The 72,089-nt window shown below is 34.0% G+C and overlaps 2 protein-coding genes across 4 annotated transcripts; both read right to left on the bottom strand.

Moving 5' to 3' along the window:
* Positions 1-13,023: 13,023 nt before the first annotated feature.
* On the bottom strand, positions 13,024-33,698 carry LOC133293331 (DUF21 domain-containing protein At4g14240-like). Its single transcript, XM_061491878.1, has 15 exons — positions 33,533-33,698; positions 33,289-33,365; positions 32,784-32,867; positions 32,578-32,691; positions 29,224-29,307; positions 28,996-29,067; positions 28,400-28,467; positions 19,177-19,264; positions 19,004-19,077; positions 18,463-18,659; positions 18,281-18,348; positions 18,143-18,189; positions 17,957-18,041; positions 16,415-16,482; positions 13,024-13,276 (listed from the first exon to the last, which is right to left on the bottom strand). The coding sequence occupies exons 1-15, from the start codon at positions 33,696-33,698 to the stop codon at positions 13,258-13,260; spliced, it is 1,311 nt and encodes a 436-aa protein (XP_061347862.1). The 3' UTR covers positions 13,024-13,257.
* Positions 33,699-50,120: 16,422 nt separating this feature from the next.
* Positions 50,121-52,500, bottom strand: LOC133293344 (adenylate isopentenyltransferase 5, chloroplastic-like). Of its 3 annotated transcripts, XM_061491896.1 has the most exons (3): positions 52,222-52,500; positions 50,751-51,792; positions 50,121-50,142 (listed from the first exon to the last, which is right to left on the bottom strand). In XM_061491896.1, exon 2 carries the CDS (start codon positions 51,776-51,778, stop codon positions 50,753-50,755), a length of 1,026 nt encoding a protein of 341 aa, XP_061347880.1. In that variant the 5' UTR covers positions 51,779-51,792; positions 52,222-52,500; the 3' UTR covers positions 50,121-50,142; positions 50,751-50,752. The 3 variants fall into 3 exon arrangements, with proteins under 3 accessions (XP_061347880.1, XP_061347879.1, XP_061347878.1); XM_061491895.1 differs by lacking the exon at positions 50,121-50,142 and having other exon boundaries at positions 50,150-51,800; XM_061491894.1 differs by lacking the exon at positions 50,121-50,142 and having other exon boundaries at positions 50,150-51,792; positions 52,222-52,499.
* Positions 52,501-72,089: the final 19,589 nt, after the last annotated feature.

The following is a 72,089-nucleotide window of genomic DNA, read 5'->3' on the forward strand; positions in this document are numbered from 1 at the left end:
AAATTTGGCTGCTGAATCGTCCAAAATACAGATTGCGTTTTCAAAAATTCAAGTCTAATGTTTCCAAAAAAAAAAAAAAAATTCAAGTCTAATCTCATGTTTAGTCCAAATCGGTCAGCCTTGACAATTAGGAAGGCTGAATTTTGTTGCGAAAAATCGACAAGTGTATCGATCGCACAAGTAATATAATAGTAAGTAAAGTATCGTCTTCACAGGATTGGGTCGAATATCAATTAATTGTTCCTTTTAAGAATGGATGAACAAGAGTTGGTTTGAAAGTAATGGTGTTTGTAGGCAAAAAAATTAAAATATTGTATTTAAATAAAATAATTACGCATTTAATGTTGTTTCGTAAAAAATTACACATCTACTGCACAATGTGACGCCAGTTTTGGGCGTCACATGTGTGCTCTATATATTTCCTCACCCCCTCCATTCAATTCACACATCTTCTCTCACTCTTCATATCTCTCTTCTCCACCAACATTCCTTTATCTTTAATTTAGTATTTGAATTTTAGTTGTAATTCTATTTAAAAATGAGTTCAAATCCTGATTCTGTTCGTGTTGTGTTATATTACAATGGTAGGAAGGTAGAAGGTCGACGATGTGTCATATTCGAAGGTGAAAAAAGGCCGACACGTATCCAACGCAACACAACCATTGGCGAATTGCATCAGAGAATTCGGCAGAAGTTAAGTCTTCAAGACAACCAATGTATCACTGAGATCACGACAAGGGTGTGGCAAGGTGATAAATACATTAGTTTGAAAGTGCTTGACGATGAAGACTTGGAGATGACAATGGAAGAATTTTGCAACCAGTCAAGGACAGATTTTCTAGAGTTGTATGTCGACATCGTTGCAACGGAGAATGCTCGCATACCGGTAAGGTCAGTTTATTTAAATTCTCCCCGTCTTCCAGCTTCTCCTGCCGCTCATGCGTCTCCAGTTGGTATCTTTTCTGAGGGAGATGAAAATGATCCGACTTGGGAAATGCACGACGAAGATGACGATGAAAATATGGCAATGGAAGAACATCTTCTGGCGGAGGATGCTAGTGCTTCAGAAGGAGATGAATCTCGTGAGATGGGTGCGTCTGAAATTCCAATATTCCATCAACCAGTCGTCGCGCAAATGCCGCAGTTGAATGACGTTGCGTCTGCTCCGTTTGGTATTCCACAAGAAGGTAATTGTTCTCATTTGTATACTGCGTGAATAAATAACTGATTTAATGTTGCCTGAATTAGTAGTAAGTTCGTATTAAAAAATTATAACCCGCAATTGCAGGTGACACAGATGTTATTCCTTTTTGGGAAGGAATTCCGCATTATTCTTACATTGATTGGAGTTATCAGAGCGAACAAGAATCATGTACTGATGGTTCGGTGTCTGGATCGGCTTCAATACAAGGTCCGTGGCAACTGGGTGACATGTTATTTGTCAATCAAGAATTTGCGACAAAAAAAGATGTCCAAATGGCACTTAAGCACAACCTTATTAGGGAGCATCAAGAAGCCATTGTAATTGAGAGCACTCCTGCAAAGTTGTCCATGAAATGTTGTGCGTACGATCAAGGTTGTCCGTGGCGCGTAAGGGCGATCAAACCGATGTTTCGTGAAAATTGGAAAATAACGAGATGGGGTGGAAAACACGAATGTGTGAATGAGCACATTTCCCAGGGTCATAGACAGCTTGATGCGGACGTTATTGCAGATCTCGTGATAGGTACATTTTTGTATTTTAAATGTGTGATTGACCACAAATGTGTAATTAAATTCGTTCGATGTTATCGAGGCACTGATATCCTCTTCAATGCAGGGATGATAAAGTCTGAACCATCTGTGTCAATCTCTTTGGTGCAAGAAAGGATAACTGCTAAATATGGCTTTCAAGTTTCGTACAGAAAGGCGTGGTATGCGAAGCAGAAAGCGATGGCAATTCTGTACGGTGATTAGGAGGAATCGTATGCTTTTTTTACCAAGGTGGTGCGAATACATGCTTCGCTTTTCTCCAGGTTCATTTTATCATATACAAACTAATGATCTTTATGCCGAGCAGAGCTTAGTTTCTGGAAAAAAGGTTTTTCATCGCATTTTTTGGACGTTTAGACAGTGTTGTGAGGCGTTCAAATTTGCCAGACCCGTCATCCAAATTGATGGAACACATTTATATGGAAAGTACAAAGGGAAATTGTTGGTGGCCACAACCCAAAGTTAGAAAAAAATCCTACAAATACTTGCTCTATGTTTCGAACTATAGGGTGTTTAGGGGTATATATATATATTGGTTACATTTTATTCTAATAAAATGTGTTGCATTTTAATATACCAATGGATGAGCTAAGAAGTGAAATGCTTTGACAAATGGTTGAAAAATACCTTGAGTCCCTAAGGGTATGCCCGCGACTTTTAAAGAAAAATAGCATGATTTATGTGAAAAATTCTTAAGTAAATGCTTGATTAAATTAAAGAACGCCAACGGGTGTATAGAGGTCTAGACTTGTGTATTGGCATAGAATTGGCAAAAATATAAAGAAAGGAAAATAAGCGATAAAATGTATGCTTATGAAATAATCATGGTATTGCATCATTTTATTGATGCATTGTAAATTATTCTCTAGGTGTGCCTAGGGATTGAGAAGGATCGGAAATCTCTTGAAGCGATAAAAGTAACTTGTTCCACAAGTAAGCGTATTGGTAAAGCTTCAAGAGGTAAGCTCTATGTTTAAGGAGTCTTTTCCTGCTTGAGTGCTCCACTATGGTTAGTGAACTATGGTTGGACTGTATTACTGTGATTTAGATGCTTTGTATAGATGCATTCACATAGAGTTATTTGATAACATGATATTTTGCTCTGATATGACTTCTGTAATATGATTTCTGTAACAATCTCTGGCCATTGATTGTATAGTACCCGGATGTCCGCTTTGGGGTCCTCCCTCGGGACTGATGGTGTACGCCTCTGATATGTCTGGTTCCGCTTTGGGGTACTCCCTCGGGAACACGTGCGTTGATTTCCGCTTGGGGTCCTCCCTTGGGAATGACGACGCACATCTCTGATATGATATGGATATATGCTCTGTTCTGTTATGATATCTGTTATATGTTGTATTTGTATACTCTGTATCTGACTTTCATGCAGGAGTGAGCCAGGGGTATGGAGAATTCTCTATAAACCTGGAGCTTATTGAGATTTGTAATCTCACCCCTCTTTGGGGACATATTTTTAGGTGCCCAGATTCCCGGTGAGTCCTTACTAGGCAGGGACACGACACGTGGCTGAGGCAGTTGACAGATCGGATTTTGAGTGGCTGTAGGCTAATACCTTTTAGAGTGTTTGATGTCTTTTAGTATTTCCGCATTTGATGGATCACGATATTGATCCTTTATTTTGTATATGACCTGTATATGTTTTGTACATGTCTGTCACTTGGATGCATGTACATTTGGGTATTCAGGCACGTCATATGATGATGTATTATTCAGTTTATGATTTCGTATTGGATTGCATGTTGATTAGGATAGTGGCACGGAGCCATATTTTGCATGAGCCCATGGATGGGTATCTGATTGTATCTGCATGACTGGTACTTCTGGATTACTATGCTGTATAAACTGTTTATCAGGAAATGCTTCTGAGAGGGATTGGAAAATCCCCGGTTGTCCGATTTATAGAGGAAACTCTGCCCGATTTTCGTTTACCCCGAGTAAGAATTAAAGTAGAAAAAGAAAAAGTTAACTCGTATTTTCGTAAGTTAAGTCTTCCGCTGTTTTCTGTTTTATCATATGTATGTTAATTGAACCGGCTCGAGACGGGGATGTTACAACGCCCCACTGGGGCGTCTTCTCTAGGAGAGAGACGCCTCACTGGGGCGTCACATGTGACGCCCAAAGAGGGCGTCTCATTGTGCAACAGATGTGTAATTTTTAACAAAACAGCATTAAATGCGTAATTATTTTAATTAATTACATTATTTTAATTTTTTTGCCGGTGTTTGTAACAATTGTGAACTATTCAATAATTTATGAACAATTCAGAGAGAAATTTGAAGAATTTAAAATAAAAGGTTTTTGAGAAAAATATTGTAAAAAGCTATTGCAGTAAAGGACTCTAACACATTTCCGATCCCCACTTGTAATATTGATTAATGTTTATATTTAATTACCCAATTGATCAAACAATTCACCATCTAATAATTAATTAGTTAAGCCCTAATCCCTTAGTGATCTTAACTTTATTAACCTATTAGAATCCTAATCCCTTAGAAATCCTTTTTCAAGTGAATCCTTTAACCCAATGAATTTTCCACGTTTGCATACATGAACTGTTATTTTAACCTTTGTCATGAATTAGAATCCCAATATTCCTATTGAAAACCCTAACCCTCGCAATCCTAATAGAGTGATTAGTTCTAGAAGAATTAGAAGATGAAGAACAAGGCAAAATAAATGCAATTGAAATAATTAAATATAAAAATTAATCAAACTACAAGGGGTTCACATCAAGGGTTGTGACCCTCACCACAATAATAAAAGACTAGCCAGACATATTCATGTCTGACAATTTAAATAATGAGAAAGAGTTCATGAAAATGTAAAACCGGAAGAAGAAGAAGTCTTGAATCTTCAGTCACCGAGAACTTCCTCTCCAATTTCTCCTTGCCAAAAGTTAATCCTCTTTTAGAGTTTTTGCTTCCTTTATATAGCCAGCTACTCAATCAGATCATAATCCTTGAATTAATTCTGATTAAATTTTCATTTTCCTCATAATTCCACCAATCAATCAGGTCATGATCCTCTAATTAATTCTGATTAAATTTCTATTTTTCTCATAATTCCACCAATCAATCAGGTCATAATCCTCTCATTAATTTGATTGAATTTCCATTTTCATCAAACTCCACAAATCAAGGACTGCATTCATGACGCCTGCGCGATCAGCGCCAAATCCGCGCAGACAAACAAAAAGTAATTTGCCAAAATCACGCGGATCGCGCCATTTTCGTGCGTTTTGCGCGAGACTATGCAATTTCAACTTCTCTCTTTCACATCTTTTTGGTGTTTCCTGCTATCAAAATGCATAAATTGAGTGAGAGAATGAATGAGAAGGAATAATCAATATTTCTTGCATTTATGAGCTTATTTTCACACATTTATGATTAATTCCTTGCTTCTTTTACTTAGAAATCACCATATATTAGACGCATATCAAATTTTCAATTCTTTTACTTTTAGATCCAATTTTTTCTTACTTTTATAATAGATCCAATTTTTTCTTTTTTTACTTTTTAATTAGTTAATTGACAAATCCAACACTGCTTGGGCTGAATTATTTAAGGGAAAAAAATAAAATATTATTATTTAAATAAAAAATAGAGTAAAGACCCTTTTTGATCCCTAACAAAAAACACGGTTCCCACTTTAGTCCCTTAAAAAAATAAATTAGTCACTTAGTCCCTAACAAATTTAAGGTGGACCCATTTTAGTCCTTTTGAGGGACTAATATGAGTCTTTTTTGAATTTGTGAGGGACCACGATTTCAACTAAATGGGTCCACTTTGAATTTGTTAGGGACTAACTGACTAATTTATTTTTGTAAGGGACTAAAGTGGGGACCGTGTTTTTTGTTAGGGACTAAAAATGGTATTTACTCTAAAAAAATATGAAAACATAGTATTTTGAAATCAATTTACGAATTTATAACAACTAGTTCCACCCAGATAAGGCGCAATAGGGTGAATGGTCACGCCCAATTTAGACGCGACTCACCCGGTCTTGTCACGTGACACTAAAAAATTAATAGTTTGATCGTAAAACTTATGAAGATCACAACTTTGGACTCGGGTGTCCGAATCAAATAATTTTTTTTTCCACATATTTTTTCTACGCTATTACATCTCATTGAAGGGGATTTGATAAAATATTATTTCCAATTTTTTTTGAATTTGCAACAAGGGTACCACTACAAAAGCATTTTATCTACAAAAAAATTTCAAAAAAAAAGACAACATATATTTATTTGCTAGGAATGTTTTTAATCATGACAGTGAATTTCTCTCCATACACACACAAGCAACAAAGGACATAACGTTTCTTCTTACGGAAAGACCTTAAATACTGATCTTGTTACTGAAAAAATCATTAGTTTAGAGACTAATAGTGGCGAAAAAGGAGTGCCAAATTGCTGGCTAGGGTTAAAGGAAGTTGGGGGAACCATTATAATAGGATAATAGACACAAATGATGAAGAGACGAGGAAGTAATACTATTAAGGATACAGAGAAGTGGAAAAATTAGGCCAAAAAATCGATGGCACATGTTGATATTGGTTAACACTCTTGTAGATGTGGCATAATTGTTGCAAATTCAATCTGTATTTGTGGGAGACAGAACTCCAACTTATATAACATCATTCACATTCGCAAAAAATTATCAGCGCGCGTAGATCTCAAAAAACTATATGGAATAAAAAAATACATAATTCGGACACCCGAGTCAAAAGTTATGACTTTTTAAAATTTTATGGCAAAATTGTTAAAATTTTTGTCACGTGTCATAACCGGGCGAGTCACGCCTAAATTGGGCGTGACCATGCACCCTATTGCTCTTTACTTGGACACAACCGGTTCCTATAGATTCGTAAATTGATTCAAAACTACTATGTTTTCGTAATTTTTTATTTAAATAATAATATTTAAATTTTTTTGCCATTATTTAGGCTGTTAATGTCCATTTTTTTTCTTCTGAATCTTCATGTTCCATGGGCTTGTCTAGTGACACTGGACTAGTATGTTTTGAAATAAAGAAAAAGACAAATTCATATTTGGGAAATACAAGTCTCATGTTGCATGAGACTTGCTATCTCATGCCATAGACTCAAAATATGTGGGACCTACTCTTTAAAAAAAAGTAAAAAAATAAATAAAAGCTAGCACGACTTTTGATGTATGAGTAGGAGGGGTATGTTATCTCATGTAACATGAGAAAAACATACCCCTTCATATTTAGGCTGTTAGTGTCTAGGGTAATTTTTGGGTTTTATTATTCTCCTTCAACATAAGATAAGTATCTTATGTTGTAGAGATAAAATAGGTGGGTCCCACCATTACAAGAAAAAAGAAAAAAAAGAAAAAAGTGAGGTGCGGAAATCAAAGTGAGAGAGTAGGAGAGAAGTAATCTTATGTAAAAGGAGAGTAATATTTCCCGCAATTTTTATGTGTTTGTTCTTTCACTAGAACTTTCTTATTTTAGGTTTCCAAACTTCACTTAAAATATATAGAAGTAAATTCATATTCAGAAAAAAGATAAACAAATCCCAATATCATATGCTAATTCAAATTTATCTTGATACTCTATTGTATTATGGGATACACATTAACTGGAAGCCAACAACTGAAATTTTACAGTTGCAAGACAAGCTTTGGATAGAAGTGGAACAAGGATATACGAAGGAAACAAAGCTATCAAATGGCAATGGATGCTTTACAATCCGGAATCAAGTTATTCAAAAATGAGACGAACTAGATCCAAAGTGGAAGTTCTAGCCACATTTTTTTGTCTTATTTTGTTTGTTTTTGGCAAGCTTGCACGCGTGAACTTGTTATAAAAGTATAAAGTTATTTTTTATAGGTAATAGATTTATTATGTTACAGGAAATAGAAATGTTCTTCCTACACTAACAAAAAAGCATGGGCCCATGAGAGTTTCAGAAAACAAAAAAAATAAAAAGTTGACAGCGATGGTTTTTGTATGTGCAGGATGGAAGAGATTTATCCTGTAACAGCATCAATACAATCCCTTATTTTTATTCCTAATGGTTTAAATTTTGAGGATAATTAATTCCAATCATTATATGAGAGTCTGTATGACCAATGGTCTAGAGTTTAATCCCAATCCTTGTTGTTTCAGTTCTTCTAAATTGACAAAAGAAGAAGTTGAAATTAAGCATAATGTAGATAGGCCTATCCTAGGTGAGGAAGAATGTAGTACATAACCAAACTAAATCAGCTAGATTCGAAAATTGATAAATTGGCCACTTGAACTATTCGCTTGAATAATTTGGTATTGTTAATCAAATTCGAGTAAAAATCAGAAAATGTAACCAATTTGACTTGGTAAAAACCAAAGAAACCCCGTCCGTATTTATCAAATTGAAAATAAAAATATCAGTTGTTTTTATAACTTTTCTTTTTCAATTTTTTGTTTGTCTAATCCAATACTAAAAATTAAATTACCTATCTATTTAACCAAGTTGACTTCTGTCTCAGTTCTCACAATTACTAGTATGAGTTTTTTTATTTTTAATTCGATTAAAATTTAATAAATAATATATTTAAAAGTCAGATTGAAAAAATCAATTGAATTTGAAATTAAAAAAAGAGAGATAAGAATGACACGTTATTCCGTGAAAAAGAATAAAATAAAAAATAAAGTCACTCAAATAATTTATTTCAATTTAATAACTAATGATAAATGTTCAACAATATTAGAGTATAGGGAATGATCCGTTTTACAAATTACATTATCTTCTAGTATAACCTAGTGTTTTCCTGGGAGAAGATAATGTAGTTTGTAAGAGTTTATAAATAAAAAAATTTGTAAATATAACATGCTCCTTAAAATATATATATAAGTTAAAGTTTACATAGCATAATTGCTTAAATTTTAAATATCTTATCTTCCGTTTTTTAAAAGGGTTTTGCATTTGTCATGTTGCATAACAAATACAAAATTTTCTACACATATATTGATACTTGTGCTGTACTTTTTTTTTTATTTTAAATATGGTGGACCCCACACTTATTGTCTCTATATAACATGACAAGAGAATTTTTCTACAACATGATGCTTGTTTTTTCCTTTTTAAAAATATGGTATACAGCTAGGCTTGTTAGAAGTTATAACTTACCTTTCAAACATTATCATATTTATGTCATTGTGGACAAAAGGTGTCATAAAATTTGTAAGAAGAAACAATTAACGATTCGTGAATGAGTAGAAAAATATATTGTCCTCTTGTGCATACTCACTATGATGATAATCACGGAGATAGCGATTGATAGCTAGTAGGGGTGTTAGATGAGTAGGGGTCTTTGGCTCGGCTCGTGAAGGCCTGAGCTTACATATCTAAAATTGATTGTTGGACCAAGGCTTGGACTTGTATAAAAGCTCGTTTAATAAAAAGGCTCAGGCTCCAATTCAAAAGCTCGGCCTTAGAGCCTCTCAGGCTTGCCTAATATATTATTTATTTATTTATTTATTTTTTATACTACTTGTGATAGCTCTCTCTCTTCTCAATTCATTTCATCTCATTTTATTAATTAAACAGACTTTTTAAATGATTTTGTTTTATATTATGCTATTTGAATATACATTAAATTTATGAATATTTATGGAATTACTAGTGCTGTTGATTGTATATTTTGTTTGGATAAATTTTTGTTGTCTTATTTTTTTAAACAGGCTAACAGGCTAAACAAGGCTTTTATTTTTTGTAAATAAGTTAGGCCACATGCTGATATTATATTCGTAACAGGTAACAGACTAAGGCCAGTCTGACACATTTGAACACAGGCTCGGCCCGTTAAGACCAAAGCTCGGCTCGTTAACACCCCTAATAGCTAGGGATACTGTTTCATCTCTAATTACCGTTAAAATTAGAATCTTTGATCTTTATGCAGCTAGAGAGATAAATTTTATATTCCCAAAAAAATGTATATTATGAATCTAAGTTATTTATATTTGGTATAAAGATTTTTAAAATTTTCTTGAAAAATGAGATTCTTTTAAAAATTAAAATTGTGAATAAAATTTTCATGAAATAATACCACCAAATAAGTGTTATTGGGTTTTGCTCCAGTGATCTCCTATGCTGCATTTTTTGACCCTTTTATAGTATATTAGAAAAAAAAATTCACAAATTTATCAAAAATTAATTTTGTAAAATCAATCTACATTCTCAAGAATTATTAACAATCAATCAAACATAGAATCAGAAAACTTAAACTATCATTCTTGAGAATATTTTGACCTACCAAATAGCTTTCTTGTAATATTTAGTAAAAACAACAAAATCTCTCCTCTAACAAATGTCTTAAAAAAATATATCACATGGCGATGATGTTGATACAAACCCATGATACCATGAATATGTAACTACATCTCCATGTTTTTTGTATTGTTTAGTTGGGTAGTTATTCTCCATATTGTTTAGTTGGGTAGTTATTTTCCATTATGTTTTTACTGTTTATGCTTCAGTTGTAATCTTTATTTAAAGACCCATTATGAATGAAAAAAATATCAGAAAAATGCTTCATTTAATTTATTTCTCTCTTTTCCTTAAGCTTATCCTTTTTGCTAAAAATGAACCTATCATTTGGTGCTTTCATTGAGTTCACTCTTCTCATCCATGGCTGAAGGAACACGCTTCAGAAAACTTGAAGAAACCCAAGAAATTCATGCCACACAAATCAACAAACTTTTTGAAAACTCTACCCAAGCTCTTTCCCAAATCAACCAACTTCGTGAAACATCCGCAAAAACTTCCACATGAATTTCCGACCTTACTAAACAATCCAATCAGACCGTTCACCGCCTTAATGAGGTTCAGACTACCCTTACCACTTTAATAGGCTGTATTGATCAACTCATGCATATCACCCCAACCACCAATAACCTACCTCCGCCGCCGCCACCACCACCTCCACATTTCCTACCTGTCCTTCAACCTAAATCCTTCAAACTTGACTTCCCACGTTTTGATGGAACCAATCCTTCCGGCTGGCTCTCCAAAGCTACACAGTTCTTCGACTTTCACCATACTCCACAACAACAAAAACTTCAGATTGCCTCTTTTCACATAGACGGACCAGCCCTTGTTTGGTTCCAGTGGATGCACTCCAACCACCCCTTCCATGACTGGCACGACTTCATTATGGCACTTGAAGCCCGTTTTGGTGATTCTCCCTACGTTGATCACATGGGATCACTTGCAAAACTCCAACAGACGACTACTGTTCAAGCCTACATCACTGCATACGAGTCCCTAGCAAATCGCATTTCCAACCTCCTATAAGAGTTCATACTTCACAACTTTATCTCTGGTTTTAAACCTACAATCCGAAAAGAGGTACAAGCTCTCCAACCAACAACCATCTTTCAAGCCCAGGGTCTCGCCAAACTCCAAGAAGACAAACTCTCTGACCTCTCATTTGTATCCACTTCACCATCAAATCCCCTACCATTTGTTCGACGATTAACCGCAGAAGAAATGAAAGTCAGACGAGAACAAGGGCTCTGTTTTAATTGCAATGAACACTTCTCTCGTGGCCATAAGTGCAAAAACTCTTCCACTCTTTTACTCCTTGATGATAATCAACCTGACCCAACATCAAATGACCTTCTCCAATCTTAGGTACGTCAAGAACCTTGGGGACAAGGTTGATCTTGATGGAGAGGGGAATGATACAAACCCATGATCCCATGAATATCTAACTGCATCTCCATGTTTTTTGTATTGTTTAGTTGGGTAGTTATTCTCCATTATGTTTTTACTGTTTATGCTTCAATTGTAATCTTTATTTAAAGATCCATTATGAATGAAAAGATATCAGAAAATTGCTTCATTTAATTTATTTTTCTCTTTTCCTTAAGCTTATTTTTTTTTGCTAAAAAGGAACCTATCAGATGTACACAAGTTCAACAGTGTACTCTTTTATATATGCACTATAAGTTGGGAGCGTGATCATTCCGAGAGAAAGGGGAATTTTGCATCCTATCTCAATCGAGCCGTATTTAATTTCAATTTTTTTTTGAGTTAATACAACTCTAGTTATTTTTTTTAGAAGAATTAACTTTCCTGTATTTTTATAAGTTTCAATTTTTTGAACTGATTATAAAATTAATTGGAAATGTGAGATAGATAAGGAGATATTTAAATTCCTTTTCTTTTATTTAACTTCTTATGATTATTACTCAGGATACGAGGACAAGAACTGAAGGAGAAGAGGCACAAATTCGTAGTACTTTTTTACCTTCGTGGCTAGGATTTTGTACCATGTCGAACTCATGGCCTACAAAAATATTATATATATAGAGAGAGAAATAATAACCTCATATTACATAAGAGAATTATCTTATATCATACACACATAAAATTTTATATCAATTTTTTCTTTTCTTTTTCTTTATACATTGTGGACTTCATATATTTGTGTCACTCACATGAGAGTACTATCTCATGTAACATGAGATTATTAAACCTCATATATATATATATGAGGAGTGTTATATTTACAAATTTTTTGTTTACAAACTACACTATGTATCTCCGGAAAAACACTAGGTTCCACTATGTAAGTATTATGAAAAATACATTTAAAAAGGGAAATTTTTGTTATCTCTAAACATAACATATTTTTATATTACAAACAATAAAATAACAAATTTTTAATTTAAATTTCATTTATAATTACATTTAACATATATACTAGGCTGCAAGAATTTTATGTTTGTCATTTTTTTAATACTATTATACCAATTTATCATCGGTTGTTTATTTTAAACTTTAAAAATCAAAATAAACAAGAGAAATGTTAAAAAATACGTAAAAATATAATAAATAATAATTAAAAAATTTATTTATGTTATCACGAGCAAAATATGATTCAAAAAAAATTATCAGTTGTACAAAATGAAATCAATGATGTCAATTTTAATTGAACTCTTATTTTTGAAAAATATTATTCATAATCATAAGGAACATACATGAATATTATTCAAATTAAAATTTAGAATAATTAATAAATTATTATTCAAAGAGATAATATATATTATAACAGTGATGGATAAAATTTAATTTAAATTTGAAAATTTTAAAATTAAAATACATACAAAAATGACTGAGAATGAGACTTGGCATTTATCAGTTATCACTTTTACATAAACTCTCTTTGGTATAACAGTAAATAGATATAGTTGATGTAACAACCCAACTTAACACTGATACGCTACAATTGGATGAAACACAAGATAACTAAAATACACACACATCAAGTTTAACGCCGAAAATCCGCAATTACAAGAAGCTCAAGCTGTTTTAGCATATCCATAGATTTATACGTGATATCTCAAAACCATCAAAATAATACATGTGGAATCCTTACAACATTCATCAAGTACAAGAGTCATGACTTTCTAAATCAAGCTACTTGCACTATCAATAATCCAATGCACACACAATCATGTATTACGTGGGCCGCTAACCTTGTCTTGAGTTCCTGAAATAAAATTCCAATAGGGTGAGACGTGAATACCAATAAATTGTAAAACTACCACTTGTGCTCTATCATAATTCAAGAACTTGTCCCGACTATTATAATATCAAGCAACCAGCTCTGCCATTGGACTAAAAAAAAAAAAAACATATATATATATGAAAAAAATATTTCTACAGCCACTTTAGATAAGATTATCTACAACTACCATTTTTAACTATGTTCTCCCGGGAGAACATAGTTATAACATTAAAATTGCTTTTTTTTCTCTCTCCACGTCAGCAAACAAGTTTTGAAAAGTAATTGAGGAGAGATAAAAAAAATCAACTTTAATATTATAATATAATTATGTTCATCCGGAAGAATATAGTTAAAAATGGCAGCTGTAGATAACCTTATCTAAAGTGGCCGTAGAAATGTTTACCCCATATATATATCTGGGGTAAACATTTCTACGGCCACTTTAGATAAGGTTATCTACAGCTGCCATTTTTAATATATATATATATATATATATATATATATATATATATATATATATATATATATATAGGGTAAACATTTCTACAGCCACTTTAGATAAGGTTATCTACAGCTGCCATTTTTAACTATATTCTCCTGGGAGAATATAGTTATAACGTTAAAGTTGCTCTTTTCTCTTTCTCCACATCAGCAAAAAAGTTCTGAAAAGTAAATGAGGAGAGAGAAAAAAGAGCAATTTTAACGTTATAACTATATTCTCCCGGGAGAATATAGTTAAAAATGGCAGCTGTAGATAAACTTATCTAAAGTTGTTGTAGAAATACTTTTGCCTATATATATATATATATATATATATATATATATATATACTTGTCATCTATAGTTATTGTATGTGTTGAGATATATAGTCCCACGTTGGTTGTATGTGAAACTAATTTGAAGTTTATAAGGTTTTGGGCACTCCCACCCTTTGAGCTAGCTTTTTGGGGTGGTGTATCCTAAGGTTCTTTACAGTATGATTTCATAGACCCTATATTTTTTGAGCATTGCACCAATAACTATATAATACTGCTAAAATCTGGAAAATAGACACTATACATTGATGATAGCAATTATTGAATGAAATATGCAAATGCAACCACATGAGTAGAAACTAAATATGTAGATATCTTCGCTAGGTTGCTTGATGGAGTGAGCAGGGCCAGTAAGGAAGATCAGAGGGAGCAGTTTTCAGTGAATTGCTCACTGAGACACTCACTAGAGCGAGCAAGTTCAACGAGTAATACCAGAGAGCATTCCTTTCGAGCATGCTGCTCGCTGAAGCGAACAAGTCCAGCGAGCAACACCAGAATGCAGACTTTCAATTCTGCAACTGACCAAGGGTTTTCCAAGCCCAAAAACCCAATAGTACCAGTCCCAACACACCACGTTACACCCTCTAAAGTTTAAGAGACATGCATGTACTCCATACTAAACCAAATTCTTAAAACAACAATGTACAATGCATTTATCATATAGTATGATCATGCATGATAGAGATTCCAACCACACAGCACAACCTTATTCCCATTTTCCTCCCCAAAGAAAATGATCCATGCGAAATCAAAACCATGCAATCATCTCCAAAACATAGTGATACAATTCCCTTAAGGACTTATTATAGAGTTGAGCCTGAGAAGGTGTTGTAGTGGCACAAGACTCCTTTTGAAACCGTTGAGGTCTTGATCAAGTGGTTGCATTTCCCATCGTTTGAAAATTCTTGGGAGAATTCAGCCCAGCTTAATGCCCAGTTCCCTAATTTCCACCTTGAGGACAAGGTGAAAGTCTTGGGGGGAACTATTGATACAACTTCCTTAAGGACTTATTATAGAATTGTAGAAGATCAGGAAATAGAGATGACTCAGCAGATCAAGAGAATATTCTAGAAGGGGAATTCTGTTTAAAGGAGAGAGGGAATCTCAACCCCGGCCAAGGGAGTTAATTGAGAGCTTAAATAAACAAGCAATGCGTGGAGAAGGTTAGGCTGGAAATTGTACTGGAATTAGGAGAGTTAATGCCTCTCAAATTGTACAGAACTTATTTTCTTTTTTCTGGTCCTTCTGTCATCTTTGTACTTCTTTTTATTGAGTGATTGTGCTTTAAATATGTCAGTACCAGTAGTTGTATACTTCCTTTCAGTGTTATGATTAATACAGAAAATCCAGAGATTCTGGGCCAAAAGGTCTCGTGTGTTCAATTTCTCTACTTGATATAACACCAGTTCTATCACATAGATTTCGAATTTAGAATAGGGTAGAAAGGGTGGTTTTATGACTTACTTGAGGATAATGATTCCTTGTACAATTTGATCTCTTATTCGCCTCTACTTTGTGTCCTTCTTTCCTTCAATCCCACACAATTAGTGTTTCCTAGGCTTAGGGAAAGTAAGAGGGCCAAATGGAAGAAGGAAAGTAATGGTTTGGAGGTTCAGTATTTTGTGAAAATTAATTGTGAAAAGGATAAGGAGAATGGAAATTGGAGTGTTGGTCTTGAAGTGGGTGGTGGTGGTTTACAATTGAGAGAAGAGGAAAAAGGAAAGTGGAATGAAAGTGATGCTAGGGTGAGAATGCGGGCGACTCCTTAGAAGAAGAGTTAATGGGTTTTTGCATGGATTCTATCAACTCAAGAGTGAAGGTCTTACTGATGGGGAGGGGAAAATATGTAAAGGTTGAGGTGAATGTTATTAAACTCGATCCGATCGTTTACTAGATTGAGCTATTGGACAACAGTTAACCAGTGAATCACTAATTTAATCTCATGACCAGATAAATATACACAAATCTATAATTTATATTAAAATATTATAATATACTCAAATATCTGTAAAACATTAACATCAGTTTGAAATAATATTCTAATATGCACAAGTCTATAATTTCTCCTAACCCCCCCCCTATTTTAGACTCAATAATTAAATTTGAGTACAAGGGAAAAACTTTCTGCATTCCCTATTTATTATTCTAAATTTCTAATAGCTAATTATCAGCTTCAAAGCAGAATTCTTTTGACACGTTGTCACACTCCTCCAGGGTATTATAGTTGACACAAAAGTACGAATAACAGCCTCACTATGACACCCTAAAAAAAATACAAATAGGTTAACCAGAAGTTTATTGTAACCTTGTAGTGTTCACAACATCCTCCCCTGAAGATTTCTTCGGAGTTACTGGTGGCTTACTTTGGCCCCCCTGGATCATTGAAAAAAAGCACAGAATTATTATTTAAAAAATTATCATCTATGCTGGATTTACAGATTCAGCTTTCAAGCAACAAAAACTTTCTCAAAACAAAAATTCATTTTCTGGCATAAATTTTTTGAAACATATGATATACATTACTCATCCCAGGAGGCTAAGAAAAATAACTTCAAATTATTAGAATTACAAAGTATCAGAGAGGGGAATCTGCAACTTAATGCTGCGTAGCCAAAGGTTGATAAAAGGAACACCTTTACGTAGGAGGAGCCATTTTATCTCTAACAGTGTCAAATCAATTACCTGTACAGGTCATCCATGGCCTATATACTGGTGTGATCTTTTGTGAGAAAAGCATTTTGGGTCATATAACAGTACCGCAAACAAATTCACCATAAAAAAAATGTACCGTATGAGACTCCTCTGCCTACTTGTTTAAGCAAAATGGCTTAAGCTGAAAATTGATATGATGCAAATATGCTTGAACAAGGTATCATAACAAGCAAGAACCAGTTCCTTAAGATTCACGTTACATAAGAGTACAAATTTTGACATACTTTCATAGTGCTTGATTTATTTTTTAAATATCTTTCTATGTGGGTGCAATCCTGCAAGTGTGTATGGGTATGTGTGCATGTGTGATATACTGATAATTTATTTTCATTGATCAAGAGCCATGGATACACTGTGCAAGTATATAGCAACTATGTAATGTACTGATAGTTCGTTTTCATTGATCAGAAGCCACACGTTCACTGAGCAAGTATGCAACTGTATAAAATCTCCTATTAATCTTGCTCTTCATAAAGAAAGAGGAACCATTAAATCAGCATTTATAATACTATGTTGTTTATCAGAATATATAAAAATTATTCAAAAAAAAAATAAACAGCATTTATCACATTTCCAATTCAATTTCCTTCGGAACATATCATTTCATGTATAACTAACATTATAATTTCACTTCCATGAAGCATATTCAGAGGTAAAAGGTTATGCTTGAATAAATTTACATAAAATGGGCGAAATTTAAAAGAAATGAGACTATGACATAAGTAATGCCTTTCTGGAATATAAATTTGGAATTATCATAAACGGATTTGAATAGCAAGAATCTCATCATTGAACCCAGTTAAATTCTCATTAATTATTCTGTCTTACATTAAGATTCAAGCTTTTAATGGAAAAGTCTATACTATTTAAAACAAATATATAAATCATTTCTTTTAATGAAAAAGTAAATAAATTCATGTCCCAAAACTTATGCAATGCCTTACCAGATCATCTACAGTTGCATGATAAGTACACCATGCACAAAGAACTAAAGATGCACTGCCCGAACCCCTGCATACCAGCCCCTTAAAAAAAATTCTTAATTCAACCAGAAAGAAAATGGATGACTTATACGGCAAACATGAAATAAACATTATGATCATTCTTAAGAAAAATGTAATAATTGATCACTTACTCCTCCCTTTTGGCCAGTCAACCTTCGGATTGATGGAGCCCGTGCCATTGAGGAAGCAGCTGCAGCTGCTGCAACCACACGTATTCTGCAAAATAAAATTCATAATAACATTCAAATTCAGATTTACAGCAGTTCCATCCATCCAACTCTACAAATCAAGTGTTGAAAGTATATACTCTTCATTACCTCTTATGAACGTCAACATATTCATCTGTTTCATCCACAATCTCTTCCTGCAACATTGGAAACAATTACAATCAGTCTTGAGATTAACAAAAAAATATATAAATGGTTGAGGGAATATCTCAAATCAATGTAATTTACTTGTAGAAGTTCTTCAAATACATCTTCTAGAGTGATAATGCCAATCACTTCACCATCTTCAATATTTTCTGAAAAGAAACCATTTCTTGTGGCATAACTATGTTGTAAAGCAGTTAACTTATTAATGCTGGGAGGCCTTAAAGGCTTGTCAATGTCAACAACATCATTTTCTGACTTCTCACCATTTTTCTGTAGTAACGGAGTAGTCAACTGCGAATCCCCACCAACCCTTGTGTTTTCCTCATGTTTCTCTCCGTCAATTGTTTGTGGGGTCATTTTTCCTTTTCCTTTTCCCTTAGCCTTAACAACTGCAGCCATATGACTACCGCCCTTTTGGAACTCATTTAGTATATCATAGAGAGGCATATCTGATAGAACTCTGCATATATAATATAGAACATCACACAAACTAATGATATTTGACATTAAATTTGAATGAAAATAACAAGAGTATAAATTAATAATCATAAATTATTCATGTGCTTCTACAGAGACTTTCTTGACAAGGTAAAGTTATATGACTGAATGGTTAGAGTTCATCCTTACCACTTCAATTTTTAATTAAACTACATTTCACCGTAAGGTAAAATGAGCCAAAATATTATCCCAACTTTAAAGTCAAAGGGCCTTTGTGTAAGAGTGTGTGTTAAATATATAAAAACCACTTATTTGCCTCCACTTAACAACTAAATATTTGAGGAGAGTTAATCCTTTACAACTCACCGTGGAATTTTACGGATGGAAACAGCACCGACAGGGGTCTCTGATTCTGGTCGTATAGTGAGAAGACTTTTGATCTAATTTCAAAAGAATGTAGGTGAGGAAGAGATAATTATGAAAGTAATAAAAAGTGAAAGAGTAACATAAAATCAAAATGGAGAAGATTTAACACACACCAGTAGAAGCCCAATAATGTTTTTTGCATTTCCAGAATAGACAGGAACTCGGCTGTGCCCCCGTGCAAGAATTTTCTCCATTGCTTCCCTGATTTGAGATTCACAACATAAATAGGTTTAAGGAATTAAAAAACGTAAGAGTGAATACATATACTTTGTATTTTCTAACCATGAATTCTACTTTTAATATGCAAGTGAAGTTAGTTAGGTCCTACTTATTTTGTGGGAGATACCTTGAGAAATGTTTTCCACGTGTTTTAGTAATTGGTGCAGTGGAAAATATATCTTCAGCAACCAAAAAATCCTTATAAAGTAAGCAAATGATCAAAGAGCCATTTTCCAATCAACTATTCACATCCTATTAAAGAATACCATCAACTGTGATCAAATTTGTTACTCAACAGCCAACTAAACAAACAATTGTCAGTTGAATTGATCAATCTTTGCAGGAAACAAACAATTGTCAGTTAAATTGATCAATCTTTGCCAGAAGGTAATTTAGTATGTATATTTTGGGAATTGAGGTCTCTTATGATTTATTTTCTGTATTTTATCTTTGTATTAGTCTATATAAAAAGAGGTTATACCTCCATTGTTAATGAAATCAATGCTATATTTTTTAAGTTCCATCAATTTGATATCAGAGCACGTCTGATCTAGGGGATATTTCTGATCCAGATCTGATAAAAAAAATCGAGGAACATATCTATAAAAAAACGCAGAAACTCTACTGATACAGTGGTTCCAACATTTTACGGAGAAAGAGACAATGCTTGGGGATGACAAATTGCTATGGAACAACATTTTCAAGAAAAACAAATAAATGAAGAAGATGAACAATTGGCAGAAACCCTGAGTGGGCTTAAAGGATGTGCGCTCTACTGGTATAGGTGTTGGAATTGTCTCAATCCTAATGCAAAATTATGGGATTTTACCATGGCATTTATAAGTAAATACCTACATGAGATTTATGTGGTAGGAAAAAAAGAAAAAAGGTAGCAGAGGCGGAAGAAGTAAATCGACACAGTGAATAAGCATCGAACGAAGTTGAAGGTGCATAAGAAATTGGAGAAAAAGAAAAAGAAGATGAAGAAAATGTTGAAGCAGTGGATGAGAGAGAAGAAGTTGCAGGTAAAATAGAACAGGAAGAAGAGACGAAAACAGATGAAGAAGATACAGAAGCAGACGTCGTAGAAGGAGCATAAGATAAACATACGGAGGATGAGATAAGGCTAGCTCTTGTTCGCAGTAGCTTGAAGGAAGAAATTAAGGCTGAGGTTCAATTTCATGATCTAACTGATTTGAGAAGAGGGATGTCGTTCATGGTGGAAGAAAGGAAACGATGTTGGGAAGGGGAAGCTTTAATAGGGGCCGAAATGAAACTGGGCCTAGAATTATGAGAGCACTAATTGGGAGACCAACACTTGCTAATCATTCTGGCGGGGGGATATGAATAGAGGGGGGCATGGGCCACATAATGGGCGTTGGGATGGTGATGGTGGTGAAGGCAGTGGCTGCAGTGATAATGGCGGTGGTTGGTGGCAGTGATTATGGTGGTAGTGGCGGCGAAGGTAATGGTGGTGATGGTAGTGGCGCTAGTAGTGGTGATGGTAGCATGGTGGTGGTGATGGTGGCGTGGAGGTGGTGGTGATAGTGGTGGCGGTGGCATGAAGGTGGTATTGGTGGCGATGATGGTGGTGGTGGTGACAGTGATGATAGTGGTGATGACGGTGGTGGTAGTGATGAAGGTGGTGGCAGTGACGTGAAGGTGGTTGTGGTAATGATGGCGGCATGGTAGTGGTAATGATGGCGATGATGGTAATAATGGTGGTGATGGGGGCAGTGGCATCGTCGTGGTGGTGGTAACAATGACGATGGTGGTACGACGATGGCGACGACGATGGTGTCGGTGGTCGTGTCGGAGGGGGTGGTGGTGAGTGATTGAGAAAGAAAAGTGTTTCTCATTTTGTGCCCGAGAACAAAAAAGCAGAAATATTTTTATTCTTTTTTCTATTCCCCAGCACAAAAATTAAACTGATTCATCCCAGGAACAAAAAAATAAACCTTTTTTTCCAAACGAGTTTTCTATCCATTTCTGTTTCCAGGAAAATAAATTAAAAAAAAAAAAATTGATGCCGGGGAGATTGTCATGCACACCCAATATGTCTGCTATAGCTGGATGGATTTTGGATAATATGATTCATGAAAAGAATGTGTTGCAGTTGCTAATAGGGTCAATATTATTGGGCTAGGTCGGCCTACAGGGGTCTACAGCCTAGCGTATATTAGGTCGGGCTTGGCCTATATAAATAGTAAAATAGAAGAGGCCTAGGCTTTTAAAAAACCTATTTAGAAAACAGGCCATAGGCTTTTTTGTACATGTCGGGCTATAAGTCTACAGGCCGGCTATATCATATTATTTATTTAAAATATAATAAATAAAGATATTATTTTAATAATTTCGAATAATAAAATAATATTATTTTAGTTATTCTTTTAATTGTTGAATGTTTAATAGGCTTAAACAGGCTAACAGACCTAGGCCAAGGCTTTTATTTTTTAAATATAGGTCAGGTCAGACTTGTAATTTGGGGCTTACATAGGCTAATAGGCCAGGTCATACCCAATGTTGTTTACACAAGCCTAGCCTATCTAAGCCAAAGCCTAGCCTAGCCTAGCCTATTTACTCCCCTAGTCAATATGCTTCAACCAGTGGGATCTGGTAGATATTTTTTCATATCACCTACTCTCTTCCTCACCTTGAGGACAAGGTGAATGTTTGAAGGAGAGTATTGTAGGGCCTGTGATAATTAGTGACGGGCCTGAGATAATTAGTTAGTTAGTTAGAGAGTATTAAAGAACATTCTTAAATAATAGGATATAAGGAGGGGAGTGTGGGAGTGTGAGGGGGAATGAATTCAAAATTGGTTAGTGGGGAAATTTTGGGGATCTCTAGGAGTTGAGGTCTCTTGGGATTTATTTTCTGCATTTTATCTTTGTATTAGTGTATGTAAAAAGAGGCTATGCTTCCATTGTTAATGAAATCAATGCTATATTTTTTGGGTTCCATCAGTATATCAACAAATAAAAAAACATTCAAATTATGGTATCTTAATTGGACACTTGTGTGATGCGTTCATCAGTGGCTGGCATTTGGATTAATGAGGAGGATGTTTGGCAGATATGGGAGCAGTCCTGTTAGGAAAAAAGAAGGACATTGCTGAGGTCACATGTGAAATATTTGTCTAGATAGAAACATTCACATCAACGAAGGATTATTGCTTCGTATACTGATTTTAACATTTGTGCCCTAGCAATCTCCAATTGACTTACTCATACATTAGATTTACTGCACCTTGCTCATATGATTTGGTCTTGTCTTATGCTTTGTTCTACTCTATCTGTCCGTCCAACACTTAGTCTTCCTCAACAAACTTTGTGGTTCGTAGAAAGGGTGTATATGCTAGTCTGTACCAATTATTTGGGGGGGGGGGTGTTTCAAGCATAAAACATGATGAGACAGCAAGTACTCAACACAATAAGAATAAACTGAGTACGATGGGAGAAGAATACTTCAAAGTTTAGACATGTTATAAATAATATTGTATTGTTATTATTTTATTATAGACTCTAGAAGCTTCTTTCGGTTTAGCCCATTAGGTCATTTAATCTTCTACAAATAGAGAGCTCTCTTGTAAAGTGTATACACAATATACAACATTCATATTTCTATATTTTTAAGTTGGTACCAGAGCTTGTGTTATGGGAAACCTAATTTTTGCATAAAAATCTTGTCGTGCGTCATTCCGGCAAGTCATCCGTGTCGTGCATCATGTCGGCAACCCACTTTCAGTTCCCCATCCTCAGATAGTAAAAAAAACATTGTTCATCGGAAAAAACCATCATTTGTCACTGTTCATGCCGGCGGATAGGGGTGTTTGCGGTCTGGATTGGATCGATTTTGGAAGCAAAAATTATCCGATCCAATCCCTTCAGTTTGATCATGTAATCATCGATTCAGTTTGGATTTTTTTTCAAATCCGATCGGATCTAATCCAATTTTTTCGGTTTGGATTGTATCGGTTTTCAGATTTTTGAAAATCCTTAAATTTGTTTCATAATTATTGTGCAAATAACATCTTTTGTATATATTGGCTTTGTAAATTTTTTTTCTTTTGAAATACAAAAGTATCAGTAAACAATAATTTTTTATTTTTTTGGCAATAAGATATGAAGCTCTACACAAATAAAACTTTGTTGATGAGATGTGACTAGATTTTTTCTTGAATTTAGTTGAGGGGTTAATGGGTCTTGGGTTTAGAAACTTTAAGGATATGATTGGGAAAAGGCCCAAGTAGGTAAAAGAGAATTAATATATTGGATCGGTTTGGATTGAATCAGTTCTCATCAATCAATCCAAACACCGATCCAATCCAATTAAAATTTGCGATTTTTTTTGGTTTTCGGTTTTTCGGTTCGGTTACCGCGGTTTGAATCAGTTTGGTTCGGTTGACGAACACCCCTACCGACGGAGCACTTTTTCGGTGACTTTTCTCACGAACACCTATGCGACCAGGACTAGCACGAAGAGGCGATCAATTCTGTCCAAACCGCGCCGCCACAATAGCTGCCACGCGCCGGTGGAGTTTTCTGGCGATGACACCCTTTTTTGGTGCTTGCGCCACCGTCCGGCTACCATTCCGGGCCGGACCACCATTTTCTTGCTCGCCTCATCGTACTCTTTCCAAATCTGGTCTTCGCACAGGAAGATTCTGGCGAAAAACTCATTGATTGGTAAGTTTTTACGACGTTTATCGCGCAATTCCTTGTTTCCCTGTTATTCTCCAATTGCCTTTTTTTTGCAGATTTACATGTGATTTGTGATGGAAGGTTCATGTAATGAGAACAAAAGCACTACCAATGTTATCTCCGTACTGTCCCCTCCGTTACAACCATGAAACTAATCGGATCTACAACTTACAAGACTTGGTCTACCTCCATTAAGATTTGGTTTACTGGTCAAGGACACGCAAAATATCTCACGACCAAGTTTGCTGATATTCCCAAGGATAAAAAATCTTATTGGGAAAAGATTGATGCACAGCTACTGCGAATCCTTTGACAATCCATTGATCCGGCAGTTATAGATATTTTCATCCCCTTTTAGACCTGTTGTGATATTTGGTAGGAAGCCAAAAGCCTCTAAACCAACAACATTCAGCAACTTTACTCTATTGTTTCTCAAATAATGGAATTGCCCAAATCACCATATGCTCGAATTGAGGCTTATATTGGTAAGATTCATTCTTTGATGCAGGAATTTTTAGCTATGTTACCTCATGTTGCAAATGCCTATGAGTACAAGAAGCGGGTGAAGTGTTTCTTTATGGTTGTAACCATTTTTGGTCTTCCAGAGGAGCTAGAAAGTGTTCATGAGAATATCCTAACTAGTGCTGGGACTCCTAGCCTATCACAGACTTTTCAGTGCCTCCTGATTCTTAAAGAAAAAGCAACACCGACATCTATGCATGTGCTAGCCACCGTTTCAACTGCCTTCATCTCTTGTACCAATGATTCCAATTGGAACATTGGATGCAGTTGCGGATGTGGCCGTGAACAAGGTGGCTGCAGACAGAGGCTTCATTGCAACTACTGCTAGAACCTTAAACACATTGAAGAACGTTACTACAGGAAGTACCTTCACTTGAAGCCACAAATTGCCAATTGTGCTCAGATTGATGCTGCGCCACGTACTACTGGATCAGTAACCATTTCGAGTGCAAATTATGAGGCTCTTCTAAAAAGGGTTTCTTCCTAGACTCCTGCCCAAGAAACTGGTAATCATGTTTCTTGTCTTTCTCAGTCATCACTTGGACTCTGGATAATAGACTTAGGTGCTACTGATAATCTCTATGGTAATAAGGATCGTTGTACCTCCCTTACTTATTCTAATAATCTACCTTCTGTTACTCTTACTGACGGCACCAAGGCTTGTCCTCGTGGTATTGAAGAGCCAACCTAACTCCCTATTTGACCTTGACCTCTGTTTATTATATACTTGGAATTCCCTTCAATTTAATCTTTGTTAACTAGTTGATTCATTATATTCATCCATTGTTACCTTCTCTAACCAATCTGCCTCTAAGTAGGATCCGGGTTACAAGGAAGACGATTCGAGCGGACTGTTAGTCATGAGGTCTTTAGTATTTGACTGTGCCTCGTTCTCCAACGGCATGCTCTCTCATGGATTCTCCTGAACTAATCCACAGTCGTATGGGTTATCCAAGTCTCTCCAAGCTTCAGCATATGGTTCCTTTTTTGTCCAGTCTTCAGTCTTTAAATTGGCAGTCATGTCGGCATGGAAAGCACACTCGCTCCTCCTTTGCCAATAGAGTCAATAAAAGAGCTAATGGTCTCTTTTCTATTGTTCATTTTTAAACTTGGGGTATGAGTCGAACTATGTCTGCTTTGGTTTTTCAATATTTTGTGACTTTTATTGATGATTTTTTTCGTTGTACTTGAGTTTTTTTAAAGAAAAATCATTTTGAATTATTTTCTATCTATCAAAAAATTTATGTTGAGATTAATACTCAATTCAGTGCTTCTATTTGAATCTTACGCATTGATAATGTAAAAAGAGTATGTGTATCTTGAATTTTTTGATTTCTTAGAGAAACATGGGATGTTACACTAAACCGCTTGTCCTCACACTTCACAACAAAATAGAGTGGTCAAACGTAAAAATAGACATCTAGTGGAAACAACACATACCCTTCTCATTCGTATGAATTTTCCACTATGTTTTTGGGCAGATGCTATTATAAGGTGTTCCTCCATATCCATTGCCTCCGCACGTATATTGATACACTTGCTTTTTTCATGACCTCACTATGGAAAAACACAAATTAACATTCAAAACCTTCAAGTGCATCTTCCTTGGTTATACTCGCTTTCAAAAGGGGTATGGTATCGTTGCTGCTCTCCTGGCCTCAAGCGTTACATTGCGTCTGCAGACTTTATGGATTAGCAACCCTTTTCTAGTTCCCAAACTTCTGTGTCACAGATTAATCATATTCTTCTTATTCCTCTTGTTGATTTGTCTTTACCAGTTACAAGTGTCGGCCCTACTCCAACTGACTCACCGCCCTCAACGATTGTCTCTTCCCCTCCGGATCCTCTGTCAAAGATTAATCTTATTGCCCATCGCAAAGGTATCTTATCAGCTCGCAACCTCATCCCCTTTAAGTTTTCTTGAGTTATGACCGACTTTCTTCACAATATTTTACCTTTGTTTCTAATTTTCTTCTATTTCCATCCCTAAGATCACAAGTTAAGCATTATCTCATGCCAGTTGGCGCCAGGCGATGATTGACGAAATGATGACACTTCACTCCAATGGCACATGGGATCTTGTCTGCGCTCTTCCCTAGAAGTCGGCTGTCGATGGGTATTCTCAATCAAAGTTAGTCTTGATGGAAATGTTGACCACCTTAAGCCCACTTAGTGGCCAAGGGATACACTCAGATCTTTAGCCTTGACTATGGGAAAACTTTCTCTCCTGTTGCCAAGATGGTTTCTATTCGCTTGTTTCTTTCACTTGATGCCATTCATCGTTGGCCCTTCCTTCAATTTGATATCAAAAATGCCTTCTTACATGGTGATTTGCAGGAAGAAGTATACATGGAGTAACCACCAGGTTTTGTTGCTCAAAGAGAGTGTTCTAGAATGGTATGTAAGCTTTGTAAATCCTTATATGGCCTGAAGCAATCTCCTTGGGCCTGGTTTAGTCACAACAGTTCTTTTGTTCAAGTCTTCGGCTTAACCCAAATTGAAGCCAATCATTCTATTTTCTATCGACATAGCTCTTCTGATCAATGCATCTACCTCCTGGTCTATGTTGATGACATCATTATTACTGGCGACGATCAAGCTGGGGTTGATCAGTTAAAGAAATACTTGTTTAATGAATTTCAGACCGAAGACCTTGGCAGACTTCATTATTTCTTAGGGATCGAAGTGGCATAGTCTAGGCAGGGCATTTCTATTTGTCAGAGAAAGTATGCCTTGGATATCCTATATGAGACTGTTGGGATGTAAACCCGTTGATTCACATATGGATCCTAATGCCAAGCTATTACCTAGACAGGGAGAGCCATTGGCAGACCCCTATCATTACCGCAGTTTAGTTGAAAAACTGAACTATCTTACTATGACAAGGCCAGACATTTCTTTTGCGGTTAGTATGACAAGTCAATTTCTTGACTCTCCTTGCGACTCTCATTGGGATGCAGTTATCAGGATTCTCCGATACATCAAAAGAGCACCAAGAATGGGTTTATTATACGCAAATAAAGGGAATACAAAAGTTTGTAGCTATTCAGATGCTGACTGAGCAGGTTCTCCTTTAGAGAGACGCTCCATTTCATGGTATTATGTTCTCCTTGGAGGAAATTTGATCTCTTGGAAAAGTAAGAAGCAAACTGTGGTAGCCAAGTCAAGTGCAGATGCAGAATATCAGGCAATGAAAAATACAACCTGTGAGCCCATCTGGTTAAAACAATTGAATAAGGAACTACGTCTCTATGAATAACGGCCCATGAAACTCATTTGTGATAGCCAAGCCACATTGCACATATCCTCCAACGCAATCTTTCATGAGAGGGCCAAACATATAGAAATTGATTGTCACTTCATTCAAGAAAAGATTCACTCAAGAGAGGTCGAGACAACATTTGTCAGTTCCAGTGATCAACTTGCAGATATTTTCACAAAGGCTCTTAGAGGTCCCCGAACAGACTACATATATAACAAGCTGAGAGCTTATGATATATATGTGTCAGCTTGAGGGGGATTATTAGAAATAATATTATATTATTATTATTTTATTATTTAGCCTCTAGAAGCTTCTTTGAGCTTAACCCATTAGGTCATCTAGTCTTTATAAACAGAGAGCTCTCTTGTACAGTTATACACACAATATTCATATTTCCATATTCTTAAATAAACATTTAGCTAAAACTAACATTTACATCATTAAAAAAACCCACAATATATCACAAAAATCCAATAATTAGCATAATAATAATCTCTGCAATTGAGTATTGCTTAATATAAAAAATAATTAAACTCTTAGCAAGAGAATAAACTAAGATCAATAAAATGCAAGTTTGGTCCAAATGAATAAAATTTAGTCAGATAAACTAAGTTGCAATGAGACACTCACCAGTCCAATTTTGAATTAACATCCAAAGAAAAAGTTGATTCAATAGGAGTCATAGCCACTTCAGCAATCTGATCAAAATAAAAATACATAAGGGAGGGAGCAAGGAAATTTGTGTAGAAGTACACTGTAAAAAGGATGTATAAAATATGCCTTGCAGTAGTCACACCATACAACATGATAATTAATAATGAGGTAAAGTACAGAGAAAACTCAAGTACGAACGACAAAGTATTAGTTCTAGAACACAAGATCACTCGAAGTGGATGGTAAAATTTACACCAAGAAGGAGTGGCACTTTCATAGGCCTTATGAAAAAGAATAAGACAATATTTTAGCAGTTCCCCATTCGATTGCCAAAATCCTTGACATAAGTAACTAACTAGTTAGAAGTTGTTACCAGATCCATGAAGCAACCTTCACATGTCTCCACATTCCATCATCATATATGTTTATTGAAATTATAAATAGGAAAGAAAACTTCAAACTCTGATGCACTGAATCTCATAATTTGCAAATTGTATTGTATTATAATTTAATAAATTAGTAATAAATAGGTTGACATTTAACATATGCGGCCGGTGAATTGTGGTGTTTACCTTTTCAGTCAAATCCAGAGCTCCGCTGATAATTGTTGTCTCATCATGCGTAAGCTCACCGCCTTTCCCAGCCTGAAAACAAGAAAATTAAACATTTGTTAATTAAACACCAATAACTTATAACTATAACGGTAATATTTGGATAACTTCACCAATCTTGACATGACTCATTCTCTGATTAAATCACAATCACAAATTCAAAAGAATAATATTTTATTATTTTCATACCTCCTTGCCATGGATGGAGACAAGAGCTTTTAACTGAGCACGCCTAAATAAAGCCTCATTATGTCCCAACAGCCAATCTAGAACCTGGAACAAATATCTGTGAGCAAAAGAAACCCTTATGGCATGATAATCTCACCAATCTCACCAATCATTCTATAAGTTGATCTGAATCAACATTGTGAAGGGTTATTTGAGTCAGAAAAGACAAAAGACTAATGAGCCGGGTTTCAGCCAAAAAGCATGCCTATGACATTGCTCATTTGATAACCTACTAAAACACTGTTCTAAACCAGGCAATACTAGAAAAAGACCTTAATTTGTATATCCATGATACATCTATTATATGCATCTTTGCCAAAGTTATCAAATGCATATTTGTGGCATGTCGCAGCCAAACCCGAAAAATGCTATAGCACTATAGCAGGTTGCGGTTGCAAAAATAGCGGAATAGATATACGAAGGAAATAATGAAAAAAAGACACATTTTTTAAAGACAGATATATCGAAAGTGACAGAGAGGAACACATATAAACTAAAAAATCCTTAAAAATTTTCTGTTACTTATTTAAATTTAAGATAAAATGGACATTTTGCCTTATGACAACAATATAACTGTGATTTGGCAGAAATTGCGACACAATGGATTCTATTGTGTTCCAGTGCGGCGTGGGGCGATTTCTTGCGGAGAGGCACCGCAATTCCCATACGGCACGGCTCGCGGCGCAACTAACTACTATGATTTTTCACATTGAAGTTTAATGGAAACATCTTGAGATCATATAATAGTAGTCAATAGGCCGCTTTAGCATGGCAACCTGCACTGTTCTCCAGTAATGGTGTCTAGCAGCGAGGAACCACGCTGCTCCGGACTTGGATAGCTGCCATTGCGGCAGCATTTGCTGTGAAATCGCTGGTGATTTGTCGTGAAATTACGAAAAAATGGTTGCTGATACGGCGCAAAATACAAGTTTGCCCTTATTTTAAGGGCATTATAGTCTTTTCAGGGTTTAAAACTCCCTCTATTTGAAAGAAATAACTTAGGCTCTGTTTGATTGTTGTTTTTAAAAACAGTTTTTTGTTTTCGGAACAAAAAACTAAAAACTCGTTTGGTAAGGCCTATTTTGTATAAAATATTTTATTGTTTTTTTTGTTTTTAGAATCAAATTTAAAGAACATGTCTAGGTTGTTTTTGTTTTCTGTTTTGGTTTTTAACTTTCAAAAATTAAAAAATATAGAAAACAACTGTTTCCATAACTATTTTACAAAACAGTTTTCAGAACAAAAAAACCAGAACACAATCAAACAGACCATTAGCCTCCTTGCTTTCTCTCGCGCATGTCTGCTCTTCTTCACCAAAAGAAACAAAACGTTTGTGTCCGCCATGCTCTCTCTTACTGGCATTTTTTCTGGCCTTTTTTTGTAGTTTTGTTTCTTATTTTTTTCTGGGTTTTATTTTCAAATAGAAGAAGAAGAAAGGTGTTGAAAGAGAGCGGAGAGAGAAAGGGAACCCATATATTAAAGCCTCTCTTTTTTCGAGATTTTTTTTGCCAAATTTTTTTTCTATGTTATGGATTCTGGTTGTGCTTTCTTGCCTAATTTTTTTTCTGGCTGTTTGTGTTTTTCTTTTCTTTTTTAACCTCATTTTTTCTGGCTTCTAATTGAAATTCTTGTTTGTTTTGGAACAATTCTTTATTATGATTGGCTGTTTTTATTTTTGAGTATAACTGTGTGTGTCTAAATTCTATTGATTCACTCCGCTATTTCACAACCGCAATAGGGGTAGAGCTACATAGGGGTTAGGGGTGGCCCCTGCGCCCCTAAAATTTTAAAAACCAATGCAGTTAATGTTATCATAAGATAAACAACCGTATAAATGCACTATAACTCATAAGTGATACAATATACCTTCAATTTTCTAGCTAAGTCAAAGTAATGAAAACCTAGAGCCGAAAGCGAATTATCACAATGTTTACTTTAACAACACAAATGACCACAAACACAACAAATACAAGTGATATCATTTTGTATTATATTTTAATGCAATATTGCAATGTGCAGCAGTAGCCTATATGTACATAACTAATTGTTTTTATATTAAACAACAACGTATTTGAGGTTCTATTCTACTATAACATTTTCTTAATATAACCCAATTTCATTTAAATCTATATTTTTTCTCTGTTTTTAAAATAAAATTCAGTCTATACTAACAAAATAACCATGGTCTTCTTTTAACATTTTTTTATCCCATCAATTCAACTCTATCGACATCCCTCATATATAGATGATCATTTCAATTTTTGAGTAAATGTTAGAGAGGAAATTTTTTTTAATATTCTTGTTTACAAATAATATTCTTTGTTTTACTAACATAAGTGATACAATATACATAACTAGCTTTTTTTAAGTAATATTCTTTGTTTTACTAACATAACATATTACAGTTCTCCCTCCTCTCCAAAAATACCAATTAGTTAAGAGACTTGATTCATTTATAAAAAAAATACAAATAGTAATAAGCAAATATCAAAATCTGCACATGGTATATAACAAGATAATTAGAAAAATGAGCATAAAATATGACTAAATTTTTTTTTTGTTATTACTTCTTGAGTGAAAGAACAAAACTCAAGTAGTAATTAACATTGCCCCAGTGAGCATAAGTTACACATATGCAAAATAAGCTTAGGGGAATTTACAAAAAAAAATAAGCTTAGGGGAAACTTGAATGCTCAAATTAGCATAGGATTCAAAAATTGATCAGAAACATAAATTACAAATACACATATACAATTAGAACGACACAATCAATCCAATAGGTTTAGCTAGTAAATCTATTCTCTCGTCTGGATTAGGAAACTCTTTCACCTATGAGTTTCTTTTTCAACTATTGGTCAACTATTTCTGACAGTGTGTATCGAGTTTATCGAATTAAGTGGTGCAGTGTATACTAGGGACAAAAGAAGGATGAAAAAACCGAATACTGATCTTCGATTGTGATTTTTAAGTGGTTATTGTAATAATATTATATATTAAGTCTGTATTATATTTCAAATACTTTTATTTATAATATAGTATTTTTTATTTTTATCCTAGTCACCTAAATTTATGGCTTCGCCAATTGCAACCCGCTGTATTTTTCCGGTTAGTCGCAATAGGCTCTTTTAACTACTATGGATGATATGCTATTGCTATTAATTTCCAGTTTTCCACCTTTTTGTTCTCTTCTCAATCACATTATACTGGTTATCGAATAGAATGGAAAGAAATATAATATCTACATTCTAATGCATAAATCAACCCCATCAACAGTTCGTATACTAGAAGGACTGGTACTTATGTATGATAAATCACCTTTCCGAAGGGATAAGCAATTGGGTAACAGATTATCATCAAAACTCGCACAAGCCATACGAAGTTGGCACACACAGCAAGGCCATATCTACTACAAATTGCTTGTGGAATAACCTAAAATCAGAGAGGAAAAATAAGGAAAGAGACGAAAGATAACGAAATATAATATCTACTACATTATAAGGAAAGATGGCACAATAACATACCTCCCCAAAAAACAGAACGAAAGTCACAGAGAGAATGATAGCAAGAAACTGATTGAACATCTTATCTAGGTATATCGGAAGGGCCTGCAAATTGCAAGTTTCAAAGTCAACGGCAGTTTAGAAGTTACGTATGATTAGGAAACACCTTGGAGTGCATACACAACCAATATCAAGCATAAATGCGCACACAGTCACTCAGCAAAGCCTCTGTCGTTGAAAAAGCAAATTCAGCAATTAGAGCAAATCCAATCATCATGACAGTTTCAAATAAGTTATTCCAATCTGCTAAATCCATATTTTGTTGTAACACAGTCTCGTTTTAATTTAAGCACCAAGGAACTATTTGGAAGAAGTTATTTTCGTAGAAGTCCTCATTCCTGAGTGATTTCTCATTGAAAACTTTGCACGGGACTGAAATAACCTCTCCTCCAACAAACAGTGCATGTTATTCTAACTTATAATTAATGAAACTTTCATATGAAAAGGATCATTTCAATTCTATTACCTCCATGCAAGCAGCATTACACAGAAGCAGAGTCACAAGAAGCTGATGTTGTTTTTGAACCACGGGAAGTATAACCGCTGCATAATACGCGCACACAAAATCTTAGATGCAACTCCATTGCTAACAATGAAAGCACGTTGACGACTCATCATCAGAGGTTTCATAATCCAATAAGATTAAAAGAATATTCGATCACACGCGATGCTAAAAATAAACGAAATGGAATCGAAGACCAAAAAAAAACCTGCTTGCTTTTTCTCCTTGGGAGAACCGCTGCGCTGAAGAATCTCGAGGTCGACGAGTCCGAGAGACATGAGACCTAGGGTTAGACCGGACATGATCCCGGCGAAGATGACGAGGAAAGCTGAGATCCCGGCATAGACGAACCACCAGACCGATCCGAAGGGCATTTCTTCATGGCCGACGAGTTCGCACTGACCAGCACTCATCGTCGTTCGCGTTCTTCTTCTTCTTTCTTCCTTACAATTTTCTTCTACGTCTTCGATGCAACTCGCTACCTCGCCTAGGAGTTGACCACCTTGGGAACGTAGTGGAATCAAGTCAAGGATCTTTTCGCTTTCATACGAGGATTCCACCTTCACGTGGATCCCGACGGACGGCGATCATGGTTCCATCTCACTCTTGGGCCATCCTGGCCGTCCAATCTGGAATTCCGTACGAAAATTTCATTTATGAGATTTAATAATGATTTTAGGGGAAGGATATTGTGACAACTACCAATTAATCTCACCGTTAGATCGATTATGTTGATCCAACGGTTATATTTATTTTCATCTTTGTATGGTCATGGTTTCTCATATTTAATGCTTTCACTTTAAATAAGGGAAATCATAACCATACCAAAGATTGAAGTAAATATAACCGTTAGATCAACATAATCGATTTAACGGTGAGATTAATTGATAGTCACTTGATAGTAACACAACTTGGTTGTCACAGTATCTTTTCCATGATTAAAAATTGTGAAAAGAATATAAATCAGTAAAAAATTGTCATTACTTTTTGTGCAACACTTACATTCATGATTATGTACAGCAGTTTGTAGAATGTTTTAACTTCCACGTTTTATGTTTTCCTAAGAAAAAAGATTTTAGGATTTTAGTTCTTCAAGGAGAGGAGTACATATATTTAAGAGTTTTGCATTTGTCATTTAACATGACACAACAAATTTTTTTACACACGCAATATTTTGTGATGCTCATATTTTTGAAGAAAAAAAAAAAAGAAAAAGAAATTACGGCATGTAAAACGACTAGCTATAACATTACACAATCACTTCTCTTACAACATAACTCTTATAAAATTCTATATTTAATGATAAAAGTTTATGGTTATAATTATTAATTAAAAAATTAGATAATACATTTTAATAATTTGAATAACGTATTATACATGCGTACGTATTTTATGATAATCTTAATTATTAATTTTTAATTGAAAATTATAATTCTATATTTTTTTCTCTAAAATGATTTTTCACTTTAATGAAACTACTCTTGGCGTTACTTTATTATTTATTATTACTTACATAAATACAAACAGTTTTCTTCTCGTAAATCACGGCACATTATAAATTGAATTAATATAAATTTTCCACTTTCTAAGTTTTGACGATATTTTAGTATATTTTTTAGTTTGGATTATTTCCTGCCATAAAGTTATTTTTTTAGATTGAGATGTCAAAATTGGCTGCTGAATCGTCCAAAACACGGATTGGGTTTTCAAAAAATCAATTCTAATATTATGTTTAGTCCAAATCGTTCTGCCTTTAAAATTAGCAAGCTCATAATGGATCCAATTTTTCATTTTTTTTCATTTTTATAATTAGTTAATTGACAAATCCAACGCTGCTGGGCTGAATTATTTAGGCTGTCAGTGTCCAATTTTTTTCTGAATCTTCATGTTCCTTGGGCTTGTTTTTTGAGTTTCGACAATGGACTTGTATGTCATGAAAAAAAAAAGACAAATTCATATTTAGGCTGATAGTGTCTAGGGTAATTTTTATGTGGTTGTTCTTTCACCAGAACTTTCTTAATTTAGGTATATAGAAGTAAATTCATATTCAGAAAAAGATAAAAAAAAAATCCTAATATCATATGTTAATTCAAAATTTCTCTTGATATTTTATTGTGTTAACGGGATACATATTAACAGGAAGCCGATAAAATTATACTACAAAGATCCAGATAAAATGGAATGATATGTTACAGGATCAAAATAGATGCTCATGAAATTCTAGTTACAGGATGCAATGATATGTTTGTTTACAAATATTCACATGTTGTTATTTTGTTATGTAATACACTTAGATTTATTAATCAATCTTACGATATGATTCATATAGTTACATTAAAAAAATTATTGGCTTAAATCATTCTTTTGTCTTTGACTTATTGCTTGATATTTTTTTTAAACTCGAGAAATATATTTAGATGTTAGAAATTAGAAATTAGAAATTAGAAATAAAAGATTAGTATTAATATATTTATTTATTTTTTAAATATTTTATTTTTAATCAATTTACGTTATTCTAAGAAAAAGAATAAAATAAAAAATCAAGTCACTCAAATAATTTATTTCAATTTAATAAGTAGAGATAAATGTTCAACAATATTACTATATAAGTTAAAGTTTAAATAGCATAATAGCTTAAATTTTAAATATTTTTTTTTTGTATACATAGGAAAGAAAAAGACAACTACAGACTAACGTATCTGGGCAACATATTGCCCTTTGTATCCTCAACAATTAGCATCTCACACCCAGTCGGAGCTCTCTCATACCACTGAGTAGACCAACTAGAAAAATTGCCATTAGCAGCCATCCAGTGGGTCACCTGATTACCCTCCATGTACACATGTCCAATCTCTACCCTCCAATCCTTCAATAACAGCATCCTGATCTTGGACACCAATGAGAAACATGGATCAGAGCTGACACAACCTTCCTTCACCAAGTGGATCCCCATTAAAGAATCTCCTTCTAAGATAACCTGATTGTACCTCTGTTCCCAAGCCCATTCCAATCCCACCAAGAGGCCCCATAGTTCTGCAATCAACACTGATTCTGGATTCAGTTTCTTAAAGTATCCCATAATCCAACTTCATGTCTCATCTCTACAAACCCACCACAAGTAGCTTTTAAACCATTGCCTGAATAAGAGCCATCAAAGTTCAGTTTAACCCAACCGACTGGGGGAGGGGACCAACTAACCATAATCTCTTCATATCTTTCCATAGCTAATCCAGCACCTGTTAGAATTTCATTAGCCACCTTAATATTGTTGACAAAGAGCGAAACCTGTGAGAAAAACTCCATAGAGGAAGATCCCTTGCCATTGAAAATTAGCCTATTTCTGTCCTTCCAAACAAACCAACAGATCACTCCAAATGTTAACCTCCAGCTCCTATTCTTCTTATCTCTACTGAGGTTCTTGTTCAACCAGCTCTCCAAGTTATTACTCAGAAAAGAATTCAACTCTCTATCCTCAATCCAATAGTTCCAAACCTCACGAACTCAAGAGCAGTTCCTAAACACATGATTATCCTCCTCCACACAACCATGACATCTGGGACAAGTAGTAATGGTTGTCATATGTCTCCTGACTCTCTCAGCATTTGTAAGAAGTTTACTTCCAGTCAACAACCAGAGAAAGAATTTAACCCTCTGTGGAACTTCCCATTTCCAAACAATTCCAATTCCTAGGGCTACCCTCATTACAATGACTGGACAGATAGGCATAAGCAAATTCAATGGTGAATGAACCCGAATTGGATAGAGTCCAAATCACTCTATCTTGACCCTCAAGTTTATTAGGGGGGTTAAGAGTCCCTAGAATATCCAGAATTTCTCTAGGCAGAAGAGAATTTAGCATGTCCCAATCCCAAACTCCTTCTTTGACACAATCCCACACCATCCATCTCTTAGCCTCATTAGAAATGTTGGTAACAGCGTGGTCCACCAACCTGCCCACATTTGGAACCCATCTATCCATCCAGAAAGAGGTTTTAGTCCCATCTCCTACGATAATTCTGGAACCCTCTAGAATCTGTCCCCAAGACTTTTGGATCCCTTTCCAGGAATTGGAAGTAGTGATGTTATTTTTGATAACAGGGTTAAAAGAGTCCTCAACGTTATACTTACTCCTTAGCACTCTGATCCAAAGATCCTCCTTATTAGACAGCACCTCAAAACCCAGCTTCATAGAAAAAGCTCTATTAACCAGCTTCTGGTCCCTGAATCCCAGCCCTCCATGACTTTTAGACATACAAACTTTTTTCCAACTCACAAGGTGGGTTTTCCTCTTAGCTTGGGTTGAGCCCCAAATAAAGTCCCTTGTTAATTTCTCCACATCCTTGCAGACACCAACAAGAAGAACAACAGCCTGCATAGAGTAAGCAGGCATTGCCTCTAAGACTGACTTAGCTAAAATAGAACGACCTGCCAATGATAAAGATGTTTGATTCTAACCAGATAGTCTCCCTTGAACTCTCTCCAACACATTGTTGAAAGTTCTTTTTGTTACCCTCTTGTGGTGAAGAGGAACTCCAAGGTACTTCCCCAAATCAGGGGTAATCCCTATACTAAGAGATTCATTGATTTCTTTTGCTCTCCCTAGACATACATTCTTTGAGAGAAACATCCTCGTTTTGTCCTTACTTACTTTATGCCCAGAAGCTCCAGCAAATAGTTTCAAAACTTGATTAATCACATGGGCCTAGTCCAAACTAGCTTCAGCACACAAGATAATGACGTCAGCAAAAAATAAGTGAGAAATGGGAGGACCATTCTTTCTTAGTATAATAGGCTTCCATGCTTTTGTCTCTACTGCCACATTGATAAGGTGAGCCAATCTTTCCAAACACAGCAGAAACGGGTAAGGGGAGATAGGATCCCCTTGCCTGATGCCTCTCCCAGGATTAATACTTCTAGTTTTCACTCCATTCCAAAGCAGACTCATAGATGTAGTGGATATACAACTGTAAATTAAGTCAACAAGAGAACCAGGAAGACCAATCTCCTTCATTGTTTCCAGAATAAAGCACCAATCAAGACGATTATAGGCTTTCTCCAAATCAACCTTTATCATCATCCAACCCTTATTACCTTTCCTGGCTCTCATTGAATGAATGACCTCCTGAGCTATGATTATGTTATCAGTACCTTGTCTGCCTTTTATGAAGCTGCATTGGTTCGGGGAGACAATCTTAGGCAGTATATTTCTCAACCTCTCTGTAATAATCTTTGTAATGGTTTTATAAACAGCATTACAAAGACTAATAGATCTAAAATCTTTCATGTTTTCTGGGCTATCTTTCTTGGGGATTAAGCAAATCAAAGTACCATTGATTTCTTTCACCTTCTCAGGATAGTGGAATATGTCATTCACAATCTTGCAGACAGAGTTCCCAATAGTATCCCACTGACTCTGAAAAAACAAAGCATTCAAGCCATCTAGTCCAGGAGCCTTGAACTTACCCATTCTGAATACAGTTCTTTTAATTTCCTCCTTGTTGGGATTCTGAGCCAAAAACCTCTTCTCTGCACTAGACAAAACAGCGAACGTATTCAGAAGAGGGAACTCTCCATCTCTCTCCTCATCAGATTTGAACAGGTATTGGTAGTATGTAACTGCCATATTCACAAGAGTATCAGTATCAGCTATCCAATTCTCCTGGTCATCTTTTAGGGTTACTATCTTGTTATGTCTCCTTCTATTGACAGTAAAGGAGTGGAAAAACCTAGAGTTCTTGTCCCCTTATTTCAGCCATTGACAGCGAGATCTTTGGTACCAGATCACTTCCTCTTGAACCAGGATTGATTACAGTTCCTTCCAAAGATTATTCTGAAGAATTTTTGAATTGTGATCAAATTTCCCATACTTATAGTTATCCATCCCATTTAGCCGAGCATACAGTTTGTTCTTCTGTTTCATTTTCTCTTTGAATACATTTTGGTGCGCAATCCTTTGCATCAGCTTCGAATCTATTCCTAGTTGTTAACCAGTTACCATCATTCCCCCAGCTCTTCTTGACCAATTCATAGAATCTCTGATCAGTTAACCAGGCAGCCAAGAACTTGAAGCTCTTGGAATATTCCCCAGGTTTAGACTGCCTATCATTACATATGAGGATTGGCTTGGGGTCAGAATTGAAGAAGGGAAGGTGAATGGTAAACTTATCAGGTCAAGCAATATTCCAGTCTTCATTAGTACAAGCCCTATCCAATCTCTCATGGAGTCTCCCATGTTTCCAGGTGAAATCAGGGCCCTTATACCCCAAACCATTGATGTTACACCTAGACAAACACTGTTGCATCTTGTTACCTCCTTACCTCCCACTTTCTTAAAAGCCTTTAGGATAGAGTTAAAATCACCCAATAGTAGCCAGGGTTCCAAGATAGAATTGCTAATGGCCTCAAGCTCAGACCAGAGCAATTTCCTCTTTAGTCTCTTAGGCTCCCATAAACAAAAGTAACCAAGTCAACCTTTTTAGATTCTAGATCCTTCACCCTAGTATGAATAAACTGGTGATGAGTCTTTAGAATTTCCAACTCCACCTTATTTCCATCCCAAAGCAGCCATAAACCTCCAGAAAAACCAATCGGATCCTGTTTAAAGAAATTAGGAAATCTCAGCTTCTTTATGATTTCATCACTTCTCAACCCACCAACTCTAGTCTTCAAAAGAGCCAAAATACTAACTTTAAATCTAAAGCTTAAATCTCTAATTAGGGAAGGGAAGCATTTCTTCCCCACCCCTCTACAATTCCAAGACATAATAAACATAAAGGTAATTAAAAGAACTTGTACAAGGGATAACCCTAGAAGACTAGCTTCACTTCTGTTGAGAAGAACTTCCCCACATCATAGAAGGACTATCCTCAGCAGCCCTGACCCTGTAATAAGAAATCAACAACTTATTCAGAGTGGGATCCTCATTAATATCCTTCTTACCAAGGTTATGACCATTACTCCCATTTTTAGGAATCATATCAGAACTGTTTAGACTTTTCCCTTTGCTCCTGATAGTCCCTTTGCACAGACCTTCCAGCACAGAATTTGGAGACACATTCTCAGCTCCAACTTTTTTCAAAGGATTTCTAAAACCAAGCTTGGTTTTGTCTCTTCCCTGTTTATTCAAGTTTCTATTAGTTCCACTCTCTGGACTTCGCAACTTCTTCTGAGTACTGGATACAGTTGCCACATCCTCCTTGACAGAGCTAACTGGACTTTTATCTACTTCCATAGCCCCTTCACTGGTCCTGATCCCAGTCATAGCCTGAGTGTTCTTAACTTGTTCCTCCATCCTTTGCCCTTCATCTGTCACCACTACAGGAATGATTACATCCTTCAGAATAGGATTCCCTGGTTTAAGGGTAGATTTTTGAACCCTCATCTCAACATTGTTGTGGCTTACAGGTTTAGCTCTAAGTTTCCTACTTCTAGGAATTCTCTGGATGACCATCCAGCTTCCAAAAGCTTCATCCGGTTTCACCTCGTTGGCTCCCTTTACCACAGAACCACTCTCATTTTTCTCCTGGCCTATGCTTCCCTCCACGGAGATTGGGGCTTGTTGGATACACTGAGGCTGAGACTTTGGACATTGATCCTTCCTGTGCCCATACACCCCACATTTGAAACAAACCAGGTGAAGTCCCTCATACCCAACCTGGAAAACCCTTTCACCTATCACAAATTTAGACAGTATGCTCTTTCTCAGGTCGATTTCAACACATATCCTTGCAAAGCGGGCTCTCTCAGTGATGACCTCATCTCTAAACTCACTCTTCCTCAGGGAATTTCTATCTACTTTCAAAGTTTGACCAAAAATATTTCCAATTCGCCACAGATGGCGAGCCGTATAGAGTTCAATTGGGAGTCCAGGTATTCTTACCCACACAGCCAATTTCTTCACACTTTCGTCATATGGGTCAAAGAAAGGCCTCCAACTCTGGACTACCACATAGTGGTCATTGACAATCCAGGGGCCTTCTTTCAGGACATGACGATAGTCATTATCATCATGGAACCTCAGAAGGAGGTATCTGTTATCCAGGTCAATAGTTTCAAAGGAGCTTACCAGGTTCCACATCCTCTGCACTCGGACCACCAGAAATCTTAAGCTAATCTGTTTGCCCAGAAGCTTGATTATAAGACTTTACGCCATTTTTCACAATCCCTTTTGTGTTCTTCCATGGAGAAGGAATACCTCGGGCAAAGAGGATCTTCAACTTCTTCCCGCGCCAGGCCTTCCATCAATTCTGCTTCCTCATCCTCCCTTTTCTGTTTCGTTATCCAATCTTCCTCCTCGCTGTCTGATTGTCCTCCCGTTTCCATTAAGTTTAAGCAACTTATCCTTGTAGGATACCACTCTGCTACGAGATCCACTGCTGGCTTCAGTCATCTTCTCCTCCAGATTCAATTGGATTGGGGAACACGAGTCTGTATCTCCCCCTCCTTCTTCAAGCATGTTCTCATCCATAGTAGCATCCTCCATCGCAGCACCCTTGGGTTTTTTACCACCACGGGGGGTCACCTCTTCCTCAGTACAACTACGATCTCTCGTAATCTTGGATCCATCGTCATCCGTCGGTGATTGCTGATCACCTTCTTCAGTTTCCATCCCACCACAAGCTTGATTCCAAAACCCTAGCAGAGAAAAAATATCGCGCGCGTGGGGATACGCGTTGAAAATATTTTTTTTTTCTTTTTCAAATTTTAAATATATTATCTTCCGGTTTTAAAAAATATGGTATACAGCTAGGCTTGTTAGAACTCATCGGGGTTGGCTTTGAACCAAAGGTGTCATAAAATTTGTAAGAAGAAACAATTAACGTTTCGTACGTGAATCAAGGTAGAAAAATATATTGTCCTCTTGTGCATACTCAATATGACGATAATCACAGAGATAGCGATTGATAGGGATACTGTTTCATCTCTAATTATCGTTAAAATTAGAATCTTTGATCTTTATGCAGCCAAATGCCTTAAAAGAAGTATCATATGGCGATGATGTACATAAGTTCAACAGTATACCTTTATATATATACACAATAGAATTGGGAACCAACTCGGTGATCATTCCGAGACAAAGGGGAATTTTGGATCCAATCTCAATCAAGCTTTATTTAACTTTCTTATGATGATCACTCAGGATAAGAGGACAACAACGGAAAGAAGGAGCACAAATTCATAGTACTCTTTATTTTTTGTAACCCTTCGTGGCTAGCATTTTGTACCATGTCGAACTCATCACCTACAAAGATATTCTATCAATGGATATATACGGTATTCTGTTATAAGAAAAAAGTGTAAAATTGGTTTGGTTACTGGAAGTGCACATAGAATGTATCTCAAAGAGCTTACCTATTATCTTAGATTTTATGTTAGCACAACTAGGAAATTTTGTAAGAGGGACCAAGAAAAGAAAATCCACACAACTTGAAATTTTTAAAATAAGGGGCCAAATTTAAATTTTTTTATATGGGAAGAATGATAAAGACGAAAGTTGAAAGGTCAAATTTTAGAGGAAGAAACTTTCATTATATTATTTTTCTCTCATATCTGAATGGGATTTAAGAATAAATATTTGAATGAATTTGAAGGAGGAGGATTATCCACCCTAATTCCTCCCTGATCATCCAACAGATTCTTTTATATTAGGTGACGTGTCTTGTTGAAGAAAGAAGACAACACTGAGAAATAGCATTGATGTGATGGCTGATGACATGGAATAGCATGGAAGTTGCAGGCAGAAATGTTTATCTTCCTCCTAGCTCGTTCACCTTTATTTTGTTAATTCCCATCAAGCATATTTCAATTCAGTAAGCAACCCGGTTAAAAATTAATTCTTGTTATCCTTTTCCTTTATTGTTGATTTAAATTGCAACAGAATGTATGTCAAAAACTTACTCCATTCAGGTTTTAAGTTACTCGAAATCTATACGTAGCAAAATCAAATTTTTGCACAAAATTTCTAAGTGTTTGGTTTATTTTATAACTTTAAGGGCAACTAATTCATCGATCCTATTTACATATTGAGCTGCACTGAAAAAAAGCTAGGTGTGTATCCCTTAAGGGATTGAGTATCTTGATGTATAGGTGATCAAGCAAATAGTGGTATGAACCAAAGTTCACGAAGAGTTACTATAAGTGCAATCTCAGAGAAGCTGATAAATGGAGGAATATATATGTATAGGCTACGATGACTCTAAAATCCAGTAAAGTAACAACATGATATATCAGGTACCTATTCAATGGGAGAAAATGAGTTTCTATTAGGTGAGAAAATATTCCATAAATATGACAAAATGTGATTAAAAAACCGTTAGCTAATTCCTAACCATTGCATTGAGAAATTGTTGTTAGAGAATAATATAAACCATTAAAAGGTCTTACCCAACACCTTAAGGTTTTGAGTTGAAATGATTCTTTATATGATATCAGAGCTTTAGTGACAACAAGATCACGAGTTAGATCCTCAACACTCTCACTTTATAGTGGAATTAAAATAAACACAAAATAAACTAAAAAATTGAGTCTGTGTAATATTCAAGCTTCAAGCCTAAATAGCTCTTGCGTGAGGAGGTGTGTTAGAGAATAATATAAACTGTTAAAAAGACCTTCACCTAACATTTTAAGATTTTGGATTGAAATAATTATTCACAGTTTCTCATCATCGTGCGTGCGTGTATGGACAATGGTAAGATGCGCAGGCTTGAAAGTGATCCTCTACCATGAATTCCCCGTGCTCGCTGCCGGATGCTAAGGAAATAGATCCTTGATAGGTCTTTGTAGGTTGGCCCATTATTCTCGGTTTGTGAGGACCACCCTACTCTACAAAATCAGTGTGTCAACATATATGTTAGAACTTCGTCCGACCATCCATAATGTGCCGTGTTTAGAGTTGGATATAACAGATTGCCTGATCGATCGATAACAAGCCCTTATGGTTGATCTTTGTAACTTCTTTATTTTCGTTGTTTCTGCATATCAATGTCTTAGTAATGATGATTAGTCTTTTTTATTCCTTGTAACGTCAGATGAAATAAAGTATTTATTTTCTTATATCGATTTACCACTAAACTCTAGAGTGACTTCAGCATATATAGTTGCCCAGGTGAGTGACATATTTAACTATTAAAAAATATCGTATAACTGTTTGAATGTTGCTCAATATACATATTGCAAAAAATTAGTATTGTTTTCAATCAATCTCAATAGACACAGATCCATCGAGCCTCATAGCGATCCCCGTCGGAAGCAATGATATATTGAAAACATATTATAAGTTGTCCTTCATAATTTACAAATGTCAGGCACTAATAACCTTATAAATTGATAATGATATCTATTAATTAAAATATAGATATTTTGGTAGTGATGAGATGCATATAAATCACTATCATACAGTTACTGAACTGATAAGAACAGATACTGTACTTTTATATTATAACCTTAAGAAAATATATTCTATGTATGTTTGATGTGGACCAAGATGCTCATGGAAGCATTGGAAAATTATTACTCGTTCTATCTTTTTCACCTTTTCTTTTTATATGAGATGCAAAGCCAAAACTATGCCCCTTTACTAAAGGTGATTTTGACCATACATGCATTTTTAATATATACATATAAAACGTTTCCTTTATCAATTTTTTTACCAAGTATTTCCCTGATAATACCAGCAAATTTTTGTGAAATGCGCTATACTCGAAAGAGGAGGTAGGGGAATTAAAAGCAAAAGTGCTTAAGAACAAAAAATTACAATTTTTTTTTTTTTGGCCCCTATTGTAGTTCCACTATAACCTTTTTAATATGGGGTGGTGAGTGGGAGTATATAATGGCAAACTGTTTGTTATATATTGGTTGGAATCGTGAGATGAAGAAGAGAAAGTATTGCCCCCACCTTTTTAATAACCCTTCACCCCTTTTGTCTCTTTTTCAAGATTCCCAATAAACCTTAGAATAAGAATTGTTCCCTTCATTAGTATCCTTTATTAGTTGTATGAAGGTTACCGTATTAGAAAAGTTTAGTATCAACTTTAGAGGTATTATACCTTTCATAAGATGAATTTGATCACAACCCATCTCAACAAGTTTTCAATCCGTCAATCACATTATCAAGTATGATCAATTCCGTCAAATCATGTATTTGTGTTTGTCGCACTGGGGTTGGCCTCCCTCACCCGCTTGATCTTATTATGGAACAAATTTTTGATGCTACTCTAGCACCAAAGATTCAGTACATCTCATCAATAAAAATATTACATGTCAGCTAAAGTTTTATTTTCTCTAACAAATTTTTTTTCTCTCATATGATGTGTAATGCTCTCTCATTGGTGAGATGCACTGAATCTTAGTATAACAGTAGCACCAAAAATTCATTCCTTATTATTATGATTGCATAAGTTGATGAAACGGACATCTCTATTGGCTTACATTAATAATAAATGTACGTAGTGGAGTACATGTTACAATGTCGTTTCCGTGGTGGGTAAGGGGCACAACTCACTCAATTCCAACTCAAAAGTAAAAAGACCAAAACGCCACTCATTGCTGGTTCCCACCACCATGAGTGGGGCATGGGACTTATACTCCCAATTCACATCACAAATCAATCAGTGTGAATAAACTCAACCTTTGGATTGGACCCCACCAAGAGCCAACTTTAATCATGTTTGATGCAGGTTCACCACAAACTACCAGTACGGAAGGTTCACAAAAGGAGCGGTTGCTTATTACTTAAAGACAAAAAGAAAGTAAAAAGCATTTTAGATTTTTCATTATGTACTATATGGTCTGCACCGCAACCCATCCCCTTCAACCGTCCTCCACGGATGCCAATAATGCTTCTCACTCGTACGGTTGCCAAATTTAGGTACTTTTAGTTTTGGCACATTGACCCATTTTCTGATAAAATGTATTTGTATGTCACGCAGTACAAAAAAAATTTCAAAGTGCCACGCGGCCAAAGTCTGTAGAGATTACTGTTTGGCCACGTGGCAAGTCAATTGAGGCTATAATACTCATCTCATTGACCTAAAGCATTCAATTTTAATGTTTTTCTAACACATGGGAGAGTGAGGACTAAAGTAGATAGACAATCTAGAGACTATAGTGCAACATGTTATATCAGTCCAAAGTTGTTGTACTATGCAACATGTACTCTTTTAATGCGTTGCACTATAGATTTTACAGTGTCCAGCTACTTTAATATAATATAAACCCTTTAAAATTTTAAAAATTATTGAATTAAAAGTTTATGTATCATGTTAGAAAAATTATAGACTTAAAAACTAAACGAATGATAATTGATCTATACAAGGATTAATATGAAATTAACTAATTATTTAAAAAAATTAATTAATTTAATTTAAATTACTCGACTCATCACGATCCAATGAACACGGTTAAAATGCTCACTTCCAAGTAGGGTTGGCAAAAATAAGTAAATCAGTAAGGATGGCTCGTAACCCGTGAAAAATGAGTCGGGTTGGATTGGCAAAAATGAGCTACCAACTCGACCCGAGCCAGCTCGGGAAAAAACAAGCCAACCCGCGGGTCAAACGAGCCAGCTCGCGGGTTGAGTTTTTTTTTTTTTTAAATACAAAATATAATATAAAAAAAGATAAAACTCATACGTTGTCATCGTCTTTCTTCCTTCTCTAAACCTAAGTCCCTAATCTTCTCACATCGCTGCCATTTTTGTTCGGTCTCTCACTCAGAAATCGAGACACAGCCGCCAGCCACCACCGTTCGCGCTTCGTCAGCCCCTGGCTTCATCGCCTTAGCTGCTCAGTCTTGGCCTCAATTCTTGCATTGAAAGCTTCTTGTATTCTTGATTTTTTGCAACACCCACATAGCTCATAGAAGCCACGTACGTAGCTGGTGCATTAATACTACATGTTCATTTAAATATGTCGAAAATGAGCCATTTTTTAGCCAATCCGCGAGCCAATTTTCGAGCCAACCCAAGAGTCATTTTTTCAACGAGTCAACCCTAACCCGACTCGGAGCGGGTTTGGTTGGTTTTATGGCTCTCTCTTTTTTTAGTCAACTCTAGTCCTACTCATTTTTTTCGGGTTGGACCGGATTATCCTGTTTTGCCAACCCTACTTCCAAATACTGCTTTGGCTAATTTGTATTGAACTTTTTTTAATTTGTATCGAACTTTAGACAACTGTTATTCTTGTCTTTTAAAAATATATTAGATATTTATTTAGTTTTTTTAAAAATATATAATAAATAATTTTTAAAATTTTAAAATAATTAACGGCAAAATAATATAATTAATTCGGCTCAATATATATTAGATAACTATTTTACAATAACATATATTCGATAAAAAAATATTTTTATGTTATTCTTAATATATGTTATTTTAATATTTAACAAATATATGTTATTGTACTATTTGACGTTAACATATATTTGATTAAATAATTAGTTATTGTACTATTTATTAAATATATATTAAGCCAAAATTAATTGCATTATTTTGACGTTAATTATTTTAAATTTTAAAAAAATATTCATTATATGATTAAAAAAAACTAAATAAATATCTAATATACTTTTAAAAGACAAGAATAACAGTTGTCTAAAGTTCAATACAATTTATTTACCAAAAAAAAATTTCAATACAAATTAAAAAAGTAAAGTTTAATACAAATTAGCCAAAGCAGTACTGGGAAGTTAGCGTTTGGACCGTGTTCATTGGATCATGATAAGTCACTGAATTGGGTAATTTAAATTTATTTAATTAAATTGTTTAAATAATTAGTTAATTTCATATTAATCCTTATATAGATCAATTATCATTTGTTTAGTTTTTAAATTTATAATTTTTCTAACATGATAAATAAACTTTTAATTCAATAACTTTTTAAAATTTTAAAAGGTTTATATTGAACCAAAGTAGCTGGATAGTGTAGAGACTATAGTACAACGTGTTAAAAAAATACACCGTGCACAATATAACGACTATGGACTGATATGATATGTTGCACTATGTTTTTAGGAATAGATTCTTCATATAAAAAAGTGGTCATGTTTTTTTATCACAACTACTCATTGATGGTGAGATAAGAGAGAAAAAAATGTATAATTTTCAAATGAGTAATTGTGATCAAATAACATGACCACATAATCACTTTTCCACGTGAAAAAATTCACTCCCACGTTCTCTACACTGTCAAACTGCTTTAATCCTCTATCAGCCACGTGTCAAAAAAGCATGTAAAAAAATGCTGCAACGTTCCCTGCTTTAGCCGCTGGTCAATGAGGTGAGTATTGTGCCCCGGGGTGTTTGGGTGTTTGTTTCAAGTTTTTGAAGAGGATTATCGGTAATCCTTCTTTGGTAAATGTAATTGTCACGTTTGGTAAAAGGAATAAATTATGATTCCCGGATATCCAAGGATTACCGGTAATTTGATTTATAAAGAAAAGTCACTATTCAGATTACCAAAAATAATATGGTAATTCGGAATACCAATCAGAATACCAAGTAAAGGGAAAACACAACAATAAATTTTGAGACAAAAATACCCCAATACACATAAAAAATCTAGACCCAATCTATCAATTACAAAAGTAAAAATAGTTTGGGGTTATTTTTGTAAAATAACCTCATATTCCAAGTCATATTTCGTTCTAAACTAAATATGGAATCAGTAATTTTTACCCAATATTTCCGGTAATATTTTGTTGAACCAAACACTTCTTTTGTAAGATTCCAAGTAAACTCAATTTCTACTGTATTCCCATTAATCATGATTCCCAGTCACCAATAAATTTCTCTTGTACCAAACACACCCTAATTATCACGCCATATGGCCAAACAATAGTCTCTACTATAGACAGCAACTTTAGCCACACGGTATTTTGGAAAAAAAATTCTGTTACCTGACATATAAATGTTTTATTAAAAAACGTGGTAGATGGGTCAATGTTACAAATTTGACAAGAAAATACTATAGGACCCTGGCCTCAAGTAGTACCTATGTTTGAACTTTTAAGTCCTTTATTTTTGTTTTCGTTTTACGATTTAGACCAACTCAAAAATTGATTAGAGTAAGCAAAACTTGTTTCCTTAAAATTGTTTGAAAAAGTGTGTCCTATGAATTTTTTTGTGTGCAGAAGTATCTTAAACTTTTCATTGATTAAAAAAAAAATTGTAACCAGGGGATTTAACGAGCCGTGAAAAAAGATATATAGTGCAACTTAAGAAGAATTGAATTGAAGAGTAGGACCGCTGGAGATTATTTTTTTTATTTTCTTTTTATTTGGTACTTCAACTGTTTTCTATCATGCTAATCTTATCTTTCTTTTCACAATTCGTTGATAAGGATAGTGTTATTTTTTTTTTTTTACAATTATTGTTATTATTATCAATTACACTGGAAGAGTATGCAGTTGTAAGATTCTCTAATTGTCAAGAAATGAAAATTCTGTCACATCAGTATCAAATATATTTTTTTAGTAACTACATCGGTATCAAATTTAACAAGCATTTCCTTAGTGCAACTGTTACACGGTAGGTCCACAACATTAGCCAACAATGCAGGGAGCGTATATGCTATGCTCCATTAACATAATTAATTCATATGGAACACAATTAAGTATTCCTGATCCCGATGTAACCCAAAACAACTAAAGAAAAAATTATTATTATTTTTATGATTGTTGGATTAAAATTAAATCAGATATTATAAAATAATATTAAATGAGAATCGTTAATTTAATTTTGATCCAACAATCATAAGTCATAAAAGTAATTATAAAAGAAAAATTGTTATAAATATAACTTTAACCGTACATTTTTCATATAACCTGTCAAAGAAGTTGAACAAAAGATTATACATATATGTAGAGAGAGAGGGTAAAACTTTTGCTACCAATGACATGACGTGAAAAAAAAAAAAAAAAAAAAAGATGTGGAATGCCGGAACAGTCACTATTTTGTCACGCTTGTAAATTTTTTTATCAAACTGTCACGTCAACAGTAAATTTTGTTAAAATGTCATGCGGCATATTTTGCTACACTGTGTAGCGAAATATGTTTGCAAGTAATTCGTTACACAGTGCAGCGAAATATGCCACGTCAGAATGCACATAACCAAAAATGTCACGTGTCAAGCAGACAGAATTCAAGCATAATTCGCTACACAGTGTAGCGAATTTCTGCTTGATTGACACGTGTCATTTTTTGTTGACCGTGCATTCTGACATATTTCGCTACACTGTGTAGCGAATTATTTGCAAACATATTTTTCCACGCCGTGTAATATGTGGTGTGACATTTTGGTAAAATTTAGTATTGACTTGACAAAGTGATAATTTTTTTTTGCAAGTGTGTCAAAATGGTGACTCTTCCTTGAATGCCATAGTGTCAAGCATGTTAATGGTGCGATCTTCGTATATAGATTCTCTGGCCCTACCTCTAATGGGTTGCAGCCGCAACGGCAGCCATTGCTACGGGCGGCGGTGGGGCAGAAACAGCAGTAATTACATCTTTTGGGGACACAATTCCAGCGGGAACAACATGGGATTCCTCGTACAGGAACTTGTGCACGATCCTAAGACTCTTTGCCAGCACGTGATCCTCCCACGCTTCCCGTGCCTGTTCATCAGAGCCACTTTTGAGGAAAACCTCGGTGGCGTCGAGGCGGTGCATGCTCCGTTTCCACATGCTGTGCAGGCGATGAATCTTCTGGAGCTGGCGATTTGCGAGCGTGCAGTTATTGACTTTGATCCTCTCAATGGCACTCTCGAGGAGCCTCTTCTTTATTCTGTAATCCTCTGTTGTTGACTCTGCTCTTAGGAAATCGTGAAATTCAGGAACCCCAATGGCCCTTCGAATCCCTCTCGTGTAATCAGCACAAGGGTCGAAGAATTCACGAACCTCGTCAAGTTGACCACCCTCTATCATGCGATCTACACGTGCATGTAGTGAGGAATGGAGCACAGGGAGTGAAACATCTACCCAGAGGAAGCAACACTCGTACCTTAACCTAAACTCTGTGTTATGGTTCACCAAAGCATCTATGTAGGAATTGGAACCCCCAGCAATTATGGGTAAGCCATCCCTTCCCACGATGGAATCGATGGCCAAAGAGGCATGGAGACAAAAGTCATTAGCAGTGAAATTTAAGTTAGGATCAACCATGCCTAGAAGATGATGTGGGACCCCACGAGTCTCTTCCTCTGTTACCTTATTGGTTGTGATGTCAAGACCCTTGTAAACTTGCATTTTGTCAGAGTTCACTATCTCCGCTGGTGGGAAATGGTTGGCCAAGTCTATTGCCAGCTTCGTCTTGCCGGTTCCTGTGGCCCCCAATATCACAACAACCTTATCCTTGCGATGGTGAAACAAGGACAAGGACTCCATATTGGTGAGCCCCTTTTGGAAATTTATTAGGGGCAGTACTTGTTTGCAAGCAGGGGCAGAAGATACTGGGATAATCATTTTTTTAACTATACCTGCCAAGCTGACCACACATTAATTTTTTTATTTAATCATGTACGGGCATTAATTTATATACAATATGTTCAAAAGATCTTTCCTTAAAACTATTATAAATAAATCAATTTTAATCAAACGAAAGAAAGAGATAAGTATACAAGTGAATATAGATAAAACTTTGTTGTATAACTTACACCAAATTTCAATAAGATTGAAGAATAAAGAACAAACAAGCTTAGTCTGCAAGCGTATAGCATAGCATATATGGGGCATATTATGAAGTATGGAGGAAATGAAAGATGTATGCTTCCCACACTGAGACTACCGAAACAGAGTATATATAAAGCAGGGGATAAGCAAAATATAGCAATAATGATTTTTTTTTTTACCATATCCTACATATAATTTACATGGACCACCATATTTATGCATATATGTGTACGTACCGTCAGTGTCAAAGACGCGGCGAGCAGCTGAAAAATTATAAAGTTGGGTTCTTGCTTGGAGTGCCTAATAAGGGAGAAGTTAAAGAGTGTGATGATATTGTGCGGAATATGAACTGGGGTAATAGAAATTTGAAGAGGCCTTGTGTGAAGGAACTTGACTTGAACAGAAGCTCTCTGGGAACATTTGCAAGGAACAACGGAGATGGATGGATTTGGGAGTGATCCGTGGATTTTCTGGTGTTGCTAAGGAAGCATGCCGCTAATTTATACGAAACGAAAACCTCTATGCCCCACTTTAGGAATAACATAGAAATTAGTTTTCCGCTCCTAGCCTCCGGAATTCATCAAATTAAAGTAGAAAAAATGTGATAAATAGTAGATTGAACCCTTTTCTTTTTCTTTTATAACTTTTTATAATTATTTTTATACTTTTTGGATCAAAATTAAATCATTGGCTCTAATATTATTTTATAATAATTAATTTAATTTTGATCTAATAAATATAAAAATGATTAGAAGAGGTTATAAAGGAAAAGAAATTATAAATAGAGTAAACACCCTTTTTAGTCCCTGTCAATATCTACGAAGTCCTTTTTAGTCCCTGGCAATAAAAAAGGACTAAATTGGTCCCTGAAATTACAAAAAAAAAAAGGGTCATGTTAGTCCTTATGTCAACTCCCAAATATGTAGAGTGACCCTTTTCTTGTACTTTCAGGGACCAATTTGGTCCTTTTTTATTGTCAGAGAATGAAAATGACTTCGTAGATATTGTCATGGACTAAAAAGGGTGTTTACTCTTATAAATATAACATTTCTTTATAAATATATATTAAATTTTATTCTTTAATTTAAATTTAATTTCCGATCCTTTATTTATTTTTGAATGATCAATTTTGGTCTATATTATAATCATAATTCTAATAAACGACGTAATAAATAAATTGTCACATCAGTCTTAAATGGTTTGTGTCACAATTATATTTTTAAATATATACATATAAAAGAATCCATGGACTCTTTGCTTAGCTCCGAGTCTCCGACCTTACCCTTGGCTTTCACAACTTCAACTTTTCATAATTGGACAAAATATGAGGTCTCTTTTTAGAATGACCCAACCTCAATAAAGCCCTTTTGTTACAAAAAGAAATCTCCCCATGAAAGCCATTGAAGCAAAGATTATTTGCATTTCTTCACCAATTCTAGACGATGTATATGGATTCCGACAATCAATGATATGAAACTACAATTCAAAAATAATCAGCCGTCTACAATTTCCATTCATACTTAACGTGGAGAAATAGGATTGGGCCAGAGAAAGGTTTGCTTGGTCGGTCCAGAATGACCATATATTTACCTTAAAATCCAACATTTTTAAATTTCCTGGAAAATTATTTGAGGATTAAGTCAAGGAAACCCATTGGCACTATCGTCCTAGCCACCGCTCCCCAAAGTCCATACCAAAAACGTAGTGTTTCCCCAACCACGAGTTTGATGGCACGTGACCAGAGCTCCATTGTCCTCCACGTGTTTGATATAAAAGACATTGATGGTTGTGCGGCTTCGATTGGCTGACGGCGGAGAGACTTTGGAAGTGAATTAGATTATGCACAACGAGGTGGGCCCATCCCTCTTTTCTCCCAGGTAAAAGTAAAACGCACAAGGAAAAAAAATATTTAACGTTATTTTAGATAATTTTATTTAATATTATTCAAAATAATATTATTTTGAATTAAAATGATAAAAATTATTATGATTTTAAAATAAATTAAAATTATAAATATACTATAATTTTTATTCCAAAACAACGTTCTTTCGATAAATATTAGATAAAATTATCTAAAATAATTTTAGAAAAAACGAATTCAACACGCAATTTGTTAAAATTAAGAAGAAAAAACATATGTATCAAAAAAACTTATTTACTTTTTTATATATAAGAATAATTACTGAAAATATGTCAACCTTCTTAAAACACTAATGAGCAAAGTTTTTTTTTAAGGTCTAATTGAGAAACGAAAAAAATGGTACACTATATTATGTACATAATAAAATGCATTTTTTATTCAAAAAAAATAAAAAATAAAATGCATTTTAACATAGAGTTCATTTTTTCTGCAGTTACTATCTGCAGTAAGCCTAATACGACGTCGTTTAGAGGCAGAAATTATGTTGTTATTGTAATTTTAATTTATTTCAGGGTAATAATAGTTTATATTTATAATTTTTTAAGATTTCAATACCAAAACGACGTCGTTTTGAAAAAAATGCAGATAATTTATCTGCAATAACAGAAACATTTTCCCCTTTAACATATGCATCAATTAAATAGATTCTACTTAGGGTGTGCATGACAATGATTATGTTTTCATGTTTGGAAGAGTTTCAATGAAAACAATATATTTGATAATGCGTTTTATTTTTATTATGAGAAATAAAATTATGTTTCATAACACAATACCAATATATTTCTTTACTTTTGAAATAATTACAAATATTTCATTCAATTTGCAAAATAATCAAATCACAACAGATATTCTAAGTAAAATGTTAAATTTTAATATTTAACAAATTATAATTATTTCATGAAAATACTAAAATATATAAAAATATAATATTTTAATACAATAAAAATACCAAAACAAATATAATAATTTGTCTCATGAAAATTCTAAAATATATAAAAATACTACTATTTTTTTAATACCATATTATTACCTTAATATTAATGAGACAAATGAATAGATAAATACACAAACATCCCCAAAAATCTCAACTAACTTTTCCCAACAAATGAATTGTTATATACAAAATATTTACCTAATTTTTTTTTAAAAAAAATCAACAAATATACTAGAAATCTTAGGAGCCACTATGTTAAAAGTTACCTTAATGTGGATATATCATAAAGATGCATCCTCAATTGTAGCAGTTTTCAAAATAGTGTTCCATCCAAAACTATATATGCCTAGTAATTTCTTGAAACTTAAATATTCTTGTCTAAGTTTATTCATCTTGTTTTTCAGTTGACTTTGGGTGTAATCAAGCCCCGTCTATTTTGAAGAGATGGAGTCATGGAAAAAAAGAGGGAGGGGGATAGGTAGGAGGAGGGAGAGGAACAATGTTTTGAAGAGATAGAGTTGTGGAGAAAAGGAGAGGAGAAGAGAAATTTACCTGATGGGTAAAAGACAGCTTGGTTGGAGATAGAAAAAGATAAAGGAGGCACGTATCAGAGAGAGAGAGAGAAGTGTTTCTCTTTTTTAGCTTTGGAATAAAAAAGCAGAAAAAAGTTGTTTCACTTTCTTATTTCTCAGAATAAAAATTAAACTAAATCATTCTCAAGACAAAAAAATAAATCGATTTTTTCTTAAAATACAAGAACATTTTCTTGTTGAGGTCCTTAAAATTCCTTCTCCCCACTTTGTTCTTGGGATCCCAATAAAGACGTTGAAGCCGACTATTACTGTATTGGACATTGAGTTCCTAGAAGTTTTTAGGTCTTCAACTATTGATTAAAATCTGTTGCATGATGCAAGCAGGAGAAAGGGTTATGTTGCGAACTCGGCAAGTGTACTGATCGTTCCAAGTAATAAGTGATAAGTAGAGTATCGTCTCCACGAGGATTGAGGTACTAAATTTATTATAACTATTCTTTTCTTGTTAGATTAATAAAATTGATTTTAGAGAACAAATGTTGATTGTGAAAATTAAAAACAAATCAAGAAAATAGAGGAAGTTTCAAGATTTTCTTAAAATTTCAAAAACACAAGAGTAATGATTGAGAAAATATATAAGGAAATATTGCGGTAAAGAGAAACAAACACCTTTATGATCCCCACCTTGTAGCATGAATTAACGTTTACATTTAATTATTCAATTGGTCAAACAATTCAATATTTTTCATTTAGTTGGTTAAGTCCTAATTCCTTAATGACTTTAACCTTATTAACTCTATTAGAATCCTAATCCCTTAGAAACTCCTTTTCAAGTTAAGATTTAGAATCAATGAATCCTTAACGTTTTCGGTTCATGTAGCCTATCCCTAGTGCATACATAAACAGTTATTTTACCTTTTGTCAGAAATTAGAATCCCAATATCTCTATTGAAAACCTTAAACCTCTCAATCCTAATAGATTGATCAGTTCTAGAAGAATTATAAGATGAAGAATAAGGTAAACAAAACACAATTTGAATAAATAAATATAAATCAACCAAACTATAAGGGGTTCACATTAAGGGTTGTGACCCTTTCCACAATAAAAGAAACTAGCCACACATATTCATGTATGGCGAATTCAATGTAAAAGAAATTAACGTTTAGAACTTAATGATGAAGAATAAGATGACGATCTTCAATCTTGATCCTCAAATTCTTCCATAGCTCCAAGAATTTTCAAGAATTCTCTCTCTCTCTCTCTCTCTCTCTTGTTGTTTTTCTCTTGTCACCGAATACCCTTTCTTTTGGTTTCTGATCTCCTTTATTAGGTTTAGGAAAACATCTTTCAAAATTACCCCCAATTGGGCCTCATTAAGTGCAAATCGCGTCCAATTAAAAGAGATAAATGACGCCCACGCAGACCGTGCCAGATTCGCGCGAATCGCGCGGCAAAACAGTAAGCTTTTGATCTTATAGCGCGGATCGCGCGAGACTTTGCATTTTTGATTTTTCTCTTTTCATTTCTTTTCTTGTCCTTCCTGCTATCAAAATATATAAAATGAGTGAGAGAATGACTGAGAAGGAATAATCAATATTTCTAACATTTATAAACAATTTTTGCTCATTTATGATTAATTCATTGCTTTTTTAAGCTTAGAAAACATCATACGCTAAACGCATATCAGGTTACCTATTGTGTTAATTGAATTTATGATGTTTGTAAAATTGGTATGACTTTTGTTTCAAACTGCGTTTTTCTTCTTTTAATTGACACTCTGTGTTTCGGTTGCAGTCCTATGAGGAATACATAGAGGCTAGGGGTGTTCGCGGTCTAGATTGGATCGATTTTGGAAGCAAAATTCATCCGATCCAATCCCTTCGGTTTGATCATATAATCATCCATTCGGTTTGAATTTTTTTTCAAATCTGATCCGATCCAATCCAATCTTTTTCGGTTTGGATTGGATCGGTTTTCGGTTTTTTGAAAATCCTAAAATTTATTTCATGATTATTATGCAAATAACATCTTTTGTATTTGTATATATTGGCTTTGTACTTTTTTTTTTGAAATACAAAAGCATTAGTAAACTATAATATAGTTTTTTTTTTGGCAATGAGATCTGAAGTTCTATAAAGATAAAATTGTGTTGATAAGATATGACTATATTTTTTCTTGGGTTTAGTTGATGGGTTAATGGGTCTTTGATTTAAAAATTTTTAGGCTATGATTAGGGAAAAACCCAAGTAGGTAGAGGGAAATTAATATATTGGATCGGTTTGGATTGGATCGGTTTTCATCAATCCATCGAAAAACCGATCCAATCCAATTAAAATTTGCGGTTTTTTTTCGGTTATCGGTTTTTCGGTTCGGTTACCGCGGTTTGAATCGGTTTGGATCGGTTGATGAACACCCCTAATAGAGGCCCATAGTAGATGCAAGAAACAATTATTCTCCGATGTCAGTATACAGATCAATAATATTTCACTCATTTTCTTTCATGTTTATGTATGTGTCACATGAAGCTATAACATGGTCATCAAAATTCTTATAGGCAACTAAATCATCTCGCAGTTGGAAATAACGGATTATGAAGAATTACAGAGATTGAACAACTGGGAAGAATCTTTAATCATATGATCATAAGCACATGTATCAATTATCCAAATATTATTCCTAGACAATGTATAGAAAGCAAGAGACTTATCCAAAATACCAGATTGAGTAAAATTGGCAGCAGGGACAGGAGCATCTCTAGCGGAGACAATGGTCATGACTTTGGCAGGTATTTTCTTCCGAGAACATTTATTGAAAGAATACGGGGTTGAAGATTCAGATGAGGTTTTGGGATTGTTCATGGGAAAATAGATATTCAAATTGGATAACAGGAAAAAAAAATTCGAGTCAGGCAAATTGAACAATACAATGTGGAAGGTTTAATGAAAATAGGTTCCTGGATCAGAAATGTTCTGATACCATGTCAAAACAATGGTGCCATATTATGAATATTTCTGCATGTTTATTCTTCCTCTACTGGGGTAATTATATACATAAATGAGGACTCTAGGTCCATTACAAATTAGTTGTCAATCAGTTATGAATAAGGAAATAAAATAACCTGTTACTATTTCTATTTAATACAAAACTCCTATGATTATGTCAATCAACTGCAAATAAGAAAATTAATTTATTTAATACAAATCTCCTGTGATTATGTAATTGTGTAATCAATGATTAAAATTCCAACAACTGTACAACTCAACAAATATTATCTGATTTCAACACAAATAATGATGATATTGATAGGTAAAGATCTTTCCTGTTATCATAAGTTGGGCTAGTTAGTCAATTCTGTGATTTCTTAACATGGATTTTATATTTTGCAGGAACTTGGATGAGTTTGTTAGAGATAGGAGCAAACGCATGCATTAGTACTATCTGCCTTGGATATAACTGCTCCTCCCACATAGTAGCAAAATGAAAGTTAATAATAACTGTAATTTGTATAAAATTATAACTTAATATTGTACTTCATGTACCATATTATGTGATTCAAATACAGCGCTTGAGGCTTGTTTGCCAAATGTACGAAATTGAGGTTGACAAAATGCCCCTTGTGTAGTATGGAAGAGTGTCAGCAGAGATGCATAGTTTTGGTTCAAAGTTTGGGGAAGAAATTGACTCAGGTTAGTTTAAGTGTATTTTTTTTGAGAAAAATATTTCTACAGTTAATGCAAATAAGTTATTTGCATTTACTTCCGAAACGACGTCGTTTTGAGATTGAAATATTAAAAAATTATAATTATAAAGACTATAATAACCCTGAAATAAATTAAAATTACGAAATCACCATGATTTTTGCCCCAAAACGACGTCGTATTGGGCTTACTGCAGATAATTTATCTGCAGTAACTGCAGAAAAAACGAACCCATTTTCTTTTTATAAAAAAAAGTAGAATAGACATATTGAATAGAAACTCTAACACTATTAAGCACGGATTTGGATGAAAAAAAGCACAGGAAGGTAAATATAAAAAAAAAAGCACAAGAGGTAAGTGATTCAAAGGCAAACAACGTGGAGTTATTTAAACTTTTTCCTTTTATTTAATATTTAAATTGAAAAAAAAAATTCTCATTTTATCTTACTATGATTTATGTTTATATCACTATAAAATATAATAATTTTGACTAAAATGATATAATTTTATATCTTTTAAAAGGATAAATATCCCTTTTTTTTATAAATTTTTTATGTTTTCATCAAAAATTATTATTTTTAAAATTTAAAATAAATTAAAAACCAGAATCATGCTACTCTTAATAAAGCATTTGAGTGAAATAGAAAAGATTAAGAGAGAAATGTATTTCTAATTATAATTTCAAATGAAGTTGAGTTGTGCATTGTTTTATATCCAATAATACCTGGCTTTAAAATTCAAACGATCGAGGCTTGAATAGCCTTTCGTGTTTAACATAAATTGATTCAAAAGATGATAATATTATTATATTAAGAGAAATATTATTCTCCTTTCACATAATTAATATAACTTCTTTTATATTCTTTTATTTAGATTTTCACACTCCACTTTTTTTTATAAGGATGAACTTTCATTCATTTTTTCCTATAACATAAAAGGAGTTTGCATTTATCATTAAACATGACACAATAAAATTTTCTACACACACGACATTTTGTGAGGCCTACGCTTTTTGAAACAAAAAAAACTATGGCACGCAAAACGAATCTCTATAACATTACACAATCACTTTTCATACAATATAGTTCTTATAAAACTCAACATAAAATAACTACTTTATATAAAGGGTTCACTTTTTCTGCAGTTACTGCAGATAAGTTATCTGCAGTAAGCCCAATACGACGTCGTTTTGAGGCGGAAATCATGGTGTTTTTGTAATTTTAATTTATTTCAGGGTTATAATAGTCTTTATATTTATAATTTTTTAAGATTTCAATACCAAAACGACGTCATTTTAGGAATAAATGCAGATAAATTATCTGCATTAACTGCAGAAATATTTTTCCCTTATATAAAATAGAGTAATAAAGTTTTATATTTATTATTCTGTCCATGGTATTATTGGTAGGAGAATGTTAGGTCAAGACGGGGATGAGTTAGGTACTTTATGTTTGGCTCTTTGTATAGAGTTACCAGCTTTTTAGGGGTCGTATTAGGCCTCTTGTTTTATGTGTTTAGCTTAATGACCCGAAAAAAGAGGAGGTTGATCGAGTATCTTGTCACTTGACACCAATACAAAAGTTGACTACAGCAAAGGCTATATAACGGACAACATTTTAGTAAATGGGTTGGCTTTTTCTAACGTAAGTACAGATAAATTATTTGTAATAAGTTAAATATGATGTTGTTTTGGAGTAAAAATTATGATATTTTTATAATTTTAATTTATTACAGGATTATTATAATTTTTTAATTTTTTAATCTCAAAATAACGTCGTTTTGAAAGTAAATACAGATAATTTATCTGCAACTGCAAAATAATTTTTCTATTAGTAAATATGTGGTATATATCACACCCACATAAACTGTAGCATACGGCATTATCTAATTGTATTTATATATAGTTTCTAGGCATTTTGTTTTTTTAATGTCACATTAATCCATCCATTATAATTTAAGTGATATATTATGTGTACAAGAGTACTAAAAATTTATCCCTGTAGCATGGCTAAGTAGAAAAAAAAAATTGCAACAACTTTCATTCGTTTAAAATATTTAAGAGGTAAAACGACGAGATATTAAAGTATGTATAGTTATCATCACCCAAAAAAAAAAGGTATATTAAGTCAAGTCAATGCAAGATAATTACCGTTTTTATTAAATTCCGCTTCTTAATGGGTGGCTGTATTAAGTTTTCATGAACATAATCAATAATTGGAATTTTCGAAAACACTGCTAATTGATAAAGAATTTATATAATTAAAATCTTATAATTTGCGGGCATAAGCTCGTTCTTAAGAGTAATGTAACACACCTATAGATTCAGAATTTGTAATTATATAAGTTAAAGTGGTATGAACTAATCGTTATTAATTCAAAAGTAATTAATAATAAAGATTCAATACAGAGCAAATTCTAAAAAATACAAAAAAAACAAAAGTTGGTGTCTAATATTCCGACAATTTGAATTCAAATCTTATCCAACAATTTAAGTCAGTGAGTGAAGTTATATTAACGATTTTATATATTTCTAAAATGCACTCTCACACAAAAGCTTACTGGACTTGAAGGGTAGACAATGCACAGATCCACTTACCTATGATAAGAAATTTCACAAAACACTTCAACCCAAAATTTTAAGGCGTTGGGTAATGACCTTTTAACTTTAACACACCCCCTCACGCAAAAGTTCTTTGGGCTTAAAGTGTGGATACTGCATAGACCCAATTATTTTTTTTGACCTAATAGTCAAGGAAGCTCTAAATATCATGTAAAGAATCAATTCAATTCAAAAGCTTAAACTGATGGATGATACTACATTAATAATTTTATGAGATTTATGAATATTATGTTACATGATGAAGCTTACATCATGCTACACTCACAATGCAAGTGGGTCCCACAAGTTTTTATCAAAAAACAAAAAATAAGAAAATGATGGGGCCCACTTGTATTGTGAGTATAACATGATGTAAGCTTCATCATGTAACATAATATTCATAAATCCCTAATTTTATATATCCTAATGTTATTAATGAGTTAACTTTTATTAGGTAGGTCATTTATAAATATTTTCTTAAGTATTCACTGAGCCTTGTAGTATGTCTTTAATCTTGGAACAGGCAAACTCATTTTCTCTAAAATTTTATCTAACACACACACATATATATATATGGGTTTATCATCTATCATTTAACATGACCACAAAAAATTTCTTACACTCACAACATTTTGTGGGGCCCGCAGCAAAAAAAAAAAAAAAACTCCGGCACGCAAAACGAATCTCTATAACATAACACAATCACTTTTCCTACAACATAACTCTTATAAAACCATATATATATATATATATATATATATATATATATATATATATATATATATATATATATATAAAAGGATGCAATCGGTGGAAAATTTTCCTTTTTTTAAGTGATCCTAGTTGCATAAACTAACTCATTACATAAACTACCATTAAGCACATGGATCAATTATTAAGGGGTTATTCTAATTTAGTTAGTGATCTTGAATTTTAGTCTCTGAAAATACAATTGTATTAAAACTTGGTAAGGAAATTTTTATTACTCATATGATCCTATTTGGATTAAATCAGACTAATTGAATAATCAATGAATTGATGAATAATATAAGGGGAAAAAAACTCATTACAGAAACTACGTAGATTTGTTTTTATGGCTTTATAAGAACGCTTTTCTCTCATTCTATCACAAATAGCCAACTGAAAGCAAAAAATGAATTTTCAGCCAGGGATTAATTTCCTTGATTGCATCCCATGCTAGAACTAAATGTAAGTTTAGGAATAGATTATTTTGGGAGAAATAATCATTTTTAAAAGTTTCTTAAAAACTTTTAATTAGAAACCCTTTACAGTTAAACCAAACATCTAAAAAAGGCAACGGATCTATGTTGGATTTAGGAATTAATTGTTTTGAATTGTAACTTTTTCTGTCATAAGAGAATTATTTACTTTATACATGAACTGGATAATTACAAGGTCTGATTGGCATTCAACAGCAGTAATTAAATACATTAATTAATGCAGTCAGAAAATTTTGTAACTATTTTTTTTTTTTGGTAAAAAGGAAATTTTGTAACTATTAATTAAAAGGTTTGTAATATACATTTTAAAATGCAAATTTAATTTCATAAAGGATCAACAACTAAATGGATTTTTTCTTTCTTTTAATATTTAGTTTTTATGTTAAGGGGTGGATGGTGGATGATAAAACTTTAATTTGTGGTGAATTTGTCTTTATTCCCTTTATAGAAAGATAGAAAAAAGGGGAAAACAAAAACAAAAGCACCCACACTACTGCGATACTGCCAAGTGCCAACAAATTTGGGTGGGGAAGCTAATTAATTTTTTTCAAAAAGCAGAGAGCGGCATAAAGAATTTTTCCATTGAGTGGTTTTGGTACCTGATTATATAATTATTCAATGGCAGGCAGAGGCTATAGCTATTAATCTTTAGACTATAAGAGAAAAACTGTTAATTAATTATATGTAGTTTGTTCAAAAGGCTCCCTTTGGTGTTTGATGCCGCGGGTTGGTATATGGTTTTTTCTAGCAACGAAATATGATGTGCTTTCGTACGGCACAAATGAAACATTTGGATAATATTAAAACCTTTCGGACCAGAATTCGAATAACGATTTATCATAAGGAACTTTTTCTCTTTGTTTGTTCTGCCATATTTAATTTATCATCACAACATCCTTTTTATCTTTTTGACTTAACTTTGATAAATATGGGTTTATTTGAAGTCCAAAAGTTCTTAGGCTATAAAATAATAAGAGAGTTGCTTGAGTCTCGACTCTTGGTATCTCGCTTAAAATAAATTATTTTACCCTAATAAATTAATTACTCCCAGTTGGCATAGAAGAATTTTGGGACCTTACAAAGTATTTAGGAGGAACGTTTCCTCTCAGACTTCTTGTTATTTGGAGATTCTTGTTATTTTCATCTCTCGGTTTAACTTAATAAAAAAAATCAAGTCTCATTTTATTAACTTGAATTTGATAAAATATATTGAAGGAGTAGTTAGGCTTCCCAAGAATGATATATGTAATACCAAAAACGAATTGAATGAATTACCAATGTGTGTAAGGGTGAATTATCAAAAACGAATTGTTGGAAATAATATCTTTATTATTTATGAATATATATTTTCTTATTTCATTAGGATTTGAATTAGGTCTGGACTAAACCCATTAGTGTTTCTATATATTGTATATTCATGTATCAATTCAATATATGGATTCATTCAATGTTCCTTTTGTCTTTTGTTATTCTACATCGTATCTGGAGTCTAACAAAAGAAATCCTGATCTATTTTTTTTCGGTGAACCCATTGTTCATAGTCTTTTCCAATTTTTCTGGATACTGTCACCTTATCAGTTTCCGGAGATCTCTTTTGTTCTTGGATCATTTGTGCATCATTGTCGAACCATTTTTCTTCGCGAACAATCGTCGAAAAACCTTGACCGTCGTTCCTCCGCCGTTGACCACCACCTTCTGATAGCTTTTTTTGGCTAGCCACCTACTGTTGTGCTCGTCTTGACCGTGTGGTGCCGTCTGTCCAGGTCTTTCCCCAGAAAGTTTCTCATGCACGTGTAAAAGCTTCGTGCGTTGTCTTCAGTTTGCCGGCACGTGGCGGTGCAGGGAAACTCTTTTCCGGCAGCGACCGATTGAGTTTTTCTCCCTTCTCCCAGACAGTTCTAGAGTTAGTCTTGTTTTGGTGTTTCGACATCATTTTTTGGTGACGCACGAATCCCACTCCTTCCGGTTAATTTTGTGATCTGACATCTCTGATTTTCTTTTAGTATCCCTTTTTTGGTGATTATGGATTCTCATATATCTTCTGTTTCTTAGTCTCTGTCAGGTCATGGACATTAACCCTTTAAGTGTCGATTACTTTGTACTCATTGTCATCAGATCAATCATACTATTGACCGCTGTTGCAAGCTCCATGGCAAGCCACCGCAACCTCCTATCTCTCTTCTTAATGAATTTATGACTTGGTGGTCTGAGAAGAAAATATCTAGTTATACTACCTCCATTGCTCCATCTGGTAATTCTTTTGTTGGAATCTCTCAGTTACAATCCCTAGGTCCTTGGACTCTTGATTATGGGGCTTCTGATCACATTTCTGGTAATAAGTCTCAATTCACCTCTCTTTGTACTACTGGTTCATTTCCTACTATTACTATGGTCAATGGGTCTTCGGTTAAATCTTGTGAAAGCGGCACGATTCTTCTCTTCCCTACTTTATCTCTGGATCATGTTCTTTATGTTCCTGATTCCCCTTTTTAGTTACTTTCCATAGCCGTTTGACCAAATCCATTAATTGTGTGGTTTTCTTTACGAAAACTTTTGTCATTTTGCAAGATCGGAGTTCAGAGAAGGTGATTGCCAAAGGATGTAAGTCTCACAATCTCTGTCAAGTTTTCCCTTCTTCTTCAGCTTGCTCTACTATAGACTCTCCCTTCACTATCCATGCTCGTTGGGGTCATCCAAGTCTTACCAAGCTTCAGAAGAAAGTACCTTATTTATCGCCTCTTTCTAGTTTACATTGTTAGTCATGTCAGTTTGGGAAACATACTTATAATACGTTCCCAAGTCGTCTTAGTCGTCGTGCTTTGTCTCTTTTTTCTTTGGTTCATTCTGATATTTAGGGGCCAAGTCGTCATCCTTCTTCTTTGGGGTTTAAGTATTTTGTTATACTAATTGATGATTATTCCAGATGTACTTGGTTATTTTTTATGAAAAATCATTCTGAGTCATTCTCTATTTTTCAGTTATTTTATAATGAAATCAAAACTCAATTTGGTGTTCTTATTCATATTTTTTGTAATGATAAGGTTTGTGAGTATTTATCACATCAATTTCAACAATTCTTTTTTTCTCGTGGCATTCTTCATCAAACATCTTATCCTCATACACCCCAACAAAATGGTATAGCCGAGCGCAAGAATCGCCACCTTGTTGAGACTACTTGTGCATTGTTAATTGATGGCAATGTTTCCTACAAGTTTTAGGGTGATGTTGTTCTTGCCGTATGTTATCTCACTAATCGCATGCCCTCTTCTGTTCTTTATCATCAGGTACCTCACTCTGTTTTGTTCTCTCATCAACCTATATATCCTTTGACCCCACATGTCTTTGGCTCTACATGTTTTGTTCATCATCTTGATCCCGTCTTTGATAAACTAGCTCTCAAGTCTCATAAAAAAAAAATTGGGTTATCCTCGGTCTCAAAAGGGTTATCGTTGCTACTCTTTGACTCTACGTCGATACTTTATATCGGCAGATGTTTCCTTCTTTGAATCAGTTCCCTTTTTTGGCTTCACTAATGCTCCTATGGACGTTGATTCTATTTAGTCATTTTTCCCTACTGACTCCTTTGAATACCTTCTGCCTTTCTCGATCCCTGTATCTGACTCTCCTTCGGTCTCCCACCTCTTCTCCTGATGAGTTACAACATGTTTCTCCAGATGTTTCTGTGGGCTCATATCTCATTGCATCTCCTCCCTCGGATTCGTTCCCACCTTCAACAAGTGACTCTTCCATTGCTCTTCGTAAAGGTACTTGTGATACCCACCCTCCTGCCAGGTATATAGTTAATATTAGTTACCATTATCTTTCTCCATCATATTATGCATGTCTTTCCTATTTGTCTTATGTGTGTATTCCTAAGACTACAAGTGTAGTACTTTCCCATTTAGGATGGAGACAGGTTATGAATGATGAAATGAGTGCTTTTCATCACAATGGCACATGGGCTCAGGTCCCTCTTCCGTATGAGAAATCTGTTATTGGCTGCAATTGGATTTATGCTGTTAAGGTTGGTCCCGATGGTCAAGTGGATCGTCTTAAAGCCCACTTGGTGGCAAAGGGTTTCACTCGGGAGTTTGGATTGGATTATGGTGACACTTTTTCCCCTGTTCCGAAGATGACTTTTGTTCACCTTTTTAAAGTCATGGCTGGTATCTGCCACTGGCCTCTTTATCAACTTGATATTAAGAATGTTTTTCTTCATGTGATCTTGCAGATGAAATTTATATGGAGCAACTTCCTGGATTTGTTGTTTAGGGGGAGTCAGGTCTTGTTTGTCATCTCGACAAGTCTCTATATGGACGTCTCAATCAATCTCCATGAGCTTAGTTTGGCAAATTTAGCAATGTTGTTCTACAATTTGGCATGACTCGGAGTGAGGCTGATCATTCTCTCTTTTATCGCCATTCAGCTTTCGAGTATATCTACTTGATGGTGTACGTGGATGATATTGTCATCACAAATAGTGATAATCATGAGATTACTCAGTTGAAGCAACATTTATATCATCAATTTTAGACTAAGGATCTTGGAAAACTTCGATATTTCCTGGGAATCGAGGTGGTTCAATCTAAAGATGGAGGTGTGATATCTCAGAGAAAATATGCTCTGGATATTCTTGAAGAGACTGCTTTGTTAAATTCTAAGTTCGTTGATGCCATTACGGATCCAAGTGTCAAGCTTCTACCAAATCAAGGGGAGCCCTTTTCAGATCCTAAAAGTTATAGAAGATTGGTTGGAAAACTGAACTACCTCACAGTCACTCGGCCTGACATTTCATTTGCAGTTAGTATGGTAAGTCAGTTCCTTAATTCTCCATGTCATGAACACTGGAATGCCGTCATTCGCATTATCAAGTATATCAAGGGGTCTCCAAGAAAAGGCCTTGAATATGAAGATAAAGGTCATGTTAAAATCGTGGGATACTATGATGCTGATTAGGTCAGTTGTCCTACTGATAGAAGATCTACTACTAGATATTGTGTCTGTGTTGGAGGCAACTTGGTTTGCTGGAAAAATAAGAAGCAGAATGTAGTTGCCATATCAAGTTCTAAAGCCAAATATCGCTCTATGGCTACTATTACTTACGAGCTCATTTGGCTTGAGTAACTTCTTAAAGAGCTCAAGTTTGGAGAAATTAGACCAGCAACTTTTATTTGTAATAACCAAGCAATATTGCATATTTCTTCCAATCCAGTCTTTCATGAAAGAACCAAGCATACTGAGATAGATTGCCACTTTATTCGAGAGAAGGTTTTTGCTGGTGAAATTATGACCAGTTTTGTACCCTCTAAAGATCAATTAGCACATGTATTTACTAAGTCTTTGAGGGGTCCTCGAATAGAGTATATTTGTAATAAGTTTAGTGTTTATGATTTATACGCTCCAGCTTAAGGGGGGTTGTTGAAAATAATATATTTATTATTATTGGAAATAATATCTTTATTATTTGCAAGTATCTATTTCTTTATTTCATTGGGATTTAGGTTAGGTTTGGGCTAAGCCCATTAGTATATCTATATTATACACTCCTGTATCAATTTAATATGTGGATTCATTCAATGTTCCTTTCGTCTCTTGTTATTTTACAAATTTAAACAAAGATTTGTAGTAATATTTATAAATTTATTTTAAAACATTGTTCGTATTCTAACAATTAAGCTAATGTTTATTAGTAACAAATGATGTTTTTTTTTTTTGCTAATAAAATATACAAAAGAATATTCAATACAACAAAATACATTCTTAATCATTTATTTATATATTTATTGGGAAAAGTACGTGTCATTTTAAATGATGTAAAGTTGTGTCATTTTAAAAGATGTAAAGTTGTTTCATTTTAAGAGAGAGAAAGAGATAGATAAAGGAGGAGAGAGAGTTGACAAAAAAAATAAAAGTATGGGTCCCACCTCTTTGTGAGAGTGAAAGAATATAAGTTGTATCATTTAAAAGGATAAATATTTTTCTCATATTTATTTATGTATAGAAGCTTTCCTGTAAGCATGAATATTCCCTAGGCTAATCTAGGAATCGTGCATGCATAAAAGTGATGAGAATATATATTAACTAGCACTACAAAAATTTTCTCCGCAGGAGAGAGAGAGACAACAGAAAAATTTGGCAGATTCATTAGTAAATTGACCCATTAAGTAAATTAATTTTTAACATATAAAATTTATTTTGTTTCGCTCTAACTTTTTTATTTTAAAAAAATATTTTTAAACTAATATTGATTGTATTTTGATAGTTTTCTCTTAAAGTGTTAAATAAAATCATTTTCATATAACTTTGATAGTTTATAGATTGTTAGTAAATTTTTAATGTTATAATTAATAATTAACAATTTTATTAACTACATATCAAGGTAATATTATATATATATATAACTCAAATAAGAACATAATTTTCAATTCAACCAAGAGTAACATGATTTTATTTCACAACATCTTGACTCATCAATATAATTCTAAGAAACGTTAAACGAATAATCACTTTTAAGTTATTATATTTTTGGTAAAGAATCACTTTCAAATTTAAATAGCTAGACAAACCCAAAAATTTATAACTACAAATTTAATTAACTCTCTAAGTTCTAACACTCAAACTTTATTACTTTTTCATTATTTCATTAAAAAATTTATAATTCCATCAAGTAAAATAATTTAACCTCCGTTGAAAAATTAAAAATTAGATGAAAATTCATTACATCATGTACTAAGTAAAATATTTATTTAATAAGTTGGTTTATATATATATTTACAAAAACCTTAATACACCTTACGTTGATATTATCAGATTATAACAAAAAAAAATTAAAACCAATGATTTGTGCTTTTATATATATATATATATATATATATATATATATATATATATATATATATAAAACGATTTCTACCTTTACGGTAGAAAAATGATGTCTGCCGCATATGTATTTTTTTCAGGATTCATACGCGGATCCTTTTTTTTTTTTAATAAAAACCAAGATCCGCATGTGAATCTTGTAAAAAATATATCTACGAAAAATATGATTTTTTGCCGTAAAGACATAATATCAGGACCCTTATATGTAAGGAAAAACACTTCTCCTATTGCTGGATAAATATTTTTTCCTATTATTTCCTTTCAAATTTTGTGCTCAACTTTTTTAAAAAAAAAATTATGGGCCCCATTATTTAATTTCAACAGGAAATCCGAAACTTCTCCGGGAGAAGTTGGAATCCCTTTTGTAGGCAAAAAGTGAACATTAATGATGTATATATCAAGGGGTTTGCATTTATCATTTAACATGACACAAGAAAGTTTTTGACACACATACTATTTTGTGGGATCTACACTTTTTGAAAAAAAAAAAAAAAAAAACTACGGCACGCAAAACAAATCTCTATAACATTACACAATCATTTTTTCTATAATATAACTCTTATAAAACCCATATATCAAACAATGTGAGCAATATTTTTGTAAATATATATATATAGGGGTTTATATTTCTGCAGCTACTGTACGTGTAGCAATCAAATACTTGTCATATATATACTTGAAAGCATTAAATGCGTAGAATCATAACTATACAAAGGATGAAAATATTAAATGTGGGGAATCATAACCATACACATGTCCTTGTTGTACGTAAAACGGCTGTAGAAATGATTTTACCATATATATAGGGTTTTATAAGAGTTATGTTGTAGGAAAAGTGATTGTGTAATGTTATAAAGATTCGTTTTGTGTGCCTTAACTTTTTTAAATTTTTTTTGTTTTAAAAAGTGCGGGTCTGACAAAATATTGTGTGTGTAGAAAATTTGATGGTGTCATGTTAAAGGACAAACTACAATCCTATATATATATATATATATATATATATAAAACTATACAAGGAAGGTCTAGTCACTAGTTATGTTATTTAGAAAAAAATTAAATTTAATCTTTCTTATATTGTAGGAGATAAATTTATCTCTTATATACATAAAAATATGTAAAAATCCATATTTTCTCTTTCTCACATTGATTTTATACACTTTTATGTGTGTTGGAAATAAATTTATCTCTGGAGGCGTTTGGTAGTCGGTATTTTTCAGGTTTCACAGGAACTGAATTTTTCTAAATTTTTAATTTTTGGATATTATCGTAAGCTGAATGTTTTCAACATATTTCTGAAAATCGAAATTCTCGAATAAAAAAAAATTCTCCTCTACCAAATGCCCCCTAAAAAAACATTCAACCCTTTTTTCTTTGTGCAATATGTATTTGGGTATTTGTTTTTAGGGATATCATATTTTCATACACTGGGAGAACTGGAGAAGTTGCATCTCCTATAATAGACACAATGTTCTGACGGGCCCACTCTTTTTTTTAAAAGAAAAAAGAAAAAAAGTGTTTGTGATTTTAAATGATATAATTTACGTAATTTCACTCTCATAAAAAGATGAGACTCATACCTTTATTTTATTTGTCCGATGATCTATCTTTTTCTCTCAGTTAAAATGATACAACTTTACATTCTTTAAAATAACACACACTTTTAAAAAAAATCAAATAACACTGAACGTATCTCGAAGGATCAGCAGGAAACTTTTTTTCCTTTCCTGCCTTGTTTTTAATGTCCATAACGAAACGAATTTACTAAAATTTCGTTTTTTCTGGACTTCGGACGGCCTTAAATTTGAAGCACTGATTGACTCGTTGTATATCACCGTCATTCCATGGTGGTTTTAAATTTATGCTTTCACATTTAAAAAAAAAAAAAAAAATTATGCTTTCACAACTGTTAATATATATTATCCCTATATTATGCCCCCCCCCCCCCCCCCCCCCCCCCCCCCCCAAAAAATATAGTATCCTTATTATTAAGGTCATTGTCACTTTTGGGTTTATGATGAAATGTGACACTTAGATCACTGCTTATCATGTATAAAAAAATGAAATAAAATCGCTGCTTATCGTTGGCTTTAAATCAGTAGACTATTTATATTAAGGAAATAAAGTTTCTAAGTTTACTTTAAAAAAATTTGTCTAATGTTCATCAAAACGATGTAATTTTGAAATTAAAAGATTAAAAGATTAGAATGATAAAAACTATTATAACATTGAAATAAATTAAAATTACAAACACATAGTAATTTTCGTCCCAAAATAACATTGTTTCGGTAAATATTAAAA

The sequence above is a fragment of the Gastrolobium bilobum genome, unplaced genomic scaffold (genome assembly GCF_033153095.1).
Source record: "Gastrolobium bilobum isolate Gb01-03AN ecotype WA unplaced genomic scaffold, APGP_CSIRO_Gbil_v1 utg3209, whole genome shotgun sequence".
NCBI classification, from domain to species: Eukaryota; Viridiplantae; Streptophyta; class Magnoliopsida; order Fabales; family Fabaceae; genus Gastrolobium; species Gastrolobium bilobum.

Excerpts from the sequence above, each read along its gene's own strand:
- LOC133293331 (XM_061491878.1), bottom strand. The coding sequence starts at position 33,698 with ATGCCCTTCGGATCGGTCTGGTGGTTCGTCTATGCCGGGATCTCAGCT. Across the intron at positions 33,366-33,532 it reads CAAGGAGAAAAAGCAAGCAG|CGGTTATACTTCCCGTGGTT; the intron begins GTTTTTTTTTGG and ends CGTATTATGCAG. Across the intron at positions 32,868-33,288 it reads GTAATGCTGCTTGCATGGAG|GCCCTTCCGATATACCTAGA; the intron begins GTAATAGAATTG and ends TGCAATTTGCAG.
- LOC133293344 (XM_061491896.1), bottom strand. The coding sequence starts at position 51,778 with ATGATTATCCCAGTATCTTCTGCCCCTGCTTGCAAACAAGTACTGCCC.